The sequence below is a fragment of the Rana temporaria genome (genome assembly GCF_905171775.1).
Source record: "Rana temporaria chromosome 12 unlocalized genomic scaffold, aRanTem1.1 chr12x, whole genome shotgun sequence".
In the NCBI taxonomy this organism is placed as follows: domain Eukaryota; kingdom Metazoa; phylum Chordata; class Amphibia; order Anura; family Ranidae; genus Rana; species Rana temporaria.
Genome location: NW_024404491.1, coordinates 1 through 64,903, shown reverse-complemented (window position 1 = coordinate 64,903; position 64,903 = coordinate 1). Strand labels below are relative to the sequence as shown.

The following is a 64,903-nucleotide window of genomic DNA, read 5'->3' as shown; positions in this document are numbered from 1 at the left end:
CTACACACCTGTATATATGTCAGCCCCCCTCACACCTGTATATATATTTGTCAGCCCCCACCTACACACCTGTATATATGTCAGCCCCCCTCACACCTGTATATATGTCAGCCCCCCCTCACACCTGTATATATGTCAGCCCCCCTCACACCTGTATATATGTCAGCCCCCCCTACACACCTGTATATGTCAGCCCCACACACACCTGTATATGTCAGCCCCCCCCCTACACACCTGTATATAGGTCAGCCCCCCTCACACCTGTATATATGTCAGCCCCCCCCTCACACCTGTATATATGTCAGGCCCCCTACACACCTGTATATATGTCAGGCCCCCCTCACACCTGTATATGTCAGCCCCCCCCTACACACCTGTATATAGGTCAGCCCCCCTCACACCTGTATATATGTCAGGCCCCCCTACACACCTGTATATGTCAGCCCCCCTACACACCTGTATATATGTCAGCCCCCCTACACACCTGTATATGTCAGCCCCCCTCACACCTGTATATAGGTCAGCCCCCCTACACACCTGTATATATGTCAGCCCCCCCCTCACACCTGTATATAGGTCAGCCCCCCTCACACCTGTATATAGGTCAGCCCCCCTACACACCTGTATATATGTCAGCCCCCCTCACACCTGTATATAGGTCAGCCCCCCTACACACCTGTATATATGTCAGCCCCCCCCTCACACCTGTATATATGTCAGGCCCCCCCCTCACACCTGTATATATGTCAGCCCCCCTACACACCTGTATATGTCAGCCCCCCTCACACCTGTATATATGTCAGGCCCCCTACACACCTGTATATATGTCAGCCCCCCCCCTCACACCTGTATATATGTCAGGCCCCCTACACACCTGTATATATGTCAGCACCCCTCACACCTGTATATATGTCAGCCCCCCCTACACACCTGTATATATGTCAGGCCCCCCTCACACCTGTATATGTCAGCCCCCCCCTACACACCTGTATATAGGTCAGCCCCCCTCACACCTGTATATATGTCAGCCCCCCCTACACACCTGTATATATGTCAGCCCCCCCTACACACCTGTATATATGTCACCCCCCCCTACACACCTGTATATATGTCAGCCCCCCTACACACCTGTATATGTCAGCCCCCCCTCACACCTGTATATAGGTCAGCCCCCCTACACACCTGTATATATGTCAGCCCCCCCCTCACACCTGTATATAGGTCAGCCCCCCTCACACCTGTATATAGGTCAGCCCCCCTACACACCTGTATATATGTCAGCCCCCCTCACACCTGTATATAGGTCAGCCCCCCTACACACCTGTATATATGTCAGCCCCCCCCTCACACCTGTATATATGTCAGGCCCCCCCCTCACACCTGTATATATGTCAGCCCCCCTACACACCTGTATATGTCAGCCCCCCTCACACCTGTATATATGTCAGGCCCCCTACACACCTGTATATATGTCAGCCCCCCCCTCACACCTGTATATATGTCAGGCCCCCTACACACCTGTATATATGTCAGGCCCCCCTCACACCTGTATATGTCAGCACCCCTCACACCTGTATATATGTCAGCCCCCCCTACACACCTGTATATATGTCAGGCCCCCCTCACACCTGTATATGTCAGCCCCCCCCTACACACCTGTATATAGGTCAGCCCCCCTCACACCTGTATATATGTCAGCCCCCCCTACACACCTGTATATATGTCAGCCCCCCCTACACACCTGTATATATGTCAGCCCCCCCTACACACCTGTATATATGTCAGCCCCCCCTACACACCTGTATATATGTCAGCCCCCCCTACACACCTGTATATATGTCAGGCCCCCCTCACACCTGTATATGTCAGCACCCCTCACACCTGTATATATGTCAGCCCCCCCTCACACCTGTATATGTCAGCCCCACCCTACACACCTGTATATAGGTCAGCCCCCCTACACACCTGTATATATGTCAGCCCCCCCCTCACACCTGTATATATGTCAGCCCCCCTCACACCTGTATATATGTCAGCACCCCTCACACCTGTATATATGTCAGCCCCCCCTACACACCTGTATATAGGTCAGCCCCCCTCACACCTGTACATATGTCAGCCCCCCTACACACCTGTATATGTCAGCCCCCCCCCTACACACCTGTATATAGGTCAGCCCCCCCTACACACCTGTATATATGTCAGCCCCCCTACACACCTGTATATGTCAGCCCCCCCCTACACACCTGTATATAGGTCAGCCCCCCTACACACCTGTATATATGTCAGCCCCCCTCACACCTGTATATATGTCAGCCCCCCTCACACCTGTATATATGTCAGCCCCACACACACCTGTATATATGTCACCCCCCCTACACACCTGTATATATGTCACCCCCCCCTACACACCTGTATATATATATCAGCCACCCCCTACACACCTGTATATATGTCAGCCCCCCTCACACCTGTATACATGAGGTGGCAGTAAAGAGCTTGATGTCTGAGCTCAATGAGACAGAGAGCAACAGAAGCTGCAAACTCATTTCTATAGTGTACAACACGGCTCCCCTTCACCTGTCCTGCATTCTTTGGGCCCAGGCGGGCCCCTTACTGTTGTATCGGCTGTACCCCCCTGATGGCGGCCCTTCTTCCCTCTTCTTGCCCCCTCCGGGATGTACACCTGGCTGGTCACATACAGGGATAGGTCCATATCTTCCCTTTAATTGCCCCTCTCCAGGGTGTACACCTGGCACCGTACCCGATATACAGGGATAGATCCATATCTTCCCTCTACTTGCCCCCTTCGGGGTGTACACCTGGCACCGTACCCGACATACAGGGATAGGTCCATATCTTCCCTTTAATTGCCCCTCTCCAGGGTGTACACCTGGCACCGTACCCGATATACAGGGATAGATCCATATCTTCCCTCTACTTGCCCCCTTCGGGGTGTACACCTGGCACCGTACCCGACATACAGGGATAGGTCCATATCTTCCCTTTAATTGCCCCTCTCCAGGGTGTACACCTGGCACCGTACCCGATATACAGGGATAGATCCATATCTTCCCTCTACTTGCCCCCTCCGGGGTGTACACCTGGCACCATACCCGACATACACAACATGACACACAGTGATGGGCTCACCTCCTTCTTCTTGCCCCCCTCCAGGGTGTACACCTGGCACCATACCCGACATACACAACATGACACACAGTGATGGGCTCACCTCCTTCTTCTTGCCCCCCTCCAGGGTGTACACCTGGCACCATACCCGACATACACACAGTGATGGGCTCACCTCCTTCTTCTTGCCCTCCTCCAGGGTGTACACCTGGCACCATACCCGACATACACAACATGACACACAGTGATGGGCTCACCTCCTTCTTCTTCTTGCCCTCCTCCGGGGTGTACACCTGGCACCATACCCGACATACACAACATGACACACAGTGATGGGCTCACCTCCTTCTTCTTCTTGCCCCCCTCCGGGGTGTACACCTGGCACCATACCCGACATACACACAGTGATGGGCTCACCTCCTTCTTCTTGCCCTCCTCCAGGGTGTACACCTGGCACCATACCCGACATACACAACATGACACACAGTGATGGGCTCACCTCCTTCTTCTTCTTGCCCCCCTCCAGGGTGTACACCTGGCACCATACCCGACATACACACAGTGATGGGCTCACCTCCTTCTTCTTGCCCTCCTCCAGGGTGTACACCTGGCACCATACCCGACATACACAACATGACACACAGTGATGGGCTCACCTCCTTCTTCTTGCCCCTCTCCAGGGTGTACACCTGGCACCGTACCCGACATACACAACATGACACACAGTGATGGGCTCACCTCCTTCTTCTTCTTGCCCCCCTCCAGGGTGTACACCTGGCACCATACCCGACATACACAACATGACACACAGTGATGGGCTCACCTCCTTCTTCTTGCCCCCCTCCAGGGTGTACACCTGGCACCATACCCGACATACACAACATGACACACAGTGATGGGCTCACCTCCTTCTTCTTCTTGCCCTCCTCCAGGGTGTAGGTCTGGCACTTCTTGTGGTTTAGGGCACAGTAGCAGCAGATGCAGCGGCCGTGTTCCCAGCAGTAGTGGTCCATGAGCTTATTGTGGTCTGGGCATTTCCTCTGCTGCAGGTCCCCAAGGGGCTCGCTGAGTTGGTGGTCACTGAAGGCCGGGCTCTCCAGGTGGGGGAGGAGATGGTCCTGGCAGAAGGAAGCCATGCAGGTGAGGCAGGTCTTGGCAGCGGGGTTCTTCATACAACTGTCACACAGCACAGTGTCCTCCCGGACCCTCTCCTCCTCTTCCTCCTCTTCCTCGGGCTCTTCATCGCTTTTCACCTCCGGCTGGCCCTGGTCAATGGTGCCCACTTCCAACTGGGCGGCCTGGGTCATGCCCACCAGGTTACTCAGCAGGGTGTTCTTCTTCAGCTCGGGCTTGCTGGTGAAAGGGAACCTGCACTGGGGGCAAGTATAAGAAGAATCCTTCCAGCAGAGCTCCAGGCACTGGGAGCAGAAATTGTGACCGCAGGGGATGGTGACCGGGGTGGAGAAGAGACTCAGACAGATGGAGCAGGTCAGCTCCTCCACCATCTCATCCAGAGCCTGAGCCATGGCGAGGGGGGCAACTGTGCGGGGAGGGCAACTGTACGGGGAGGGCAACTGTGCGGGGAGGGCAACTGTGCGGGGAGGGCAACTGTACGGGGAGGGCAACTGTACGGGGAGGGCAACTGTGCGGGGAGGGCAGCTGTACGGGGGTGAGGGCAACTGTGCGGGGAGGGCAACTGTGCGGGGAGGGCAACTGTGCGGGGAGGGCAACTGTGCGGGGAGGGCAACTGTGCGGGGAGGGCAACTGTGCGGGGAGGGCAACTGAACGGGGAGGGCAACTGAACGGGGAGGGCAACTGTGCAGGGAGGGCAACTGTGCGGGGAGGGCAACTGTGCGGGGAGGGCAGCTGTACAGGGAGGGCAACTGTGCGGGGAGGGCACCTGAACGGGGAGGGTAGCTGTACAGGGAGGGCACCTGAACGGGGAGGGCAGCTGTACAGGGAGGGCACCTAAACGGGAGGGCAAGTGTGCGGTGAGGGCACCTAAACGGGAGGGCAAGTGTGCGGTGAGGGCAGCTGAACGGGGAGGGCACCTGTGCGGTGAGGGCAGCTGTACGGGGAGGGCACCTGAACGGGGAGGGCACCTGAATGGGGAGGGCACCTGAACGGGGAGGGCACCTGAACGGGGAGGGCTCCGGAGAGGAGACGTCGTGTTCCCCTCTATTGCTCGATGTCCCTCGGCACTCCACAGAGTAATGCCCACGCTCCCCTTATATACTGCCGGAGAGTTTCGTTTCCTTGTCAGAGGCGGAGCCACCCAGAAAATCAATAGAGGGAGGGGGAGGGGAGAGCAACATTCACACGTAGGAAAGTGCAGCCATGACTAGGACAGAAATAGGGCCCCTGGGCAAAGTAATGCTCTGGGGCCCCTACAATGGACACGGCGCAGGAAAACACATCAAGTAGAAGGCAGACAAGCCGGAGCTTCACATCAACTCCATGAGCAAAGAAAATACTCCATACATAACAACCTGTCCTGTGTATATGATATCTCTGCTAGAATGATGCCCCCCCAGCACCATGGTCCCACTACACCCCATATATCCCCCCCCCCAGCACCCTGACCCCTCTACACCCCAGATATCCCCCCCAGCACTCTGACCCCTCTACACCCCAGATATCCCCCCAGCACTCTGACCCCTCTACACCCCAGATATCCCCCCAGCACTCTGACCTCTCTACACCCCAGATATCCCCCCAGCACTCTGACCCCTCTACACCCCAGATATCCCCCCCAGCACTCTGACCCCTCTACACCCCAGATATCCCCCCAGCACTCTGACCTCTCTACACCCCAGATATCCCCCCAGCACTCTGACCCCTCTACATCCCAGATATCCCCCCCAGCACTCTGACCCCTCTACACCCCAGATATCCCCCCAGCACTCTGACCCCTCTACACCCCAGATATCCCCCCAGCACTCTGACCCCTCTACACCCCAGATATCCCCCCAGCACTCTGACCCCTCTACACCCCAGATATCCCCCCAGCACTCTGACCCCTCTACACCCCAGATATCCCCCCAACACTCTGACCCCTCTACACCCCAGATATCCCCCCAGCACTCTGACCCCTCTACATCCCAGATATCCCCCCAGCACTCTGACCCCTCTACACCCCAGATATCCCCCAGCACTCTGACCCCTCTACACCCCAGATATCCCCCAGCACTCTGACCCCTCTACATCCCAGATATCCCCCCAGAACTCTGACCCCTCTACACCCCCTAGATATCCCCCCAGAACTCTGACCCCTCTACACCCCAGATATCCCCCCAGCACTCTGACCCCTCTACACCCCACATATCCCCCCAGCACTCTGACCCCTCTACACCCCACATATCCCCCCAGCACTCTGACCCCTCTACACCCCACATATCCCCCCAGCACTCTGACCCCTCTACACCCCACATATCCCCCCAGCACTCTGACCCCTCTACACCCCAGATATCCCCCCAGCACTCTGACCCCTCTACACCCCACATATCCCCCCAGCACTCTGACCCCTCTACACCCCAGATATCCCCCCAGCACTCTGACCCCTCTACACCCCAGATATCCCCCCAGCACCCTGACCCCTCTACACCCCACATATCCCCCCAGCACTCTGACCCCTCTACACCCCAGATATCCCCCCAGCACCCTGACCCCTCTACACCCCAGATATCCCCCCAGCACCCTGACCCCTCTACACCCCAGCACTCTGACCCCTCTACACCCCAGATATCCCCCCAGCACCCTGACCCCTCTACACCCCAGATGTCCCCCCAGCACCCTGACCCCTCTACACCCCAGATGTCCCCCCAGCACCCTGACCCCTCTACACCCCAGATATCTCCCCAGCACCCTGACCCCTCTACACCCCAGATATCCCCCCAGCACCCTGACCCCTCTACACCCCAGATATCCCCCCAGCACTCTGACCCCTCTACACCCCAGATATCCCCCCAGCACCCTGACCCCTCTACACCCCAGATATCCCCCCAGAACTCTGACCCCTCTACACCCCAGATGTCCCCCCAGCACCCTGACCCCTCTACACCCCAGATATCTCCCCAGCACCCTGACCCCTCTACACCCCACATATCCCCCCAGCACTCTGACCCCTCTACATCCCAGATATCCCCCCAGCACTCTGACCCCTCTACACCCCAGATATCCCCCCAGCACTCTGACCCCTCTACACCCCAGATATCCCCCCCAGCACTCTGACCCTTCTACACCCCAGATATCCCCCCAGCACTCTGACCCCTCTACACCCCACATATCCCCCCCAGCACTCTGACCCATCTACACCCCAGATATCCCCCCAGCACTCTGACCCCTCTACACCCCAGATATACCCCCAGCACTCTGACCCCTCTACACCCCAGATATCCCCCCAGCACTCTGACCTCTCTACATCCCAGATAAACCCCCAGCACTCTGACCCCTCTACACCCCAGATATCCCCCAGCACTCTGACCCCTCTACACCCCACATATCCCCCCCAGCACTCTGACCCCTCTACACCCCAGATATCCCCCCAGCACTCTGACCCCTCTACACCCCAGATATACCCCCAGCACTCTGACCCCTCTACACCCCAGATATACCCCCAGCACTCTGACCCCTCTACACCCCAGATATCCCCCAGCACTCTGACCCCTCTACACCCCAGATATCCCCCCAGCACTCTGACCCCTCTACACCCCAGATATCCCCCCAGCACTCTGACCCCTCTACACTCCAGATATCCCCCCAGCACTCTGACCCCTCTACACCCCAGATATCCCCCCCAGCACTCTGACCCCTCTACACCCCACATATCCCCCAGCACTCTGACCCCTCTACATCCCAGATATCCCCCCAGCACTCTGACCCCTCTACACCCCAGATACCCCCCCCAGCACCATGGCCCCACTACACCCCAGATATCCCCCCAGCACACTGACCCATCTACACCCCAGATATCCCCCCAGCACTCTGACCCCTCTACACCCCAGATATCCCCCCCAACACTCTGACCCCTCTACACCCCAGATATCCCCCCCCAGCACCATGGCCCCACTACACCCCAGATATCCCCCCAGCACTCTGACCCCTCTACACCCCAGATATCCCCCCAGCACTCTGACCCCTCTACACCCCAGATATCCCCCAGCACTCTGACCCCTCTACACCCCAGATATCCCCCCCAGCACTCTGACCCCTCTACCTCCCAGATATACCCCCAGCACTCTGACCCCTCTACACCCCAGATATCCCCCCAGCACTCTGACCCCTCTACACCCCAGATATCCCCCCAGCACTCTGACCCCTCTACACCCCAGATATCCCCCCAGCACCCTGACCCCTCTACCTCCCAGATATCCCCCCAGCACTCTGACCCCTCTACACCCCAGATATCCCCCCAGCACTCTGACCCCTCTACACCCCAGATGTCCCCCCAGCACCCTGACCCCTCTACACCCCAGATGTCCCCCCAGCACCCTGACCCCTCTACACCCCAGATGTCCCCCCAGCACCCTGACCCCTCTACACCCCAGATGTCCCCCCAGCACTCTGACCCCTCTACACCCCAGATATCCCCCCCAGCACTCTGACCCCTCTACACCCCAGATATCCCCCCAGCACTCTGACCCCTCTACACCCCAGATATCCCCCCAGCACTCTGACCCCTCTACACCCCAGATATCCCCCCAGCACTCTGACCCCTCTATACCCCAGATATCCCCCCAGCACTCTGACCCCTCTACACCCCAGATATCCCCCCAGCACCCTGACCCCTCTACACCCCAGATATCCCCCCAGCACTCTGACCCCTCTACACCCCAGATATCCCCCCAACACTCTGACCCCTTTACACCCCAGATATTCCCCCCCAAAACACTAACCAGATACCATAAGATACCCCTTGAATTGTGACCCCACTACATCCCTGATACACCCTACACTGTGGCCTCTCTACATCCCTGATACCTCTAGCACTATAGCCACCCAAGCATTGCTATCCCCTATACACCCCAGATCCCCCCTCAGCATTGTTCCCCCCCAAACACCCTTGATATTCCTAGACATGTGCACAGCAAACATTTTCGTTTATTTCTGTTTCGTTTATTGTGATTCGTAACGAGTCGTAATTTCGTAAGACGTTAGGTATCGTATTCGTACTCATTAGTATTTTCGTAACACTCTTTTTTCCGTTTTTTTGTGTTTCGTTTATTTTTTGTTGAATCAAGATTCGTATTTTCGTTATATTTTGTACGTTCCTTCGTTTTTACGTTGTTTTAATTTTCGTTGTTTTGCTATTCGTATTTATATTATATTTTCCATCATGCCGCGTTCGTATTTTCGTAAAAAATATATTTTCGTTGCTTTATGATCATTCGTATTTTCGTGTCTAATTTCCTTTGATTGTAAAAACCTACTTTTGTAGATTTTATTGCATTCGTAATTCTGTTAGAATACATTTTACGTTTCTTCGACACACTACTCGAGAAGAACAAGGAGAAAGAAGAACAAGGAGAAAGAAGAAGAAGAAAGAAGAAAGAAGAAAGAAGAAGAACTTGTTCATTCCCCGACTTAGTTGGGGTAGGTGGTACACTTTGGTGGGGGTGGGTCAGCCACACCATGTGACCTTTGACCTCTGGGAACACACCTTTGGGGGAGGTCCCTGTTCCAATTCCTGACCATATTCTTCAATGGGAAGCCCTAACCCCTAAATTTTTCTCCTTCACTGATGTGCGCTGAATGAGGCAGCACAAAGGGCACCGATTAGGTGGCACCAATATGCCACACTGATAATCAATAGGGAAAGAAAAAAGAATATCCTCAGTGAGGTGAAAGGAAACGCCACTGTGGAAAAAGACGCCAACTCAGAGACACTCTCGACTTTACTGGGTCAGTTTAACCACTTAAGGACCCCTTCACGCAGATATACGTCGGCAGAATGGCACATCCATGTACCTGTATGTGGCTCTTTAAGCCCAGCCGTGGGGTTGCACGCGACCCGATCCGAAGCTCCGTGACCACGGGACCCGATCGCCGCCGATGTCCCGCGATCGGTCTCGGAGCTGAAGAACGGGGAGAGGTACGAGGGAGTGTAAACACACCTTCCCCGTTCTTCATTGTGGCAGTGTCATTGATCGTCTGTTCCCTGATATAGGGAAAGACGATCAATGACGTCACATGTCCAACCCTGCCCCCCTACAGTTAGAAACACATAGGAGGTCACACTTAACCACTAATAGGGGCGCTGTAGGGGTTAACTCCCAAACTGCAATTGTAATTGTAATTTTCACAGTAATCAGTGCATTTTTATAGATTTTTTTTCGGTGAAAATGACAATGGTCCCAAAAATGTGTCAAAATTGTCCGATGTGTCCGCCATAATGTCGCAGTCACAAAAAAAAAAAAAAAAAAAAAAAAAGATGATCGCTGCCATTAATAGTAAAAAAAAAAAAAAAAAAAAAAATTATAAAAATGCAATAAAACTATCTCCTATTTTGTAAACGCTATAAATTTTCCGGAAACCAAATCGATAAACGCTTATTGCGATTTTCTTTTTACCAAAAATAGGTAGAAGAATACGTATCGGCCTAAACTGAGAAAAAAAATATTTATATATTTTTTTGGGGATATTTATTATAGAAAAAAAGTAAAAAATATTGTTTTTTTTTCAAAATTGTCGCTCTATTTTTGTTTATAGCGCAAAAAATAAAAACCACAGAGGTGATCAAATACCACCAAAAGAAATCTCTATTTGTGGGAAAAAAAGGACGCCAATTTTGTTTGGGAGCCACGTCGCACAATTGTCAGTTAAAGCGACGCAGTGACGAATCGCAAAAAGGGGCCAGGTCCTTTACCTGCATTATGGTCCGGGTCTTAAGTGGTTAAGGTCTTTGAAGAAACGAAAGTACCAGATTCCGTTGCTAAGAAGGTGAAAGTTGGAAATGAACACGAGCCACGCCTTGTATGAAGGTCTTTGTAACAGAATGAATGGGGCAGAAACCTTTCCCTTTAGAGAAGTGCCCCCCAATCCACTGTGGAATAAAATTGTGCCAAGGCTGGGAGGGGGCGGGATTATTTCTATTATTACATTGTAATGTAAAATTAAATCGTTCAACTCTCCATAACGCACAATCTGCCGCCAAACGTGGATCGTCTCCTGCCACCGGGTGTGGATTGTAACTTGCCACCAGATGTGGATCGTCTCCTGCCACCGGATGTGGATCGTCTCCTGCCACCAGATGTGGATCGTCTCCTGCCACCAGATGTGGATCGTCTCCTGCCACCGGACGTGGATCGTCTCCTGCCACCAGATGTGGATCGTCTCCTGCCACCAGATGTGGATCGTCTCCTGCCACCGGACGTGGATCGTCTCCTGCCACCAGATGTGGATCGTCTCCTGCCACCGGATATATAACAGGATGTGGATTGTAACTTGCCACGTCTCCTGCCACCGCATGTGGATCGTCTCCTGCCACCGCATGTGGATCGTCTCCTGCCACCAGATGTGGATCGTCTCCTGCCACCAGATGTGGATCGTCTCCTGCCACCGGATATATAACAGGATGTGGATTGTAACTTGCCACGTCTCCTGCCACCGCATGTGGATCGTCTCCTGCCACCGCATGTGGATCGTCTCCTGCCACCAGATGTGGATCGTCTCCTGCCACCAGATGTGGATCGTCTCCTGCCACCGGATATATAACAGGATGTGGATTGTAACTTGCCACGTCTCCTGCCACCGGATGTGGATCGTCTCTTGCCACCGCATGTGGATCATCTCCTGCCACTGCATGTGGATCGTCTCCTGCCACCAGATGTGGATCAACTCCTGCCACCAGATGTGGATCGTCTCCTGTCACCGCATGTGGATCGTCTCCTGTCACCGCATGTGGATCGTCTCCTGTCACCGCATGTGGATCGTCTCCTGCCACCAGATGTGGATAGTCTCCTGCCACCAGATGTGGATCGTCTTCTGCCACCGGATGTGGATTGTAACTTGCCACCAGATGTGGATCGTCTCCTGCCACCAGATGTGGATCGTCTTCTGCCACCGGATGTGGATTGTAACTTGCCACCAGATGTGGATCGTCTCCTGCCACCAGATGTGGATCGTCTCCTGCCACCGGATGTGGATCGTCTCCTGCCACCGGATGTGGATCGTCTCCTGCCACCAGATGTGGATCAACTCCTGCCACCAGATGTGGATCGTCTCCTGCCACCGCATGTGGATCGTCTCCTGTCACTGCATGTGGATCGTCTCCTGCCACCAGATGTGGATAGTCTCCTGCCACCAGATGTGGATCGTCTTCTGCCACCGGATGTGGATTGTAACTTGCCACCAGATGTGGATCGTCTCCTGCCACCAGATGTGGATCGTCTCCTGCCACCGGATGTGGATCGTCTCCTGCCACCAGATGTGGATCGTCACTGCAGTGGTGGCAGCACAGGCATGTGCATTAGTTCAGAGGCAGGACTGGAGTGGTGGGTTGCGCATGCGGGAGAACAGCAGTGACGCGGGGCGGGCGCTAAGAGATGATCTCCTCTCTCTGCTCGCCCGCCTCATCTCTAACAGTGCAGTGGCCCCGCTGTGGGGGCGGAAGAGCGGTGATGTGGGGTGGGTTGTAATGATTGATGTCATCTCTCTTTGTTCGCCCGCTGCCGCCGCCGCACAGTTCAGCCTTTGTGGCCTGGCTGCAAACAGGCCACGGCCCGGGGGTTGGGGACCCCTGCTTTAGAGCACTTAGGCAGGACACCATGATACAATTTTCTCTTTGCAGGCAAGGAAAATCTCTTGATTTCCCCATCAACACAGCCAGTCACCTGCACTCTGCCCCTCCCTGGGTTGTGCAGGGGGGCAGCAGCGGCCGGCTCAATCTTCCAGTGGCTTGCTGAGAGGCTGAGCCAGCTGCTGGTCCAGACTTCGGTCGGATCGATTTAGCACCTGGAATGGCAGACACGTCAGAATGAACTGTGGTCCATAGTAGGGTCGTAGTCCTGGGTAGGCTCGGAGGGTTTTGGGGTCCAAGGCCTCCATTGAAAGGATGGAATCGCCTTTGACTTGATCTGGAAAAAACGAAAGGCCCCCTTTTGTTGGGAAGAGGTGACAGCGGGCTCAGGTTGTTTTTTTTTGGGGGGGGAGGTCTTTGCCCCCCTAGTAAAATGCATCAATCACACAGGAATTCATCATAGAAAGGTAGGTGACGCCTTTTACACGCAGGCTCAGCAAACATGACCTTTACCCACCGAGGTCTGTATGGAGAGACAGCCGTGTCATCCTAGAGACATCCGAGAGACCGCATGATGTACATTCTCTACAACATCAACGCAAAACGCCGCCGAGGGCGCGACTCCAATCCTTCCAGCAGAACAGGTTCCTGAAATACCGGATCGCTTCTGTGTTCATTCGTCCGACCGAATACCCGACTAACAGTGACACAAAATACACAAAGTCCAACCAACAGAAAAAGAATCCAAAACACTCAAACAGAAGATCTCCATCTACACAACCCAACACCCACCACCGACCCAGAGTGCATGGAGATCATCCCCCCCCCCTTATGTATTTATACATGGAGATCATATCCCCCTTATGTATTATACATGGAGATCATATCCCCCCCTTATGTATTATACATGGAGATCATACCCCCCCTTATGTATTATACATGGAGATCATATCCCCCCCTTATGTATTTATACATGGAGATCATATCCCCCTTATGTATTTATACATGGAGATCATACCCCCCCTTATGTATTATACATGGAGATCATATCCCCCCCTTATGTATCTATACATGGAGATCATATCCCCCCTTATGTATTTATACATGGAGATCATATCCCCCCCTATGTATTTATACATGGAGATCATATCTCCCCCCTTATGTATTATACATGGAGATCATATCCCCCCCTTATGTATTATACATGGAGATCATATCCCCCTTATGTATTTATACATGGAGATCATATCCCCCCTTATGTATTATACATGGAGATCATATCCCCCTTATGTATTTATACATGGAGATCATATCCCCCCCTTATGTATTTATACATGGAGATCATATCCCCCCCTTATGTATTATACATGGAGATCATATCCCCCTTATGTATTTATACATGGAGATCATATCCCCCCCTTATGTATTTATACATGGAGATCATATCTCCCCCCTTATGTATTTATACATGGAGATCATATCCCCCTTATGTATTTATACATGGAGATCATATCCCCCCCTTATGTATTTATACATGGAGATCATATCCCCCCCTTATGTATTATACATGGAGATCATATCCCCCCTTATGTATTTATACATGGAGATCATATCCCCCTTATGTATTTATACATGGAGATCATATCCCCCCTTATGTATTTATACATGGAGATCATACCCCCCCTTATGTATTTATACATGGAGATCATATCCCCCCTTATGTATTTATACATGGAGATCATATCCCCCCTTATGTATTTATACATGGAGATCATATCCCCCCCTTATGTATTTATACATGGAGATCATATCCCCCCCTTATGTATTTATACATGGAGATCATATCCCCCCCTTATGTATTTATACATGGAGATCATATCCCCCCCTTATGTATTTATACATGGAGATCATATCCCCCCCTTATGTATTTATACATGGAGATCATATCTCCCCCCTTATGTATTTATACATGGAGATCATATCCCCCCCTTATGTATTTATACATGGAGATCATATCCCCCCCTTATGTATTTATACATGGAGATCATATCCCCCCCTTATGTATTTATACATGGAGATCATATCCCCCCTTATGTATTTATACATGGAGATCATATCCCCCCCTTATGTATTTATACATGGAGATCATATCCCCCCTTATGTATTATACATGGAGATCATATCCCCCCTTATGTATTTATACATGGAGATCATATCCCCCCTTATGTATTTATACATGGAGATCATATCCCCCTTATGTATTTATACATGGAGATCATATCCCCCTTATGTATTATACATGGAGATCATATCCCCCTTATGTATTTATACATGGAGATCATATCCCCCCTTATGTATTATACATGGAGATCATATCCCCCCCTTATGTATTTATACATGGAGATCATATCCCCCCTTATGTATTTATACATGGAGATCATATCCCCCTTATGTATTTATACATGGAGATCATATCCCCCCTTATGTATTATACATGGAGATCATATCCCCCTTATGTATTTATACATGGAGATCATATCCCCCTTATGTATTTATACATGGAGATCATATCCCCCCCTTATGTATTATACATGGAGATCATATCCCCCTTATGTATTTATACATGGAGATCATATCCCCCCTTATGTATTATACATGGAGATCATATCCCCCCCTTATGTATTTATACATGGAGATCATATCCCCCCCTTATGTATTTATACATGGAGATCATATCCCCCCCTTATGTATTATACATGGAGATCATATCCCCCTTATGTATTTATACATGGAGATCATATCCCCCCCTTATGTATTTATACATGGAGATCATATCTCCCCCCTTATGTATTTATACATGGAGATCATATCCCCCCCTTATGTATTTATACATGGAGATCATATCCCCCCTTATGTATTATACATGGAGATCATATCCCCCCTTATGTATTTATACATGGAGATCATATCCCCCCCTTATGTATTTATACATGGAGATCATATCCCCCCCCTTATGTATTATACATGGAGATCATATCCCCCCTTATGTATTTATACATGGAGATCATATCCCCCTTATGTATTTATACATGGAGATCATATCCCCCCTTATGTATTTATACATGGAGATCATATCCCCCCCTTATGTATTTATACATGGAGATCATATCCCCCCCTTATGTATTTATACATGGAGATCATATCCCCCCCTTATGTATTTATACATGGAGATCATATCTCCCCCCTTATGTATTTATACATGGAGATCATATCCCCCCCTTATGTATTTATACATGGAGATCATATCCCCCCCTTATGTATTTATACATGGAGATCATATCCCCCCTTATGTATTTATACATGGTGATCATATCCCCCTTATGTATTTATACATGGAGATCATATCCCCCTTATGTATTTATACATGGAGATCATACCCCCCCTTATGTATTATACATGGAGATCATATCCCCCCTTATGTATTTATACATGGAGATCATATCCCCCCCTTATGTATTTATACATGGAGATCATATCCCCCTTATGTATTTATACATGGAGATCATATCCCCCCCTTATGTATTTATACATGGGGATCATATCCCCCCTTATGTATTATACATGGAGATCATATCCCCCCCTTATGTATTTATACATGGAGATCATATCCCCCCCTTATGTATTTATACATGGAGATCATATCCCCCCTTATGTATTATACATGGAGATCATATCCCCCCCTTATGTATTTATACATGGAGATCATATCCCCCCCTTATGTATTTATACATGGAGATCATATCCCCCCCTTATGTATTTATACATGGAGATCATATCCCCCCCTTATGTATTTATACATGGAGATCATATCCCCCCCTTATGTATTTATACATGGAGATCATATCCCCCCTTATGTATTTATACATGGAGATCATACCCCCCTTATGTATTTATACATGGAGATCATATCTCCCCCCTTATGTATTTATACATGGAGATCATATCCCCCCTTATGTATTTATACATGGAGATCATATCCCCCCCTTATGTATTTATACATGGAGATCATATCCCCCCCTTATGTATTTATACATGGAGATCATATCCCCCCCTTATGTATTTATACATGGAGATCATATCCCCCCCTTATGTATTTATACATGGAGATCATATCTCCCCCCTTATGTATTTATACATGGAGATCATATCCCCCTTATGTATTTATACATGGAGATCATATCCCCCCCTTATGTATTTATACATGGAGATCATATCCCCCCCCTTATGTATTATACATGGAGATCATATCCCCCCTTATGTATTTATACATGGAGATCATATCCCCCTTATGTATTTATACATGGAGATCATATCCCCCCTTATGTATTTATACATGGAGATCATACCCCCCTTATGTATTTATACATGGAGATCATATCCCCCCTTATGTATTTATACATGGAGATCATATCCCCCCTTATGTATTTATACATGGAGATCATATCCCCCCCTTATGTATTTATACATGGAGATCATATCCCCCCCTTATGTATTTATACATGGAGATCATATCCCCCCCTTATGTATTTATACATGGAGATCATATCCCCCCCTTATGTATTATACATGGAGATCATATCCCCCTTATGTATTTATACATGGAGATCATATCCCCCCTTATGTATTATACATGGAGATCATATCCCCCTTATGTATTTATACATGGAGATCATATCCCCCCCTTATGTATTTATACATGGAGATCATATCCCCCCCTTATGTATTATACATGGAGATCATATCCCCCTTATGTATTTATACATGGAGATCATATCCCCCCCTTATGTATTTATACATGGAGATCATATCTCCCCCCTTATGTATTTATACATGGAGATCATATCCCCCTTATGTATTTATACATGGAGATCATATCCCCCCCTTATGTATTTATACATGGAGATCATATCCCCCCCCTTATGTATTATACATGGAGATCATATCCCCCCTTATGTATTTATACATGGAGATCATATCCCCCTTATGTATTTATACATGGAGATCATATCCCCCCTTATGTATTTATACATGGAGATCATATCCCCCCCTTATGTATTTATACATGGAGATCATATCCCCCCTTATGCATTTATACATGGAGATCATATCCCCCCCTTATGTATTTATACATGGAGATCATATCCCCCCCTTATGTATTTATACATGGAGATCATATCCCCCCTTATGTATTTATACATGGTGATCATATCCCCCTTATGTATTTATACATGGAGATCATACCCCCCCTTATGTATTATACATGGAGATCATATCCCCCCTTATGTATTTATACATGGAGATCATATCCCCCCCTTATGTATTTATACATGGAGATCATATCCCCCTTATGTATTTATACATGGAGATCATATCCCCCTTATGTATTTATACATGGAGATCATATCCCCCCTTATGTATTATACATGGAGATCATATCCCCCCCTTATGTATTTATACATGGAGATCATATCCCCCCCTTATGTATTTATACATGGAGATCATATCCCCCCCTTATGTATTTATACATGGAGATCATATCCCCCCCTTATGTATTTATACATGGAGATCATATCCCCCCCTTATGTATTTATACATGGAGATCATATCTCCCCTTATGTATTTATACATGGAGATCATATCCCCCTTATGTATTTATACATGGAGATCATACCCCCCTTATGTATTTATACATGGAGATCATATCCCCCCCTTATGTATTTATACATGGAGATCATATCCCCCCTTATGTATTTATACATGGAGATCATACCCCCCTTATGTATTTATACATGGAGATCATATCCCCCTTATGTATTTATACATGGAGATCATATCCCCCCCTTATGTATTTATACATGGAGATCATATCCCCCCTTATGTATTTATACATGGAGATCATATCCCCCCTTATGTATTTATACATGGAGATCATATCCCCCCTTATGTATTTATACATGGAGATCATATCCCCCCCTTATGTATTTATACATGGAGATCATATCCCCCTTATGTATTTATACATGGTGATCATATCCCCCTTATGTATTTATACATGGAGATCATATCCCCCCTTATGTATTTATACATGGAGATCATATCCCCCCTTATGTATTTATACATGGAGATCATATCCCCCCCTTATGTAATTATACATGGAGATCATATCCCCCCTTATGTATTTATACATGGAGATCATATCCCCCCTTATGTATTTATACATGGAGATCATATCCCCCCTTATGTATTTATACATGGAGATCATATCCCCCCCTTATGTAATTATACATGGAGATCATATCCCCCCTTATGTATTTATACATGGAGATCATATCCCCCCCTTATGTATTTATACATGGAGATCATATCCCCCCTTATGTATTTATACATGGAGATCATACCCCCCCTTATGTATTTATACATGGAGATCATACCCCCCCTTATGTATTATACATGGAGATCATATCCCCCCTTATGTATTTATACATGGAGATCATATCCCCCCCTTATGTATTTATACATGGAGATCATATCCCCCCCTTATGTATTTATACATGGTGATCATATCCCCCCTTATGTATTTATACATGGTGATCATATCCCCCTTATGTATTTATACATGGAGATCATACCCCCCCTTATGTATTTATACATGGAGATCATATCCCCCCTTATGTATTTATACATGGAGATCATATCCCCCCCTTATGTATTTATACATGGAGATCATATCCCCCCCTTATGTATTTATACATGGAGATCATATCCCCCCTTATGTATTTATACATGGTGATCATATCCCCCTTATGTATTTATACATGGAGATCATACCCCCCCTTATGTATTTATACATGGAGATCATACCCCCCCCTTATGTATTTATACATGGAGATCATATCCCCCCTTATGTATTATACATGGAGATCATATCCCCCTTATGTATTTATACATGGAGATCATATCCCCCCCTTATGTATTTATACATGGAGATCATATCCCCCCTTATGTATTTATACATGGAGATCATACCCCCCCTTATGTATTATACATGGAGATCATGTCCCCCTTATGTATTTATACATGGAGATCATATCCCCCCTTATGTATTTATACATGGAGATCATACCCCCCCTTATGTATTTATACATGGAGATCATATCCCCCCTTATGTATTTATACATGGAGATCATATCCCCCCTTATGTATTTATACATGGAGATCATATCCCCCCCTTATGTATTTATACATGGAGATCATATCCCCCCCTTATGTATTTATACATGGAGATCATATCCCCCCCTTATGTATTTATACATGGAGATCATATCCCCCCCTTATGTATTTATACATGGTGATCATATCCCCCCTTATGTATTTATACATGGTGATCATATCCCCCTTATGTATTTATACATGGAGATCATACCCCCCCTTATGTATTTATACATGGAGATCATATCCCCCCTTATGTATTTATACATGGAGATCATACCCCCCCTTATGTATTATACATGGAGATCATATCCCCCCCTTATGTATTTATACATGGAGATCATATCCCCCCCTTATGTATTTATACATGGAGATCATACCCCCCCTTATGTATTATACATGGAGATCATATCCCCCTTATGTATTTATACATGGAGATCATATCCCCCCTTATGTATTTATACATGGAGATCATATCCCCCCCTTATGTATTTATACATGGAGATCATATCCCCCCCTTATGTATTTATACATGGAGATCATATCCCCCCCCCTTATGTATTTATACATGGAGATCATATCCCCCCCCCTTATGTATTTATACATGGAGATCATATCCCCCCCCCTTATGTATTTATACATGGAGATCATATCCCCCCTTATGTATTTATACATGGAGATCATATCCCCCCCTCACCCCTGCTTAATACTTCTCTACAACTTTATCCCTGACCTGTCTGGTGTGTTCCTCGGCCTTCATGATGCTGTTTGTTCACCAAGGTTCTCTAACAAACCTCAGAGGGCTTCACAGAACAGCTGTATTTATACTGAGATTACATGACACACAGGTGGGCTCTATTTATTAATCAGGTGACTTCTAGGTTCCCCTAGATTTTAGTTATCAGAGTAAAGGGGGCGCCATACAAATGCCCCTCCCCCCACACTTTTCACAGATTTATTTGTATCGTTTTCCTTCCACTTCTCAATCATGTGACACTTTGTGTCTCTCACATAAAATCCCAATAAAATACATTTACGTTTTTGGGTGTAACATGAGAAACCGAGGGAAATGTCAAGGGGTATGAATACTTTTTCCAGGCTCTGTGTATAGAGGGGTATGAATACTTTTTCCAGGCTCTGTCTATAGAGGGGTATGAATACTTTTTCCAGGCACTGTCTATAGAGGGGTGTGAATACTTTTTCCAGGCACTGTCTATAGAGGGGTATGAATACTTTTTCCAGGCTCTGTGTATAGAGGGGTATGAATACTTTTTCTTGTCTCTGTCTATAGAGGGGTATGAATACTTTTTCCAGGCACTGTATATGGCCAAAAGCGTGACTGACCTTTCTTTCCATTATAGTTGGTAATCGGGAATTCTTTTACCATTGCGCGGTGGGCGGAGTCGTCTGCGGACGGTTGCACGCGGTGACATAGGAAGAGGAATTCCCTTTAGACTTTATATTGGGAACTTTTTATTACACGTTATAAATCACGAACACTATGTGGTTCAGTGGCGGCTGGGGCTCAATTTTTTTTTTTGGGGGGGGCACAAACACAGAAACTCCCCCCATCAATTGCCGCCAGTGTGCTCCCTTACCTGTCCTCCATGTCTTCTCCCGTCATGCTATGATTGGACACCCGATAGGCATCCAATCACAGTGCCTGTTGCTTTAGCCAATCAGGTGACAGGGTTACCTGAGCACCTAATTGGCTGAGAGGTGTGCCAGTGTTAGTGTTGTGTTAGGCAAGCTTGCCCAGGAGTAATGCCCGGGATTGCGCCCGCTGTTTACCAAATTGGAAGCCTATTAGGGCCGACGGCTACAATCAGGCGCTTCCAAAAAAGAAAAACGCGGCTGTAATTCAGATGCCCGGCGCCTGACAGGGGGCGGGACACCGGAATAGTGGGCGGAGAACATAGATTCATCCAATGCAGGAATCTATCTATAGCAGGAGAGAGGGGGCGGCGCCCTCTATGGTTGCGACGTAGCGTTGGTGCGACTCTCTACATGAAGGTCTCTCTGTTCTCATATCACCGATTATTATTATTCATCAGAACTGAGAAAACGTTTCTTTCCCCCTTTAGGCTGCATTCACACCGCAGCGTTTTGTCCCGCGAATTGCGGCAACAAAACGCCACGATTTTAACCTGCAGGTCCACATCTCCTATGCCGAACGCCGAAGCCGCCTGAAAAAAAAAGGTCCGGAACTTGTTTGATTTTCAGGCGTTGGGCGTGGAGATGATGTGACCCGTCTCCATAGAGGGCAATGGTATTTCTCCCCTCCAGCGTCGGGTGTAAATACGCCTAGGTGTGAAAGGGGCTTTAGGCTAAGGCTCCTTTCACACCTAGGCGTATTTACACCCGACGCTGGAGGGGAGAAATACCATTGCCCTCTATGGAGACGGGTCACATCTCCACGCCGATGCGCCTGAAGCTCAAACAAGTTCCGGACCCTTTTTTGTCGCGGTGAATCGGGCGGTTTGGTCGTATTTGAGCGTTTGTATTTCCCATAGAAAGTAATGGAAACGCTCGATTCAAGCGACTTCCGCGACAACGAGCGTTTGCTACGGACTTTTCGTCGCTTTAATCAATAGAACTTTTCACCCAGACAGAAGATTAAAAAGAATCTCCCAACATAGCAACAAGCGATGAAAAGATGATCATTTATCCTATTGGCTAAAATAAAAAACGTCAGACGACGCTGTATGCAAATACGCATGAATACGCGCGACAAAACGACCGACGCTCAGGTGTGAATGCAGCCCAAGAGAATAAGAGAGAAAACGTCGCTCATCTGTGAAATGATTATAATGGAGGTTTCCTGTGATCTGATTGGTCCCCGGAGAATAAATTATCACCTCAGCAGCACAATGACTAACTGATTATTCCACCCCCGAGGGACATCATCTCACACACCCCCGAGGGACATCATCTCCCCCCCCCCACCCCCGAGGGACATAATCTCGCACACCACCCCCGAGGGACGTCATCTCGCACACCCCCCCCGAGGGACGTCATCTCGCACACCCCCCCCCGAGGGACGTCATCTCCCCCCCGAGGGACGTCATCTCACACCCCACCCCCGAGGGACATGATCTCACACCCACCTTTACAAATATCGAGGGAAGAAAAACCTAAAAGCTGAACGACGACTCCGCCCCCCAGAAGAGACGAGGACCTCGGCTTTCTACGGAACGGATTTATCTTCCTTCTCACCCGGGTTCCCCCGATAAACACTTTTCTGAGAGCGAGTACCGATACTTTACCGATACTTTTTTTAATGTAACAGTGGCAGTATTGTTTTGTTGTTTACAATTTTTTTATTTACATTTTTATTATTATTTAAAAAAATATATATATATATTTATTCCATTTTTTTTGTTTTAATCAGCCCTGTTGGGGGTCTTTGGTGAGATATCGGGGGCCTTCACAGACCTCTGACATCTCCCCTTTGAGACAGAGAAAGGGACTAAGGACACAGATTCCCCAGTCCCTTTCTCAGCAGCCTCAGCTAGAATGAATGGAGAGAAGACAGCGGCTCCTCTCCATTCATAACACTGAAGCATCGTAATCACAGGTGACTTATCCCGAAATCTTACATCATTTTTCTTTAAAAGCCGAGGTTCCGCCGATATTTTCTTTTAAACCAGCAGTTACAAAAACGTCAGCTTCGGACACTAACGCAGTGCGCCCGCGATGTCAGCAGACGAGGCTCAGCAATCGCTCGGTCCTCGACTGCTTCCGCCGCCATCCTCGGTGAGGGAATCAGGAAGTGAAGCCCAACGGCTTCACTGCCCGGGTTCCCTACTGCGCATGCGCGAGGATCGCGGTGCGCCGTCACTGGTCCCCGCTCTTTCCTGGGAACAGTGTTTCCCAGAAGACAGCAGGGGGAAGTGACGTCACAAGGCTGGACTCCCACGGGAGTCAGACCCGGAAGTGGTGCAAATACCCGTCTCATACAAGTATCTGCACCCCCCCTCCCCCCTGAAAGGTGCCAAATGTGACACCGGAGGGGGGGGGTGGATCCAAAAAGCGGAGGTTCCACTTTATAATTAGAAGATGCAGATTAAAAAAAAAATAAAAAAAATAGTGAAAACTTCTTTTGACAGAATATGTAACAGATTTCCTGATTGGCTGTGGCTCACCTCTGCCCGCGTGCCGCAGAGAAGGCGGAGACCTCTGTGCCCAGCATTACAGCGATGCCCGGGATCACCTCTGCCCGCGTGCCGAGGAGAAGGCGGAGACCTCTGTGCCCAGCATTACAGCGATGCCCGGGATCACCTCTGCCCGCGTGCCGAGGAGAAGGCGGAGACCTCTGTGCCCAGCATTACAGCGATGCCCGGGATCACCTCTGCCCGCGTGCCGCAGAGAAGGCGGAGACCTCTGTGCCCAGCATTACAGCGATGCCCGGGATCACCTCTGCCCGCGTGCCGCAGAGAAGGCGGAGACCTCTGTGCCCAGCATTACAGCGATGCCCGGGATCACCTCTGCCCGCGTGCCGCAGAGAAGGCGGAGACCTCTGTGCCCAGCATTACAGCGATGCCCGGGATCACCTCTGCCCGCGTGCCGAGGAGAAGGCGGAGACCTCTGTGCCCAGCATTACAGCGATGCCCGGGATCACCTCTGCCCGCGTGCCGAGGAGAAGGCGGAGACCTCTGTGCCCAGCATTACAGCGATGCCCGGGATCACCTCTTCCCGCAGAGAAGGCGGAGACCTCTGTGCCCAGCATTACAGCGATGCCCGGGATCACCTCTGCCCGCGTGCCGCAGAGAAGGCGGAGACCTCTGTGCCCAGCATTACAGCGATGCCCGGGATCACCTCTGCCCGCGGAGACCTCTGTGCCCAGCATTACAGCGATGCCCGGGATCACCTCTGCCCGCGTGCCGCAGAGAAGGCGGAGACCTCTGTGCCCAGCATTACAGCGATGCCCGGGAAGGAATTCCAGTCAAAGTAAAAGAATAAGAATTTTATTAAAGTATTACATATAAAAGACACGGCGCCCCCATGAGGGCGTACCCGGTACCTGCAGGGGGAGGAGCCTCACACATTTAAAGCTGAACTCCGGGATAAAACTTCTTGTAAACAAGTCAGTGACGTCATCGGGGGATGGGGGGGCGGGACACCAGAGGAGGACGTTCTGATGTCACATCCTGTTAATGTTCATCACTACAATTCCCATCATGCAACAGGAAGTGAGGGCGGGCACACATTCCAGCAGGTGTGAGTGGGCAGGACAGACCAGCGGGGGGCGGGTTTACAGACAGTGGCCAGGTGAGGGGGGGGGGCGTCACAAGGGGTCACTGATCCGATCGATCATTACCGATCACAACCGTCTGCCGGAGTTCAGCTTCACCACAATGAAGAATAATAAACATTCCTCCCAGAGAAGAAATCCCGATCTCCCATTGGGAGAGGCATAACAACTCACACCCCTTCTGACCACGCCCATCAAGGTGTGGCTGGTCATGTGATCGCTCACAAAGTTTGCGCCGACGTTCCTTTATTTTCGAACTCCTTGTCCATCACCAACCGCGGGGTGACCAGAGAACTCCACGACTCCTTCATCTACAGGAAGATATGAAATATGAACTGCATGTGCTGCCCCATATCAACCAATGACGTTCACCCCCCCCCCCCCAATCCCTCTACATTCCTCCATTCACCCCTCCCCCAATCACTCTACATTCCTCCATTCACCCCCCCCCTCCCCCCAATCACTCTACATTGCTCCATTCACCCCTCCCCCAATCCCTCTACATTGCGCCATTCACCCCCCCCCCCCCAATCACTCTACATTGCGCCATTCACCCCTCCCCCCCCAATCCCTCTACATTGCTCCATTCACCCCTCCCCCAATCCCTCTACATTGCGCCATTCACCCCTCCCCCCCCCAATCACTCTACATTGCTCCATTCACCCCTCCCCCAATCCCTCTACATTGCGCCATTCACCCCTCCCCCCCCCCTCTACATTGCTCCATTCACCCCTCCCCCCCCCCCCCCCCTCTACATTGCTCCATTCACCCCTCCCCCAATCACTCTACATTGCTCCATTCACCCCCCCCCCCCCCCCTCTACATTGCTCCATTCACCCCTCCCCCCCCAATCCCTCTACATTCCTCCATTCACCCCCCCCCCAATCCCTCTACATTCCTCCATTCACCCCTCCCCTCCCTCAATCACTCTACATTCCTCCATTCACCCCTCCCCTCCCTCAATCACTCTACATTGCTCCATTCACCCCTCCCCCAATCACTCTACATTCCTCCATTCACCCCTCCCCTCCCTCAATCACTCTACATTGCTCCATTCACCCCTCCCCCAATCCCTCTACATTGCGCCATTCACCCCTCCCCCAATCACTCTACATTGCGCCATTCACCCCTCCCCCAATCACTCTACATTGCGCCATTCACCCCCCTCCCCCCAATCACTCTACATTGCTCCATTCGGCACTCTTTGCTCATAGTCTCCGACTCACCAACCCCCCAATCCATTCTTTTTTATATTATCTCTTATTGCCCCTCCCCCCCCTCATCCATTCATATTGTGGCGGTTGGTGCTCAATTTTTTTTTTTTTAGGGGGGAGATGGGCGGGAATCACACAAACCTCCGAGCCACGCCCAGTTGGTTGATCGTCCTGTACTACTTACCCCATCCATGTCGTGGGCCGCTTCCCCACTGCTTTTCCTACTGGCCAATCCGGACGTTTCTCCTCCCGTCCAATCGGGTCTTAGCGAATATTAACATTTTCTAATGTCACACAAGTGGGTGGGGCTCGGGGGCGGACCTTCCTAGTACTTACCTGAGCCCGATCTTCCTCCAGTGATGTTGTACAAGTGCCTCGGTCGTCCAGGACTCTCCCTCCTGATTGGATGAATCAGCAGTGGCGCCCATTGGTTCCTGCTGTGGTCTATCAAAGCCAGTTAGCCCATTGGGGGGGGGAGAGAGGAAGGGGGGAGACAGAGCGCGAGAGAGTGAGGTGTGGCACTCAACAGCAGGGAGGGGCCAGGAGCACTGCCGGGGGACCCAGTGGAGGAGGATGGGGGCCGCTCTGTGCAAAACCATCACAGAGGAGGGAAGTAGAACATTTAACAGTTATACATTTAAATATAACAGTTGTTATATTTAAAGTAAAAAAAAAAAATAATAATAATAATAATAATAATAATAATAATGAGACTTTACACTCACTGTACTGTATGTGTTTGGGACCAGTGACATTTATACAGCGATCAGAGATAAAAATAGCCACGATTACTGTATACATGTAACTGGCAGGGAAGGGGATAACACTAGGGGGGAGATCAAGGGGTTAACGTGTGTTCCCTGGGAGTGGTTCTAATTGTGGGGGGAGGGGACTGACTGGAGGAGGAGACAGATCGCTGTTCATAATTACTAGGAACACCAGATCTGTCTCCTCTCTCCTGACAGAACGGAGATCTGGTCTCTCTCTCTCATGGGCGCCCTCTAGAGCTCTTAGAGCAGCTGATCTACAGCTTTGGCGATTGGCCCAGGAGAGTAGAACTGCGGCGGCTGGTCCTTAATACTGGCACTTTAATAAATTTGTATAATTCCATCATTTCATAATACAGAGGAACCTCGGATTGCGAATAACGCGGTTCACAGGCATTTCGCAATACGGGCGCTGTGTATGTTTAAAAAACCGAACTCAGTTTGCGAGTGTTGAGGATTCAGACCAAAGCGGGGTGCAGTACTGTGTTTAGCTTAAGCTGGGGGGGGGGGGAGCTGAACGGCGCCATTTGGGAATGCTCGGAAAGACTCAGTCTCCAAGCCTTTCCGAGGTCAGCCGAGGTGTCCTCGGGCCTTTCCGGCCGTTTGAGGCTCTCCAGCGCCTCCCCCAACCTCTGGCCACATGCGGTATTGCACGCCATTGAAGTCAATGCGGAACAAATTATTTTCGTTTCCATTGACTTCAATGGGGAAACTCGCTTTGATATGCAAGTGCCTTGGATTACGAGCGTTCTCCCGGAACGGATTATCCTTGTAATCCGAGGTTCCGCTGTACGGGAGTCATAACAAGAACACACGGGATTGGTCACACCACTCACACACACTTGATGACGTTCATCCAGAAGACACTCATTTCCTTCCCATAGAAACAGATGAATCCCGAGGATCTCCTTACCTTACGATCCGGACGAACCGCAAACTCTACGATCTCCCGCCCGTCTTCCATCTCATACACCAGATCAAACTTCCCCGGCTCCCTCCCTGGGAACACAGACAGTACATATTGCAGTAACATCCCAATAATTAGTAATATATATAAGTGGAGAGGCTCAGAATCCAAGTTGCGTGAAGTCCAGCGTGAAGTTTACAGTCAGTGATGATTGGGGGGGGGGGGGGGGGAGGGGGGGTTGTGTCATCTGCTGGTCCACCGAGTCCAAAGTCAGTGGCGCCCTCTAGCGGGAGATCCTAGAGCTCTTCATGCTTCCCTCTGCTCACCAGCAGGACTTGGCACCTCCCACACTGCCAAACCACCAATACCTGGTCACATGATCATAGGATCACTGTGCTGGATTGGCCAACAAAATCACCTAAACCCCATAGAGCACAAGGCCAGCGGGCCGAATCCGGCCCCCCAGGCCATTTCATGTGGCCCTCGCACCCCCCTTTGTCTCAGCAGCAGAGAGGACAGGACTCCTCCACCAGATCCTGCACTTCTCCGTCCAGCAGCGCAAGGCAAGGGGGTGCACTGATGTAAGGGATAGTGTGTGTGTGTGGGGGGTGGGGTGCTGATACAACCGACCCTTTGAGGACAACCATAATGCTGATGTGGCAAAGTTAAAAGGTGAAAAATATACCTAAAATTCATATATATATATATATATATATAAATGTAGCAGCCAATGGAAGAGGATAAAGTAAGTGCGTCTCTATTTCTATGTAGGAGGTGTGATCAGCCTGACGACAATATCGCACGCTCACACAACTCTATGGAAAATGAGGGTTGTACTTCCTCTTTAATGTGAGTCAAGGGTGACGAATAAAGTCCAAATATATTACGTGTGTTTATCCGGAGGGCCAATCAAAGTCAAAACATAGGTGTATCCCTTCAAATGGAAGCGCCACCGCCAACTGGGAAGGGCTTACAGATATCACACACCGCGGCAGATCTTTTTTTTTTTTTTTTTTCCCAGCATTCAATGGCGTTTAACCACTTAAGGACCGCCTAACGCCAATATACGTCAGCAGAATGGCACATACCTGTACGTTCGCCTTTAAGAGCCCAGCCGTGGGTCGCGCTCCCGACCCGGTCCGAAGCACCGTGATCGCGCCTGTGGGACCCGATCGCCGCCAGCTACTAGCAAGGGGGACGCAATAAAGGGGGTCCAACCCGCTACTAGCAAGGGGGACGCAATAAAGGGGGTCCAACCCGCTACTAGCAAGGAGGACCTAATAAAGGGGATCCAACCCGCTACTAGCAAGGAGGACCTAATAAAGGAGGTCCAACCCGCTACTAGCAAGGGGGACCTAATAAAGGGGATCCAACCCGCTACTAGCAAGGGGGACCTAATAAAGGGGGTCCAACCCGCTACTAGCAAGGAGGACCTAATAAAGGGGGTCCAACCCGCTACTAGCAAGGAGGACCTAATAAAGGAGGTCCAACCCGCTACTAGCAAGGAGGACCTAATAAAGGGGGTCCAACCCACTACTAGCAAGGGGGACCTAATAAAGGGGGTCCAACCCACTACTAGCAAGGAGGACCTAATAAAGGGGGTCCAACCCACTACTAGCAAGGAGGACCTAATAAAGGGGGTCCAACCCACTACTAGCAAGGGGGACCTAATAAAGGGGGTCCAACCCTCTACTAGCAAGGGGGACCTAATAAAGGGGTCCAACCCACTACTAGCAAGGGGGACCTAATAAAGGGGGTCCAACCCTCTACTAGCAAGGGGGACCTAATAAAGGGGGTCCAACCCGCTACTAGCAAGGGGGACCTAATAAAGGGGTGCAACCCACTACTAGCAAGGGGGACCTAATAAAGGGGGTCCAACCCACTACTAGCAAGGAGGACCTAATAAAGGGGGTCCAACCCGCTACTAGCAAGGGGGACCTAATAAAGGAGGTCCAACCCGCTACTAGCAAGGGGGACCTAATAAAGGGGGTCCAACCCGCTACTAGCAAGGGGGACCTAATAAAGGGGGTCCAACCCGCTACTAGCAAGGGGGACCTAATAAAGGAGGTCCAACCCGCTACTAGCAAGGGGGACCTAATAAAGGGGGTCCAACCCGCTACTAGCAAGGGGGACCTAATAAAGGGGGTCCAACCCGCTACTAGCAAGGGGGACCTAATAAAGGGGGTCCAACCCGCTACTAGCAAGGGGGACCTAATAAAGGGGGTCCAACCCGCTACTAGCAAGGGGGACCTAATAAAGGGGCCGGTGAGTGTATAATAGGCCACAAATATTGGGGTATTCATAGAAGTATTTCTTGTACTTACTCTTCTGCTTGGCTAGAAGCTCCAACTCAACCTGCTGCGTCACGGGATCAACACTGCGAACAACACCCTCCTAGACAAACATTGGGATAAGAATAATGATAATTAGAAGGCTGAGCTCATTATACACATTAAAACACAACACTGCACTGATAACCCCACCCAGGGCAATGTGCCAGGACACCCCACTGCCTCCTCCACCGAGAAGGACACCATGAAAGCTGAACCCTGACCAGGGAGATCCATGGAGATCTCCAGCACAGCTGAGGGCCAGGATAGGTCAGAAAGGGGAGAGCTCAGGGAATCCGCAGACAACACTAGTGGGCAGTTCTTTGCCCTCCGTCTGACTTTCTGTACACATCTTACACAGTGCGATTGGTTGAACTGGAAGACTTGTGTCTTTTTTCAATCCGACTCGACAATGCAATTTACAGGTCCTCTTCAGAAAGGACAGAGCCTGCATTCTATAAGCATTGCTGACAGAGGGCTTGTGCCCATCCAATAAACACTCGTGCCCACCCGACACCTGTGTCCACCCAATAAACACTCGTGCCCACCTGACACACCTGTGCCCACCCAATAAACACTCGTGCCCACCCAACACTCGTGCCCAACCAACAAACACTCGTGCCCACCCGAGACACCTGTGCCCACCCAATAAACACTTGTGCCCACCTGAGACACCTGTGTCCACCCGAGACACCTGTGCCCACCCAGTAGACACCTCTGCCCGAAGATGAGGTTACCTTGTAGTCGGAGAGCTCCGGTGAGTAGTTCTCATCTAATTCCAGAATCTGAAAGTAAGAGATGGAGACAGAGAAGGTGTGAGAGAAGATCAGATGCGGCACAAATCACAGAGGCGGCACACATCACACTACGGAGGGCTCAGAGAACGGCTGTGAGCACCGGGAAGGAACCACAATTAGGGTTGTCCCGATACCGATACTAGTATCGGTACCTTTACCAAGCATTTCCCCAAGTACTTGTACTCAGGGAAATGCTCCGATACTTTACCGATACCTGACTTTTCCTGTATCCCTGTATTCTCCCATCCGTTCTGCTCTCCCCCCTCCGTGCCCTGTGTCAATTCTCCATGCCGCTGCACTCCCCCTCTCCGTGCCCTTTGTCAATTCTCCGTGCACTGCTCTCCCCCTCTGTGTCGCTGCTCTCCCCCCCTCCATGCCCTTTGTCAATTCTCTGTGCGCTGCTCTCCCCCCTCCATGCCCTGTACCATTCTCTGTGCGCTGCTCTCCCCCCTCCATGCCCTGTACCATTCTCTGTGCGCTGCACTCCCCCCTCCATGCCCTGTACCATTCTCTGTGCCCTGCACTCCCCCCTCCATGCCCTGTACCATTCTCTGTGCGCTGCACTCCCCCCTCCATGCCCTGTACCATTCTCTGTGCGCTGCTCTCCCCCCTCCATGCCCTGTACCATTCTCTGTGCGCTGCACTCCCCCCTCCATGCCCTGTACCATTCTCTGTGCGCTGCACTCCCCCCTCCATGCCCTGTACCATTCTCTGTGCGCTGCACTCCCCCCTCCATGCCCTGTACCATTCTCTGTGCGCTGCACTCCCCCCTCCATGCCCTGTACCATTCTCTGTGCGCTGCACTCCCCCTCCATGCCCTGTACCATTCTCTGTGCGCTGCACTCCCCCCTCCATGCCCTGTACCATTCTCTGTGCGCTGCACTCCCCCCTCCATGCCCTGTACCATTCTCTGTGCGCTGCACTCCCCCCTCCATGCCCTGTACCATTCTCTGTGCCGCTGCACTCCCCCCTCTGTCAGGATGGAGAGCGGAGGTAGGAGCCGCTAAATACGGCTCCTACCTTTTCTGAACGAACAGAGTCAGTGATCACTGACTCTGTCCATTCATATAACTGAGCATCCTAACCTGTGTTTACAATGCTTCAGTTTATGAATGGAGAGGAGCCTCTGTCTCCTGTCCATTCATTTCCAGTGCAGCTGAGAAAGGGACTGGGGAATCTGTGTCCTTAGTCCCTTTCTCTGTATCAAAGGGGAGATGTCAGAGGTCTGTTAAGACCCCCGATATCTCACCAAAGCCCCCCAACAGGGCTAAGAAAAAAAAAAAAAAACAATAATAAAAATAATTAAATTGTAAAAAAAAAAAAAAAAACCCAAGGAAGCATTGTAAAAAAAAAAAAAAAATTTGTGAAAAATTTTAATTGTAAAATAAAAATAAATACTGACAAATGACATAAAAAAAAAAAAAAGTATCGTATTCGGTATCGGCGAGTACTTGGAAAAAAGTATCGGTACTTGTACTCGGTCTCAAAAAAGTGACATCCCTAAACCACATGAAATCTCAGAGCCATTAGTAGAGCAGAACTAAAAATAGAAGACTGTCGCTTCTGCCATAGAATACACGAGACCCCCCCCCCCCCCCGGGGTGCTCACAGTCCATGCATGAGAGTGACGTCATCCCGCACCGACCCATTACGACAGCTGAAGACTGGCACCCGGGATCTCATGGGCATTGGACCCACTGGCACATAGGCGAGTATTCCTGCCTTTAGATCCACACTAATATTGATTAATACTGATTTCGATCTGAGCAGAAACCCGCAGAGATGTCCGAAACTGCCGCTGAAATCGGGACGGACATACGGGAAATATACTGACGCGTTCCGCTGAACTCGCACAGGTACATGCCCGCAGCTCAGTGTGAACCGGAGCTTACCTATAGATCTTCCTAGAAAAATGGTGACGTGTTCAATACTTATTTTACCCGCCGTATATGCGATATATTCCCAAAAGTATTGGGACACCCCCCTTTACACACACACGTATTTCCACACCAATTACCTTGAAGGCGATGATTTTGCCAACCTGCGGCGGGCCGGCGAGCAGCGGGAAGGTGCTGTAATCTTTTTTTGGACTCTCTGGAGGATTCTAAGAAATACAAACAGAAGACGGGTCATTCCAGATATTGAACACACGACACGTATCGCAACCTTACTGCCCCCTCCCCTCAGTGGCATCGCGACCTCGCTGCCCCCCCCCTCAGTGGCATCGCGACCTCGCTGCCCCCCCCCTCAGTGGCATCGCGACCTCGCTGCCCCCCCTCAGTGGCACCGCAACCTCACTGCCCCCTCCTCAGTGGCATCGCAACCTCACTGCCCCCTCCTCAGTGGCATCGCAACCTCACTGCCCCCTCCTCAGTGGCATCGCAACCTCACTGCCCCCTCCTCAGTGGCATCGCGACCTCACTGCCCCCCCCCTCAGTGGCATCGCAACCTCACTGCCCCCTCCTCAGTGGCATCGCAACCTCACTGCCCCCTCCTCAGTGGCATCGCAACCTCACTGCCCCCTCCTCAGTGGCATCGCAACCTCACTGCCCCCTCCTCAGTGGCATCGCCACCTCACTGCCCCCTCCTCAGTGGCATCGCCACCTCACTGCCCACCTCCGAAGTGGCATCGCCACCTCACTGCCCACCTCCGAAGTGGCATCGCGACCTCACTGCCCCCTCCTCAGTGGCACCGCAACCTCACTGCCCCCTCCTCAGTGGCATCGCGACCTCACTGCCCCCTCCTCAGTGGCATCGCGACCTCACTGCCCCCTCCTCAGTGGCATCGCGACCTCACTGCCCCCTAACCCCAATAACAACAACCCCCTAATAACCCCCTAATAACAACCCCTAATCCTTAAAGAATTTGTAAAGTCTTGAGGTTTTGCATTCTGTGCACTGAGGTGAAAAACCTTCTGTGCGGCAGCTCCCCCCCCCCCCCCTTTTTTTACCTGAACCTGATCCAGCGATGTGCGCTGCAGCTCCAGCCGCTGGACAGATTGATAGCAGCAAGAGTCATTGGCTCCCACTGCTGTCAATCAAATCTAGTGACATGTGAGAGGGGGAGGGGGGGGGCAAAGCCAAGTACCACCGTCTGTCAATGAACGCATGCAGCGGGACTCGTGAGCGCACCCACCCGGCTGCCACCATAAAAAGCAGCTTTCCGCGAGGGCATTCGATGAAGAGGAGGGGCCTGGAGCGCCAGCGGGGACCCCAGAAGAAGAGGATCAGGGGTTACAGTCACTTTAAACCCCTAACCCTAATAACCCCCAACCAAAAAAAAAAATAATAATAAACCCCCAACCATAACCCTTAGAAAATAAAGTAAACAAATGAAAAAATACATTATAATAATAAAAAAAAAAAAAAGCTGAAAAGTCATAGCAAGAAATGAGAATATTTGTCCCTATTGGCTAATAAATCAGGACATGGGCCAATCACGTGTTGTGTGGGAGGACCCCAAGCTGAAGGCTCCCGGACTCACCTGAATGATCATGGACGTGTTGGTGGCGTCTTCCTCCAGCTGCTGCTTCTTCAGAGACGGAGAGTCATAATTATGGAAAAACTGGTGGCCAACCCCTCGTCCCTTCCCCCGCTCTCCCCATCCTCGGGGCCCGTGACCCCCGTGGCCCCTCCAGGGAACGATGCCTCTTCCCCGTCCTCTTCCATGGTCATACAGACTCGGGTTTGGATCAGGTCCCCGATGAATGCCGCCATTGGTTACACCAGATGGGACCCCTCGTGATGCGTACTGCGCTGTGACTGGCTCCTGAATATTAGAGTCAGAGCCAGAAGGCGGGGCTTCTCTGTGTGGTTTCTGGGACGTACCATTCAGAGGGGATGCAGTCCCGACATCCATCCTTTGTCTGATGTCCCCGTTGTCTGAAGCAGAGTCGTTTTTGCTCTTCCAGCCGGTCCTTCCAGGGACTGAGTCCGAGGGGTTCCTGGAGGCCTCTGATAGGTTCTTTCTGGGATCCTTGTCATATGAAGACGCCGTGTAGTCCATGCTGGACCTGGTGCTCGTGGTTGAAGGGCCAACGTTTGGATTGGTCTTATTTCCAAAGACAACCGTCCCGACTTTATTGTGCACCTTGGGAGGTCCCTTTGGTTTGGCGGAGGATTCCTGGTCAGACGACGATCCCGAGGAGTCACTGAAGGAACTCATGGAAGATTTCTTGGCTGGAAGTCCATGATTGGGTTTGGTCTGATTTACAGCGGCAACCGTCCCGGCCTTATTGTGCACCTTGGGAGGATCCTTTGGTTTGGCGGAGGATTCCTCGTCAGATGAAGATCCCGAGGAGCTCTTTGTAGCGCCCTCAGTTAGTAGCTTACGATTGGGTTTGGTCTTATTTACAAGAGTCCCGGCCTTGGGGTGAACCTTCAGAGGTCCCTTTGGTTGGGCGGAGGATTCCTCGTCAGATGAAGATCCCGAGGAGCTCATGGAAGATTTCTTGGCTGGAAGCTTACGATTGGGTTTGGTCTGATTTACAGCGGCAACCGTCCCGACTTTATTGTGCACCTTGGGAGGTCCCTTTGGTTTGGCGGAGGATTCCTCGTCCAATGAGGACTCTGAGGAGTCTCGGAGGGAGGAGCTCTTTGTAGCGCCCTCAGATAGAAGCTTATGATTGGGTTTGGCCTTATGTACAGTCCCGGATTTATGGAGCCTCTTTGGTTTGGTGGAGGATCTCTGGTCGGTTGAAGACTCGGAGTCACCGCTGGAGGTCTTCTCTGCGCTCCTACCTGGGGGGTTGTTGTTTGATTTATTTCCAGGTTTAGGAGGAATCTCTGAGGGCTTCTTTGCGGAGACGGGGGTGGGGGGGTTACCCGATTTCTCTGAGGGCTTCTTTGCGGAGACGGGGGTGGGGGGGTTACCCGATTTCAGAGAAGCCGAGTCCTCGGAGCGTTTCTTGTGTTTGCTCCTCTTTGGAGACTCCTCAGGGAATTCCTCCTGTGCCCCTTCCTCCAGAACCTTCTTCTTTTTCTTTGCTTTCCTCCGGGAACTCTTGGGGGACTCCTCCCGCTCACACTCTTCTAGGACCACCTCCTCCCTCCCCCGGGGGGTCTCACATTTTCGTTTCTTGGCTCTGGTGGCGGGCCTGTCCCCTGCATCGTCCTCCTCACATCTCTGCCGGGACCTCTTCTTGGTCGGGTGGGCGGGGCCGTCCAGGTCGTCATCTTCGGAATCGAATCCCCGCCACTGAACTCTGAGAGGAAAGAGGAGGAAGGTGAGCAGCATGGCGGCAGAATTCTACATTGTGGGGGAGGGGGGAGAGTAGAGAGGTGGGCGGGGTCAGTGAATGAGATGATGTGTAGAAGGCGGGAACATACAGAGAGGGGGAGGGCTCAGTGCGCCTTCAGGAAGGTGGGCGGAGACTCACCAAAATAACTTTCTCTGTTCTTCCATGGAGGGCGGGCCCACCGAGAATAGACACGGAAAGGGGAGGAGTCAAGCATGGGTACAAGTCCACATTAGAATGGGGAGCCAGGGTGCCATAGAAGGGGGAGGGGCCATGGATTGATGGTGTAGAGAGGGGAGGAGAACATAAAGAAGGGAAGGAGTTAAGTGTACACATTGGGGAGGAGCCAAGTATACACATAAGTTAGGGGAGGAGCCAGATATAGGAGAAGCCAAGTATACGCATAGGGGAGGGGACAAGAAAACACAGAGGAGGAGCCACATATACACATAGGAAAGGGGGTGGGGAGCCAAGAATACACACAGGGAAGGGGTGGAGTCAAGAACACAATGAAGGGGAGGAGCCAAGAAAACAGAGAAGGAGCCACGTATAGACACAGGGAAGCAGAGGAGCCAAGTATACACATAGGGGAGGGGCCAAGTATACACATAGGGGAGGGGCCAAGTATACACATAGGGGAGGGGCCAAGTATACACATAGGGGAGGGGCCAAGTATACACATAGGGGAGGGGCCAAGTATACACATAGGGGAGGGGCCAAGTATACACATAGGGGAGGGGCCAAGTATACACATAGGGGAGGGGCCAAGTATACACATAGGGGAGGAGCCAAGCATTCAAAGGAGGAGCCATGTATAAACACAACAAAGGGGAGGGGCCAATTGTTCAGAGGAGGAACCAAGTATAAACACAATGAGAAGCCAAGTATAAACATAGCGAAGGGGAGGGGCTAAGCATAACAGAACAAAGGGGAGGAGCCAAGCATAAACACAACAAAGGGGGGGCCAAGTATTTTGAGGAGGAGCCAAGTATACACATAGGGGAGGAGCCAAGTATAAACACAATGAAGGGGAGGGGCCAAGTATAAACACAATGAAGGGGAGGGGCCAAGTATAAACACAATGAAGGGGAGGGGCCAAGTATAAACACAATGAAGGGGAGGAGCCAAGTATAAACATAGCGAAGGGGAGTAGCCAAGTATAAACACAAGGGGAGGGGCCAAGTATAAACACAGCGAAGGGGAGGGGCCAAGTATAAACACAGCGAAGGGGAGGGGCCAAGTATAAACACAGCGAAGGGGAGGGGCCAAGTATAAACACAGCGAAGGGGAGGGGCCAAGTATAAACACAGCGAAGGGGAGGGGCCAAGTATAAACACAGCGAAGGGGAGGGGCCCAAGTATAAACACAGCGAAGGGGAGGGGCCCAAGTATAAACAGCGAAGGGGAGGGGCCAAGTATAAACACAGCGAAGGGGAGGGGCCAAGTATAAACACAGCGAAGGGGAGGGGCCAAGTATAAACACAGCGAAGGGGAGGGGCCAAGTATAAACACAGCGAAGGGGAGGGGCCAAGTATAAACACAGCGAAGGGGAGGAGCCAAGTATAAACACAGCGAAGGGGAGGGGCCAAGTATAAACAGCGAAGGGGAGGGGCCCAAGTATAAACACAGCGAAGGGGAGGGGCCAAGTATAAACACAGCGAAGGGGAGGGGCCAAGTATAAACACAGCGAAGGGGAGGGGCCAAGTATAAACACAGCGAAGGGGAGGGGCCAAGTATAAACATAGCGAAGGGGAGGGGCCAAGTAAAGACAGGGCGGAAACCAATAGACGCATGGGCGTACCTGATGACGTCATTGTCGCGGACGAGGCGGGCGCTCTCCCCGGGGGGCAGCAGGCAGTCATGTACATAGAGGCACAGCGCCCCCCTCAGGTTGGGGTAGTAGCGGCCCCGGATGAGGTCGGACAGGTCGGTGACGGTTCGGAGGTGCTCCGGGTTCAGTAACATCCACATGTGGCGGCTCTCCGGTCCGGTGGGCGGAGGATAATCAAACTTCAACATCACCCGAATCTCCGCCATCTTCTCACACGTGACCGGCTTCTACCGGGCGTCACGTGACTCCGAGCCCCCGCCTCTTCTTGTCACATGACCAGAGGCGCCCCGCCCCCTCATCATGTGACTCGGCGCCATCACCCCGCCCACTTCTTGTCACATGACTCCCACTGCCCCAAATATCGCCTGACAGTCACCTGACCGGCCTGAGGATGAAGATGAGGGAGAGTCTGATCGTCCTCAGTGTCCTCCTCCCCCTCCTACTACTTACCCCCGTCCAGGGTAAGTACTACCCATCCCCCACCTCCTGCCTCCCTAAACTACCCCCCAAGAGAGTGTCACCCCCTAAACTGCCCCCCAGAGAGTGTCACCCCCTAAAGTGCCCCCCCAAGAGAGTGTCACCCCCTAAACTGCCCCCCAAGAGAGTGTCACCCCCTAAACTGCCCCCCCCAAGAGAGTGTCACCCCCTAAACTGTCCCCCCAGAGAGTGTCACCCCCTAAACTGCTCCCCTAGAGAGTGTCACCCCCTGAACTGCCCCCCCAAGAGAGTGTCACCCCCTAAACTGCCCCCCAAGAGAGTGTCACCCCCTAAACTGCCCCCCCAAGAGAGTGTCACCCCCTAAACTGTCCCCCAAGAGAGTGTCTCCTCCTAAACTGCCCCCCCCAGAGAGTGTCACCCCCTGAACTGCCCCCCCCCAGAGAGTGTCACCCCCTGAACTGCCCCCCCCCCAGAGAGTGTCACCCCCTGAACTGCCCCCCCCAGAGAGTGTCACCCCCTGAACTGCCCCCCCCAGAGAGTGTCACCCCCTAAACTGCCCCCCCAAGAGAGTGTCACCCCCTAAACTGCTCCCCCAAGAGAGTGTCGCCCCCTAAACTGCTCCCCCAAGAGAGTGTCACCCCCTAAACTGCTCCCCCAAGAGAGTGTCACCCCCTAAACTGCCCCCCAAGAGAGTGTCACCCCCTAAACTGCCCCCCAAGAGAGTGTCACCCCCTAAACTGCCCCCAAGAGAGTGTCACCCCCTAAACTGCCCCCCCCAAGAGAATTAACCCCTTAAACTGCCCCCCCCAAGAGAGTGTCACCCCCTAAACTGCCCCCCCCTAAGAGAGTGTTGCCCCCTAAACTGCCCCCCAAGAGAGTGTCACCCCCTAAACTGCTCCCCGAGAGTGTCACCCCCTAAACTGCCCCCAAGAGAGTGTCACCCCCTAAACTGCCCCCCCAAGAGAATTAACCCCTTAAACTGCACCCACCCAAGAGAGTCACCTCCTAAACTGCCCCCCAAGAGAGTTTTACCCCCTAAACTGCCTCCCAGGAGAGTGATCCGGACCTCACGGGCACCGACCATCTCTGAGGTCTCAAAATATCCTCTCCGCTGCTCTCAAGACCTCCTACTCTTTTGTTACCTCCTCCCATGTTCACCAGGACTTCTCCAGAGCCTCTTCCATCCTTTGAACTCCCTACCCCAATCGGTTTGCCTTTATGTGATCCCTGAAAACACATCTCTTCAGAGAAGCCTATCCCACCTCCATGTACTCTCCTAGCCCTCATCTCCAGTGCTCCTACACTTTTCATTATCCCCCCTCCCGCCATGGCAGGGTGTCCTTACCCCTCCACTATCCTCCCAGGCCAGGGTAGGTATCCCACAACCCAAGGTGAGTGAGTGTCCCGCCCCTTATCCCCTCCACTACCCTCCCAGCCCATGGTAGGTATCCCACAACCCCCCACCCAAGGTGAGTGACCCGCCTCTTATCCCCTCCACTACCCTCCCAGCCCATGGTAGGTATCCCACAACCCCCCACCCAAGGTGAGTGTCCCGCCCCTCATCCCCTCATTAATTGTTCCTGACCCCGGTATTCTCTTCCCTACTGATATTGCCCCATCATGTGACACTTGTCAGGTGACTGTCTGTGCTCTCCTCTGATAGGTGGGACGGCAAAGGAGGAATGGAACTACGTGTCGGTGAGGAAAGACGCCAACATGTTCTGGTGGCTGTACTACGCCGATCACCCCACCAAGAACTACACCCAGGTGCCGCTCGTCTTGTGGCTGCAGGTGACTACATGTCATGTCTGTCCTTCTGTCCTCCTCCCGTGTCCCACGTCTGTCCTCCTCCTGTGTCCCACGTCTGTCCTCCTCCCGTGTCCCACGTCTGTCCTCCTCCCCCTCCCGTGTCCCACGTCTGTCCTCCTCCCCCTCCTGTGTCCCACGTCTGTCCTCCTCCCCCTCCCGTGTCCCACGTCTGTCCTCCTCCCCCTCCCGTGTCCCACGTCTGTCCTCCTCCCCCTCCTGTGTCCCACGTCTGTCCTCCTCCCCCTCCTGTGTCCCACGTCTGTCCTCCTCCCTCTCCTGTGTCCCACGTCTGTCCTCCTCCCGTGTCCCACGTCTGTCCTCCTCCCGTGTCCCACGTCTGTCCTCCTCCCCCCTCCCGTGTCCCACGTCTGTCCTCCTCCCCCTCCCCGTGTCCCACGTCTGTCCTCCTCCCCCTCCCGTGTCCCACGTCTGTCCTCCTCCCCCTCCCGTGTCCCACGTCTGTCCTCCCCCTCCCGTGTCCCACGTCTGTCCTCCTCCCCCCTCCCGTGTCCCACGTCTGTCCTCCTCCCCCTCCCGTGTCCCACGTCTGTCCTCCTCCCCCTCCTGTGTCCCACGTCTGTCCTCCTCCCCCTCCTGTGTCCCACGTCTGTCCTCCTCCCCCTCCTGTGTCCCACGTCTGTCCTCCTCCCCCTCCTGTGTCCCACGTCTGTCCTCCTCCCGTGTCCCACGTCTGTCCTCCTCCCGTGTCCCACGTCTGTCCCCCTCCCGTGTCCCACGTCTGTCCTCCTCCCCCTCCCGTGTCCCACGTCTGTCCTCCTCCCCCTCCCGTGTCCCACGTCTGTCCTCCTCCCCCTCCCGTGTCCCACGTCTGTCCTCCTCCCCCTCCCGTGTCCCACGTCTGTCCTCCTCCCCCCTCCCGTGTCCCACGTCTGTCCTCCTCCCCCCTCCCGTGTCCCACGTCTGTCCTCCTCCCCCCTCCCGTGTCCCACGTCTGTCCTCCTCCCCCCTCCCGTGTCCCACGTCTGTCCTCCTCCCCCCTCCCGTGTCCCACGTCTGTCCTCCTCCCCCCTCCCGTGTCCCACGTCTGTCCTCCTCCCCCCTCCCGTGTCCCACGTCTGTCCTCCTCCCCCCTCCCGTGTCCCACGTCTGTCCTCCTCCCCCCTCCCGTGTCCCACGTCTGTCCTCCTCCCCCCTCCCGTGTCCCACGTCTGTCCTCCCCCCCCTCCCGTGTCCCACGTCTGTCCTCCTCCCCCCTCCCGTGTCCCACGTCTGTCCTCCTCCCCCCCTCCCGTGTCCCACGTCTGTCCTCCTCCCCCCTCCCGTGTCCCACGTCTGTCCTCCTTCCCCCTCCCGTGTCCCACGTCTGTCCTCCTCCCCCCTCCCGTGTCCCACGTCTGTCCTCCTCCCCCCTCCCGTGTCCCACGTCTGTCCTCCTCCCCCCTCCCGTGTCCCACGTCTGTCCTCCTCCCCCTCCCGTGTCCCACGTCTGTCCTCCTCCCCCCTCCCGTGTCCCACGTCTGTCCTCCTCCCCCCTCCCGTGTCCCACGTCTGTCCTCCTCCCCCCTCCCGTGTCCCACGTCTGTCCTCCTCCCCCCTCCCGTGTCCCACGTCTGTCCTCCTCCTCCTCTGTCCAGTCCCCGTCCTCCTCGCTCTCTCTGTCTAATCATTGACTGGCTCTCCATTCATCTCTCAGGGTGGTCCTGGAGGTTCTGGTTGCGGATTTGGTAATTTTGCAGAAATCGGACCCCTCGATGTAAATATGAAACCTCGAAACAGCAGCTGGGTATGTCATTGCATGGAACCTTCTTCAAACTGTAGGTTGCCATCCTTTAACCCCGCCCCCTTTCCCTCTTTATCACCTTCATTAACTTACCCACCTCCTGACCCCTCCCCTTTCCTCCTATATCCCCAGATACAGATCCCCATCCTCCTGACCCCTCCCCTTCTAAATCCTCAGATACAGATCCCCATCCTCCTGACCCCTCCCCCTTTCCTCAGATACAGATCCCCATCCTCCTGACCCCTCCCCTTCTATATCCTCAGATACAGATCCCTATCCTCCTGACCCCTCCCCCTTTCCTCAGATACAGATCCCCATCCTCCTGACCCCTCCCCCTTTCCTCAGATACAGATCCCTATCCTCCTGACCCCTCCCCTTCTATATCCTCAGATACAGATCCCTATCCTCCTGACCCCTCCCCCTTTCCTCATATACAGATCCCTATCCTCCTGACCCCTCCCCCTTTCCTCAGATACAGATCCCTATCCTCCTGACCCCTCCCCCTTTCCTCAGATACAGATCCCTATCCTCCTGACCCCTCCCCCTTTCCTCAGATACAGATCCCCATCCTTCAGATCCCTCCCTTGTTCCTTCTGATCCCCCCCCCCCCCTCAGGTATAGGTCCTTATCCTCCTGACTCCGCCCCCTTTCCTGGTGTAGGTTGCCATGTTTCTTACCCTTTCCCGGTGTACCCCCCCCTCCCCCCAGGCGCAGGTCGCCAGTCTGCTGTTTGTGGACAATCCTGTGGGCACCGGGTACAGCTACACCACAGACAGCGGAGCGTTTGCCAAAGACGTGGACACCGTCTCCAGAGACATGCTGGTCCTCCTCCGAGAGTTCTTCCACTCAAAGCCAGATTTCCAGGTGAGTGGTGGCAGGAAATGCCGCGTTCCTGGCACTCGGGGTACATTGGTTACAGCTCAGTGTGATACATTGTAATCCCGTCTGTAGGGACACAATCCCTGCGCATTGGGGAAGGGGTGGAGCTTTTTAAGCAGTGGGCGGGCTTTGTGCCTGGAAGTTGGTTGACAGATTCTTGCCATGTTGTCACCTGATGTAGCTGGTTTCTTGGCTTCTTGTTCCACCATGACGGCACTGACTTCTAAGCCTGCAGATCCCGGGTGTCCCCCGGTCTGTGGGCGGGTTCCCGGGTGTCCCCCGGTCTGTGGGGGGGGGGTTCCCGAGTGTCCCCCGGTCTGTGGGGGCGGGTTCCCGAGTGTCCCCCTTGTCTGTGGGCGGGTCCCGAGTGTGCCCCGGTCTGTGGGCGGGTCCCGAGTGTGCCCCGGTCTGTGGGCGGGTCCCGAGTGTGCCCCGGTCTGTGGGGGCGGGTTCCCGAGTGTCCCCCGTTCTGTGGGGGCGGGTTCCCGAGTGTCCCCCGTTCTGTGGGGGCGGGTTCCCGAGTGTCCCCCGTTCTGTGGGGGCGGGTTCCCGAGTGTCCCCCGTTCTGTGGGGGCGGGTTCCCGAGTGTCCCCCTTGTCTGTGGGCGGGTCCCGATTGTGCAATCTACTTGCTCTCTGACTGTCTCTCTGTGATTTTTATCCCGACAGACGATCCCCTTCTACATCTTCTCGGAGTCGTACGGAGGAAAGATGGCGGCAGCGATTTCCCTGGCATTACACAAGGTAAGGTCCGCAAGTTTATGTGGAGAAGGGGCCGGACTTTCCCCTCCCTGCTTATAGAAGGACCTCCTCCAGACTTCCCCCGGGAATGTGATCTCACTGCTCGCTGTCTTTCCTCGTAGGCCGTCCTGGCGGGAGACATCAAGTGTAATTTCGGGGGAGTGGCTCTCGGAGACTCCTGGATCTCCCCCATTGGTGAGTAAAGTCCACACCTCCAGGCCAGACACATTCCATACACCTGAGGAAAGGTAACCTTGGAGAGGTGGAGATCTACCTGAACAAAGATCCCCGGGTTCAGCGCCATTTTTATTTTTTAAACAAATTAACTAGCAAGGCCGGAGTAGGGCAGGGGGCGGGTAGGGCAGGGGGCGGCGTCAGTGGGTTGGGCAGGGGGCGGCGTGAGTGGGTAGGGCAGGGGATGGGTAGGGCAGGGGGCGGCGTGAGTGGGTAGGGCAGAGGGCAGCGTGAGTGGGTAGGGCAGGGGGCGGCGTGAGTGGGTAGGGCAGGGGGCGGTGTGATTGGGCAGGGGATGGGTAGGGCAGGGGATGGGTAGGGCAGGGGGGCGGCGTGAGTGGGTAGGGCAGGGGGCGGTGTGATTGGGCAGGGGATGGGTAGGGCAGGGGGGCGGCGTGAGTGGGTAGGGCAGGGGGCAGCGTGAGTGGGTAGGGCAGGGGATGGCTAGGGCAGGGGGCGGCGTGAGTGGGCAGGGGGCGGCGTGAGTGGGCAGGGGGCGGCGTGAGTGGGCAGGGGGCGGCGTGAGTGGGTAGGGTAGGGGGCGGGTGAGTGGGTAGGGGGCGGCGTGAGTGGGCAGGGCAGGGGGTGGCGTGAGTGGGCAGGGGGTGGCGTGAGTGGGCAGGGGGCGGCGTGAGTGGGTAGGGCAGGGGGCGGCGTGAGTGGGTAGGGCAGGGGGCAGCGTGAGTGGGTAGGGCAGGGGGCAGCGTGAGTGGGTAGGGCAGGGGGCGGCGTGAGTGGGTAGGGCAGGGGGCGGTGTGAGTGGGCAGGGGGCGGCGTGAGTGGGTAGGATAGGGGGCGGGTGAGTGGGTAGGGGGCGGCGTGAGTGGGCAGGGCAGGGGGTGGCGTGAGTGGGCAGGGGGCGGCGTGAGTGGGTAGGGCAGGGGGCGGCGTGAGTGGGTAGGGCAGGGGGCAGCGTGAGTGGGTAGGGCAGGGGGGCGGCGTGAGTGGGTAGGGCAGGGGGCGGTGTGAGTGGGCAGGGGATGGCTAGGGCAGGGGATGGCTAGGGTAGGGGGCGGCGTGAGTGGGTAGGGGGCGGCGTGAGTGGGCAGGGGGCGGCGTGAGTGGGCAGGGGACGGGTAGGGCAGGGGGCAGCGTGAGTGGCTAGGGTAGGGGGCGGCGTGAGTGGGTAGGGGGCGGCGTGAGTGGGTAGGGGGCGGCGTGAGTGGGCAGGGGGCGGCGTGAGTGGGTAGGGTAGGGGGCGGGTGAGTGGGTAGGGGGCGGCGTGAGTGGGCAGGGCAGGGGGTGGCGTGAGTGGGCAGGGGGTGGCGTGAGTGGGCAGGGGGCGGCGTGAGTGGGTAGGGCAGGGGGCAGCGTGAGTGGGTAGGGCAGGGGGCGGCGTGAGTGGGTAGGGCAGGGGGCGGTGTGAGTGGGCAGGGGACGGGTAGGGCAGGGGATGGGTAGGGCAGGGGGCGGCGTGAGTGGCTAGGGCAGGGGATGGCTAGGGTAGGGGGCGGCGTGAGTGGGTAGGGGGCGGCGTGAGTGGGCAGGGGGCGGCGTGAGTGGGCAGGGGACGGGTAGGGCAGGGGGCAGCGTGAGTGGCTAGGGTAGGGGGCGGCGTGAGTGGGTAGGGGGCGGCGTGAGTGGGTAGGGGGCGGCGTGAGTGGGCAGGGGGCGGCGTGAGTGGGCAGGGGGCGGCGTGAGTGGGCAGGGGGCGGTTGTTGTCATTTTATTATTCTTACATTTTTTTTTTTTTTTTTTTTTAGCAGCCCTGTTGGGGGACTTTGGTGAGATATCGGGGGGGGGGGGGGGGGGTCTAAGCAGAGCCCTGATATCTCACCTTTGGCAGAGAAAGTAACTGAGGACACAGCCCTCAATCTGGGGGGGGGGGGTAGACTGTGCTGCATGTGGGGGGGTCATACTAACCAATCACATGTCTTTCTGTGTTGACAGACTCGGTGCTGAGCTGGGGGCCGTATCTCTACAGTATAGTAAGTACAGCGGGGTGGGGGGGGGCTTCATGTGATTTGGATTTCTTGGGATCTAAGGATCTGTGGGGGAGGGGGGGGATCTGTGGGGGGGGGGTGTTTGGGGATCTGTGGGGGGGGGGGGGTATTTCCTTGTGTGACTGTGAAGTCTCTTGTTGGGTGTTGTAGGGTATTATTGTACAGCCCCATGGTATGTGATGGTGACATCTGTTGGTCTCAGTCTCTTGTTGGGTGTTGTAGGGTATTATTGTACAGCCCCATGGTATGTGTTGGTGACATCTGTTGGTCTCAGTCTCTTGTTGGGTGTTGTAGGGTATTATTGTACAGCCCCATGGTATGTGTTGGTGACATATGTTGGTCTCGTGTCTCAGTCTCTCCTGGATGAAAACGGTCTGAAGGACGTTCAGAAGGCGGCGGACGCGGTCCAGGACGCTCTCAATAAGGGGCAGTATGAAGAGGCCACACAGAAGTGGTCCTGGACAGAAGATGTCATAGAACAGGTGAGAATCGGCTGCTGTCCCAGAGCCGTCCACCAGGGGGCGCCCTACATTCTGAATACATGGGAGATACCAGTCCACCAGGGGGCGCCCTACATTCTGAATACATGGGAGATTCCAGTCCACCAGGGGGCGCCATACATTCCAAATACATGGGAGATACCAGTCCACCAGGGGGCGCCCTACATTCCGAATACATGGGGGATACCAGTCCACCAGGGGGCGCCCTACATTCTGAATACATGGGAGATACCAGTCCACCAGGGGGCGCCCTACATTCCGAATACATGGGAGATACCAGTCCACCAGGGGGCGCCCTACATTCTGAATACATGGGAGATGCCAGTCCACCAGGGGGAGCCCTACATTCTGAATACATGGGAGATACCAGTCCACCAGGGGGCGCCCTACATTCTGAATACATGGGAGATACCAGTCCACCAGGGGGCGCCCTACATTCTGAATACATGGGAGATTCCAGTCCACCAGGGGGCGCCCTACATTCTGAATACATGGGAGATTCCAGTCCACCAGGGGGCGCCCTACATTCTGAATACATGGGAGATTCCAGTCCACCAGGGGGCGCCCTACATTCTGAATACATGGGAGATACCAGTCCACCAGGGGGCGCCCTACATTCTGAATACATGGGAGATACCAGTCCACCAGGGGGCGCCCTACATTCTGAATACATGGGAGATACCAGTCCACCAGGGGGCGCCCTACATTCTGAATACATGGGAGATACCAGTCCACCAGGGGGCGCCCTACATTCTGAATACATGGGAGATTCCAGTCCACCAGGGGGCGCCCTACATTCCAAATACATGGGAGATACCAGTCCACCAGGGGGCGCCCTACATTCTGAATACATGGGAGATTGTAGACCATTTATTAGGATTCTGCTCTCGGGGTCAGAAATGGACACAGAAGTGTCAGGTGACTTGTATTTGAGCCAATAGTAGAAGCGGGAATGGTTTTGTCTGAGCGGAGTCCCGATATAACTTTATTCGCAGAACACGGACGGAGTGAACTTCTACAACATTCTGACCAAAGACTCTCTGATGTCGGGAGGTCGTGGGAAGAACACCCTGAAGTTCCAGAATCTGGCCATCGGTGAGTGCGTCTCGGAATTACCCAGCATCCCTCCCTGCAGGAGATCACCCCTTCACCTATTCATCCCTCCCTGCAGGAGATCACCCCTTCACCTATTCATCCCTCCCTGCAGGAGATCACCCCTTCACCTATTCATCCTCTCCCTGCAGGAGATCACCCCTTCACCTATTCATCCTCTCCCTGCAGGAGGTCACCCCTTCACCTATTCATCCTCTCCCTGCAGGAGATCACCCCTTCACCTATCCATCCTCTCCCTGCAGGAGGTCACCCCTTCACCTATCCATCCTCTCCCTGCAGGAGGTCACCCCTTCACCTATTCATCCTCTCCCTGCAGGAGGTCACCCCTTCACCTATTCATCCTCTCCCTGCAGGAGATCACCCCTTCACCTATCCATCCTCTCCCTGCAGGAGGTCACCCCTTCACCTATTCATCCTCTCCCTGCAGGAGATCACCCCTTCACCTATTCATCCTCTCCCTGCAGGAGATCACCCCTTCACCTATCCATCCTCTCCCTGCAGGAGGTCACCCCTTCACCTATTCATCCTCTCCCTGCAGGAGGTCACCCCTTCACCTATTCATCCTCTCCCTGCAGGAGGTCACCCCTTCACCTATTTATCCCTCACTGCAGGAGGTCACCCCTTCACCTATTCATCCTCCTCCTTCTACAGGAAGTCTGTACCGGCGCCATATCTTGCCTCTGCAGGCCGATGACTTGTCGGAGTTGATGAACGGACCAATCAAAGCCAAGTTGAAGATCATTCCGGATTCTGTCACATGGGGAGGTGAGATGTCCGGCCAGTGGGCGGGGCAGGGGGCGGTCCTTGCGCTCCACACACATCCTCACGTTCTCTTCCTCCTCCAGGCCAGGCAGCGGACGTCTTCTCCAACATGGCCGGGGACTTCATGAAGTCGGTGGTGAGCGTTGTGGACGATCTCCTCTGTGCGGGGATAAACGTCACCGTGTACAACGGGCAGCTGGACCTCATTGTGGACACCGTGGGTAAGGAGGACGGGGGGGTCGGGGCTCACCCCATCTGTGATCCGGGGGTGGGGGGAGGCAGCGGGGGAGGTCGGGGCTCACCCCATCTGTGATCCGGGGGGGGGAGGTCGGGGCTCACCCCATCTGTGATCCGGGGGGGGGGAGGTCGGGGCTCACCCCATCTGTGATCGGGGGGGGGGGGGGGCAGCGGGGTATGTCGGGGCTCACCCCATCTGTGATCCGGGGGCGGGGGGAGGTCAGCGCTCACTCCATCTGTGATCCGGGGGAGGTCGGGGCTCACCCCATCTGATCCGGGGGGGGGGGGGGGGCGGCGGGGGAGGTCACGGGGCTCACCCCATCTGTGATCCGGGGGCAGGGGGAGGTCGGGGCTCACCCCATCTGTGATCTGGGGGAGGTCGGGGCTCACCCCATCTGTGATCCGGGGGCTGGGGGAGGTCGGGGCTCACCCCATCTGTGATCCGGGGGCTGGGGGAGGTCGGGGCTCACCCCATCTGTGATCCGGGGGCGGGGGGAGGTCGGGGCTCATTCCATCTGTGATCCGGGGGCAGGGGGGGGGGGGTACACAGCCCTCAGTCACACGGCTCACGTGTTGTTTTTCAGTGGTTCCTCCTGCGTTGATCGCTCTGTTTCCCCCCCCCCTCTTCTCTTCCAGGTCAGGAGGGATGGGTCAAGCAGCTGAAGTGGAAGAAGATGGATCAGTTCAAGAGCCTGCGCTGGAAGCCGCTGCACCTGCAGTCCAGAGAGACGGCGGCTTTCTACAAATCCTGGGAGAACTTCGGCTTCTACTGGATCCTAAAAGCGGGTCACATGGTAAGAGGACCTGTCTACACACACTCCTCTGTATTCACTATACAGGAACCGGAGGGGTCTCCTCTCACCGGCAGATCAGCCTCCGTACCAAGTGAGCGACCTCCTGGGAGGACACCACTACCACAGCCGTCTCCAGCTTCTAGACCAGGAGGAGGCAACCTGGAGCCCTCCAGCTGTTGTGAAACTACATTTCCCATCAGACATTGCAAGGCTGGCAGTTACAATTACTCCCAGAGGCATGATGGGACTTGTAGTTTAGCTGGGGGGGCCGCCTCCCCCTGCCCTGGAGGGATCCTATCAGTATGGCTCATGTGAGTCGATGGCGTGGCTCTTTACCCATGTGATCGTCTGTGTCCAATCACAACTGATCCCATGTAAACAAGGAAATGCTGGTTATCGGCATTCCTCTCCTCACACTGACGATTCCCGCGCTCAGAAGAGAACACACACGTAAGTCCCGCCCACATATGGAGATGGCGCTCAAACCACACGTGTGAGGTGTCGCCACGTGTGTTAGAGCGAGAGCAATAATTCTAGCACTAGACCCCCTCTGTAACTCTAAACTGGTAACCTGAAAAAAACAAAATGTAAGCGTCGCCTACGGAGATTTTTAAGTACCGAAGTTTGGCGCCATTCCATGAGTGTGCGCAATTTTGAAGCGTGACATGTTGGGTATCTATTTACTCGGTGTAACATCGTCTTTCACATTATTTCACATATACTTTCCCCCCCCCCCAAAAAAAAAGCCGTTGAAAAATGATTGCGCAAATACCGTGCAAGATAAAAAGTTGCAATGACCGCCATTTTATTCCCTAGGGTGTCTGATAAAAACACATATATAATGTTTGGGGGGTTCTGAGTGAGACGAGAGATGAGAGTTCTGCGGCATTGACAGAAGATTCCTGTATTTTATAATTATTATCACTAAAGTGAAATGGATTTTGTATGGAATGGGGTAGTGTGGGGTCACTCCTCCCATCTATGGGGTATTGTGGGGTCACTCCTACCATCTATGGGGTATTGTGGGGTCACTCCTCCCATCTATGGGGTATTGTGGGGTCACTCCTCCCATCTATGGGGTCACTCCTCCCATCTATGGGGTATTGTGGGGTCACTCCTCCCATCTATGGGGTATTGTGGGGTCACTCCTCCCATCTATGGGGTCACTCCTCCCATCTATGGGGTATTGTGGGGTCACTCCTCCCATCTATGGGGTCACTCCTCCCATCTAATGGGGTATTGTGGGGTCACTCGTCCCATCTAATGGGGTAGTGTGGGGTCACTCGTCCCATCTATGCGGTCACTCCTCCCATCTATGGGGTATTGTGGGGTCACTCCTCCCATCTATGGGGTATTGTGGGGTCACTCGTCCCATCTAATGGGGTAGTGTGGGGTCACTCGTCCCATCTATGGGGTATTGTGGGGGTCACTCCTCCCATCTATGAGGTATTGTGGGGGTCACTCCTCCCATCTGTGGGGTATTGTGGGGGTCACTCCTCCCATCTGTGGGGTATTGTGGGGGTCACTCGTCCCATCTAATGGGGTAGTGTGGGGTCACTCGTCCCATCTATGGGGTATTGTGGGGTCACTCCTCCCATCTAATGGGGTAGTGTGGGGTCACTCGTCCCATCTAATGGGGTAGTGTGGGGTCACTCGTCCCATCTATGGGGTATTGTGGGGTCACTCGTCCCATCTAATGGGGTAGTGTGGGGTCACTCCTCCCATCTATGGGGTATTGTGGGGGTCACTCCTCCCATCTATGGGGTATTGTGGGGGTCACTCCTCCCATCTATGAGGTATTGTGGGGGTCACTCCTCCCATCTGTGGGGTATTGTGGGGGTCACTCCTCCCATCTATGGGGTATTGTGGGGTCACTCCTCCCATCTATGGGGTATTGTGGGGTCCCTCCTCCCATCTATGGGGTAGTGTGGGGTCACTCGTCCCATCTAATGGGGTAGTGTGGGGTCCCTCCTCCCATCTATGGGGTAGTGTGGGGTCCCTCCTCCCATCTATGGGGTAGTGTGGGGTCCCTCCTCCCATCTATGGGGTAGTGTGGGGTCACTCCTCCCATCTATGGGGTAGTGTGGGGTCACTCCTCCCATCTGTGGGGTCACTCCTCCCATCTATGGGGTATTGTGGGGTCACTCCTCCCATCTATGGGGTCACTCCTCCCCATCTATGGGGTATTGTGGGGGGCACATGAGAATCTATGGGGTATTGCGGATCCCGATGTCACCCTCTTGTCTCCTTGTGGTAGGTACCGTCTGACCAGCCGGAGACCTCCCTGAAAATGCTGCGAATGATCACCAACCAGCAGGAGTGATGGTGGGAGGAGCCAGTGGGAGGAGCCAGCGGGATCCTGGCTACTTAGAACAAATCGGCTGCACTGCCTTCATACGGGTTCCAGAATGCTTTGCTGTGGATCGGCACCAAATAAACCTGTGATGTCCCCTCCCCCGCTACTGCACTTCTACCCCATTTCACCCCCCGATCCCTCCTGACCTGTGACTGCTTATTACTCCCGAGGAGATCGAAGAAATCTGTACTCTGTGATTATTTTTATATTAAATTGTTCATTAAAATATCTTCTGATCTCATTATTCATCACCGACCCTCCTCTCCTGAAATACTCGGCACTGCTCCTTCCTGTATCTCCACACTGCAGCCCAGGGGCCCAATGTGCTTGGGGCACAACCCCCCCCCACTGACACCAATGATGGGACACTATTCCCCCCCACTGACACCAATGATGGGACACTATTCCCCCCACTGACACCAATGATGGGGACACTACTCCTCCCACTGACACCAATGATGGGACACTATTCCTCCCACTGACACCAATGATGGGACACTATTCCTCCCACTGACACCAATGATGGGACACTATTCCCCCCACTGATACCAATGATGGGACACTATTTCTCCCACTGACACCAATGATGGGACACTATTCCTCCCACTGACACCAATGATGGGACACTATTCCTCCCACTGACACCAATGATGGGACACTATTCCTCCCACTGACACCAATGATGGGACACTATTTCTCCCACTGACACCAATGATGAGACACTATTCCTCCCACTGATACCAATGATGGGACACTATTCCTCCCACTGACACCAATGATGGGACACTATTCCCCCCACTGACACCAATGATGGGAAACTATTCCTCCCACTGACACCAATGATGGGACACTATTCCCCCCACTGACACCAATGATGGGAAACTATTCCTCCCACTGACACCAATGATGGGACACTATTCCTCCCACTGACACCAATGATGGGACACTACTCCTCCCACTGACACCAATGATGGGACACTATTTCCCCCCACTGACACCAATGATGGGGCACTATTCCTCCCACTGACACCAATGATGGGACACTACTCCTCCCACTGATACCAATGATGGGACACTACTCCTCCCACTGATACCAATGATGGGACGCTATTCCTCCCACTGACACCAATGATGGGACACTACTCCTCCCACTGATACCAATGATGGGACACTATTCCTCCCACTGACACCAATGATGGGACACTATTCCTCCCACTGATACCAATGATGGGACACTATTCCCCCCCACTGACACCAATGATGGGACACTATTCCTCCCACTGATACCAATGATGGGACACTATTCCTCCCACTGACACCAATGATGGGACACTATTCCTCCCACTGACACCAATGATGGGACACTATTCCTCCCACCGACACCAATGATGGGACACTACTCCTCCCACTGATACCAATGATGGGACACTATTCCTCCCACTGACACCAATGATGGGACACTACTCCTCCCACTGATACCAATGATGGGACACTACTCCTCCCACTGACACCAATGATGGGACACTACTCCTCCCACTGATACCAATGATGGGACACTATTCCTCCCACCGACACCAATGATGGGACACTACTCCTCCCACTGACACCAATGATGGGACACTATTCCCCCCACTGACACCAATGATGGGACACTACTCCTCCCACTGACACCAATGATGGGACACTATTTCCCCCACTGACACCAATGATGGGACACTTCCTCCCACTGACACCAATGATGGGGACACTATTCCCCCCACTGACACCAATGATAGGGACACTATTCCCCCCACTGACACCAATGATGGGACACTATTCCTCCCACTGACACCAATGATGGGACACTATTCCTCTCACTGACACCAATGATGGGGCACTATTCCTCCCACTGACACCAATGATGGGACACTATTCCTCCCACTGACACCAATGATGGGACACTATTCTTCCCACTGACGCCAATGATGGGACACTATTCTCCCCACTGACACCAATGATGGGACACTATTCCCCCCACTGACGGGACACTATTCCTCCCACTGACACCAATGATGGGACACTATTCCTCCCACTGACACCAATGATGGGACACTATTCCTCCCACTGACACCAATGATGGGACACTATTCTTCCCACTGACGCCAATGATGGGACACTATTCCCCCCACTGACGCCAATGATGGGACACTATTCCCCCCACTGACGGGACACTATTTCTCCCACTGACACCAATGATGGGACACTATTTCTCCCACTTACACCAATGATGGGACACTATTCCTCCCACTGACACCAATGATGGGACACTATTCCTCCCACTGACACCAATGATGGGACACTATTCCTCCCACTGACACCAATGATGGGACACTATTCCTCCCACTGACACCAATGATGGGACACTATTCCTCCCACTGACACCAATGATGGGACACTATTCCTCCCACTGACACCAATGATGGGACACTATTCTTCCCACTGACACCAATGATGGGACACTATTCTTCCCACTGACGCCAATGATGGGACACTATTCCCCCCACTGACGGGACACTATTTCTCCCACTGACACCAATGATGGGACACTATTTCTCCCACTGACACCAATGATGGGACACTATTCTTCCCACTGACGCCAATGATGGGACACTATTCCCCCCACCGACACCAATGATGGGACACTATTCCTCCCACCGACACCAATGATGGGACACTATTCCTCCCACTGACACCAATGATGGGACACTTCTCCTCCCACTGATACCAATGATGGGACACTATTCCTCCCACTGACACCAATGATGGGACACTATTCCTCCCACTGACACCAATGATGGGACACTATTCCTCCCACTGACACCAATGATGGGACACTATTGCTCTCACTGATACCAATGATGGGACACTATTCCTCCCACTGACACCAATGATGGGGCACTATTCCTCCCACTGACACCAATGATGGGACACTATTCCTCCCACTGACACCAATGATGGGACACTATTCCTCCCACCGACACCAATGATGGGACACTATTCCTCCCACTGACACCAATGATGGGACACTTCTCCTCCCACTGACACCAATGATGGGACACTATTCCTCCCACTGACACCAATGATGGGACACTATTGCTCTCACTGATACCAATGATGGGACACTATTCCTCCCACTGACACCAATGATGGGGCACTATTCCTCCCACTGACACCAATGATGGGACACTATTCCTCCCACTGACACCAATGATGGGACACTATTCCTCCCACCGACACCAATGATGGGACACTATTCCTCCCACTGACACCAATGATGGGACACTTCTCCTCCCACTGATACCAATGATGGGACACTATTCCTCCCACTGACACCAATGATGGGACACTATTCCTCCCACTGACACCAATGATGGGACACTATTCCTCCCACTGACACCAATGATGGGACACTATTGCTCTCACTGATACCAATGATGGGACACTATTCCTCCCACTGACACCAATGATGGGGCACTATTCCTCCCACTGACACCAATGATGGGACACTATTCCTCCCACTGACACCAATGATGGGACACTATTCCTCCCACTGACACCAATGATGGGACACTATTCCTCCCACTGACACCAATGATGGGACACTTCTCCTCCCACTGATACCAATGATGGGACACTATTCCTCCCACTGACACCAATGATGGGACACTATTCCTCCCACTGACACCAATGATGGGACACTATTGCTCTCACTGATACCAATGATGGGACACTATTCTTCCCACTGACGCCAATGATGGGACACTATTCCCCCCACTGACGCCAATGATGGGACACTATTCCTCCCACCGACACCAATGATGGGACACTATTCCTCCCACTGACACCAATGATGGGACACTATTCCTCCCACTGACACCAATGATGGGACACTATTCCTCCCACTGACACCAATGATGGGACACTATTCCTCCCACCGACACCAATGATGGGACACTATTCCTCCCACTGACACCAATGATGGGACACTATTCCTCCCACTGACACCAATGATGGGACACTATTCCTCCCACTGACACCAATGATGGGACACTATTCCTCCCACTGACACCAATGATGGGGCACTATTCCTCCCACTGACACCAAAACCCAATCCTTTGCTTAGAAAGTTTGGAGACCCCCGCTCTATAACTCTCCTCTCCTGAAATCCTCTGTCCTGCTGGAGGACTCTGTGGGCTGCAGTAAGATTTGAGTTTATAAATGGATAAATTCTTTGTGCTCTGATTGGTTGAGTCGGTGAGAATGGAGCGGATTCTGTGAGGTCAGATAATGAATCTCCTATGAGACGTGACGCTGGAGATCTCCGGGGTCCTCTTCTGCTCACCGTCTGACATTTGGAGTTTTGTTTCTTAGCAACTGAGATGAGGAATCCAGAAGCTGAGGGACCGGCGATGACGTGTGAGGAGCGTTCTCCTGCCTTCCATAATATATTCCTATCGCCGTCTGTGTTGTGCGCCATCCACTGACCCCCCATGTCCCGGCTTCTTGTCTCATTTATCATTGTGATCGTATCGAATGATCCGAGGAACGTCATTCTGGAGCAGAGCTGTCCACCTGACCACCTCTGTCCACCTGACCACCTCTGTCCACCTGACCACCTCACCACCTCTGTCCACCTCACCACCTCTGACCCTGGATGGACCTCACAGTGCAAACAAACCATCACAGACATCTATGATCCCCACCAGGAAAAATTCAATTATGTTGGGTTTAAGGTGTAAACAACTCCTGACCTTTCACGAGTTTCAAATTTATCACCAAATAAGACGAATCATCATCCCTATAAGAAGGCAGAAGTGTCAGAGACCTCCTCTCACCCCCCTCATCTCACCCCCCCCTCATCTCACCCTCCTCATCTCACCCTCCTCATCTCACCCCACCTCACCCTCCTCATCTCACCCCCCTCACCTCCCTCATCTCACCCCCCTCACCTCCCTCATCTCACCCCCCCCTCATCTCACCCTCCTCATCTCACCCCACCTCACCCTCCTCATCTCACCCCCCTCACCTCCCTCATCTCACCCCCCTCACCTCACCCCCCTCACCTCACCCTCCTCATCTCACCTCCCTCAGCTCACCCTCCTCATCTCACCCCACCTCACCCTCCTCATCTCACCCCCCTCACCTCCCTCAGCTCACCCCCCTCACCTCATCTCACCCCCCTCACCTCACCCTCCTCATCTCACCCCCCTCACCTCACCCTCCTCATCTCACCCCCCTCATCTCACCCCCCTCATCTCACCCCCCTCAGCTCACCCCCCTTAGCTCATTATTTCTCCTTGTAAATCTCAGATTCTGGTGCATCTTATTTCCAATTCTCTCTCTTCCTAATTCTCTCCCTAATTCTGTCTCCTTGTATCTCTCTCTTCTTATTACATCTCCTTCTCTCTCTCTTTCCCCTTTATCCTAATTCTGTCTCCTCGTATATTTCTCTCTCTCTCCCATTCTTACTAAACACCTCTTTGTATCTCTCTCCTCTTTTCTTCCAAATTTCATCTCCTTGTATCTCTCTCCCCTTCTTCACAATTTTATCTCTCTCTGTATCTTTTCCTATTCTCTCTCCTCTTCTCAATTCTGTCTCCTCGTATCTCTCTATTCTCCTTCCATCTCCTCGTATCTCCTCTCTCTCCTTCCATCTCCTCGTATCTCTCTCTTCTCCTTCCATCTCCTTGTATCTCTCTATTCTCCTTCCATCTCCTTGTATCTCTCTATTCTCCTTCCATCTCCTCGTATCTCTCTCTTCTCCTTCCATCTCCTTGTATCTCTCTATTCTCCTTCCATCTCCTCGTATGTCTCTATTCTCCTTCCATCTCCTCGTATCTCTCTCTTCTCCTTCCATCTCCTCGTATCTCTCTCTCTCTCTCCTTCCATCTCCTCGTATCTCTCTATTCTCCTTCCATCTCCTCGTATCTCTCTATTCTCCTTTCATCTCCTCGTATCTCTCTCTTCTCCTTCCATCTCCTCGTATCTCTCTCTTCTCCTTCCATCTCCTCGTATCTCTCTCTCTCTCCTTCTTTTCTAACTCTGTCTCCCCTTATTTCTCTCTTCTCCTTTCTAATCCCCTCTCCCCGTATTCCTCTGTTCTCCATTTTTCCTAACTCTTCCCCTGTATTTCTCTCTTCTTCCTAATTCCATCACCTTGTAACTCTCACTTCTCCATCCCAATTCTCTCTCCCTGTATCTTTCTCTCTTCTCCTTTTTTCCTAATTCTCTCTCCCTGTATGTTTCTCTCTCTCCTCCTTCCTAATTCTTTCTCCCCTTCCTCATAATTTCTCGTATCTTTCTCTCTCTCTTCTAATTCCATCTTCTGTATCTCTCTATTCTCCTTCCGTCTCCTCGTATCTCTCTCTTCTTCTTTCTAATTTAATCTCCCCGTATCTCTCTCTTTTCCTTCCATCTCCTTGTATCTCTCTCTCTCCCCTTCTTCCAAATTTTGTCTCCCTGTACCTCTCCTCAGATCTCTCACTTCTTCTACCCAATCCTTTCTCCTGCTATCTCTCTCCCCTCTTCTTCCAAATTCCATCTTCTTGTATCTCTCTCCCCTTCTTCACAATTTTGTCTCCCTGTATCTATTCCATCTCCTCTTCTCATTTCTGTCTCCTCGTATCTCTGTCTTTTCCTTCCTAATTCTGTCTCCCCATATCACTCTCTCACCTTCTCTCCAATTCTGTCTCCTCGTATCTCTGTCTCTCCCCCCTTTTCTAATACTGTCTCCTTGTATCTCTCTCCCCCCTTTTCTAATTCTGTCTCCTCGTATCTCTCTCTTTTCTAATTCTGTCTCCTTGTATCTCTGTCTCCCCTTTTCTAATTCTGTCTCCTCGTATCGCTCTCTTTTCTAATTCTGTCTCCTTGTACCTCTCTCTTTTCTAATTCTGTCTCCTTGTATCTCTCTCTTTTCTAATTCTGTCTCCTCGTATCGCTCTCTTTTCTAATTCTGTCTCCTCGTATCTCTCTCTTTTCTAATTCTGTCTCCTTGTATCTCTCTCTTTTCTAATTCTGTCTCCTTGTATCTCTCTCTTTTCTAGTTCTGTCTCCTCGTATCTCTCTCTTTTCTAGTTCTGTCTCCTCGTATCTCTCTCTTTTCTAATTCTGTCTCCTTGTATCTCTGTCTCCCCTTTTCTAATTCTGTCTCCTCGTATCGCTCTCTTTTCTAATTCTGTCTCCTTGTATCTCTCTCTTTTCTAATTCTGTCTCCTTGTATCTCTCTCTTTTCTAATTCTGTCTCCTTGTATCTCTCTCTTTTCTAGTTCTGTCTCCTCGTATCTCTCTCTTTTCTAGTTCTGTCTCCTCGTATCTCTCTCTTTTCTAATTCTGTCTCCTCGTATCTCTCTCTTTTCTAATTCTGTCTCCTCGTATCTCAATCTTTTCTAATTCTGTCTCCTTGTATCTCTCTCTTTTCTAATTCTGTCTCCTTGTATCTCTCTCTTTTCTAATTCTGTCTCCTTGTATCTCTCTCTTTTCTAATTCTGTCTCCTCCTATCTCTCTCTTTTCTAATTCTGTCTCCTCGTATCTCTGTCTCCCCTTTTCTAATTCTGTCTCCTCCTATCTCTCTCTTTTCTAATTCTGTCTCCTCGTATCTCTGTCTCCCCTTTTCTAATTCTGTCTCCTCCTATCTCTCTCTTTTCTAATTCTGTCTCCTCGTATCTCTGTCTCCCCTTTTCTAATTCTGTCTCCTCGTATCTCTCTCTTTTCTAATTCTGTCTCCTAGTATCTCTGTCTCCCCTTTTCTAATTCTGTCTCCTCGTATCTCTCTCTTTTCTAATTCTGTCTCCTCGTATCTCTGTCTCCCCTTTTCTAATTCTGTCTCCTCGTATCTCTCTCTTTTCTAATTCTGTCTCCTCGTATCTCTCTCTTTTCTAATTCTGTCTTCCTGTATCTCTCTCTTTTTCTTCATGATTCACTCTCTTCGTATCTCTCTCTCCCCAATTCTGTATCTCTGTATCACTCTCTCCCCTTCTTCCTCGTATCACTCTTCTTCTTCTGTATTCTGTCTCCCCGTATTCCTCTGTTCTCCTTTTTCCTGAATCTCTTTTCCTGTATTTCTCTCTCCTCCTTCCTAATTCTCTCTCTCTCAGGTTGTGGTGTGTCTCTTCTTCTTTCCAGTTCAGTCTTGGAATTCTCTCTCCTCACTCCCACTCTTATATCGCTCTTCTTTGTCCAGCCTCCATCCCTCTCCTCCCCCCTCCCCCCTCTGATGTCAGATGTGGTCCTGTGGAGGGATGCAGCAGTGATGATGATGATGAGGGTGAAGATGGCGATGGCAGTATTCGGGTTTAGTCCTCTGTAGTCTCCCCAATGGAGGGAGAAGGGGGGGCAGCGGAGGATCCTGGAGGTCATCATGACCTGCACTTCGTCCAGCGTCTCCGCCACGTCTTTGATGTTTGTGACGAGGATGCTGATGGGTTCATCAAGGTGGAGGATTTCATAGACCTCGGGCAGCAATTCATCCAGGGGGACGAGGTGAGCTTCTCCTACATCTCTCTCTATTCTATGTAAATACTGTTCATGTTTTCTGCACACCTTCACGTTGGATTATAACCTTGGGCTGACCACCTGTGGTGTACATAGGAAATTGTTCCTCCAATGGCTCGTAGATCAGAATCCTTGTGAGGACATAGATCGCATAGTACAACGGAGACATCTGTGATACTCATTTATATGTTTTGTATACGAGAAGATTGTATTGTCTGTTGTCTCCATTGGTGGGATCACTTGTAGTGTCCGTTCCTCCATTATCTTCTCTTCTACATCCCTCCAGAGATGCCGGTCTGTGTGCGTTTTATACCATTCTGTATCCCAACAATCTATAGCCGCCTCTCCCAACCTTTCTACCTTAAAGGAAACCTTGAAACACCCCCCCCCCCCCCAGAAACACCAGCTAAAACCAATTCATTAGTGGTCCATGGGAAGAATGTCCCTTACATTGGTGATCAGTGGGAAGAATGTTCCTTACATTGGTGATCAGTGAGAAGAATGTCCCTTACATTGGTGATCAGTGAGAAGAATGTCCCTTACATTGGTGATCAGTGAGAAGAATGTCCCTTACATTGGTGATCAGTGAGAAGAATGTCCCTTACATTGGTGATCAGTGAGAAGAATGTCCCTTACATTGGTGATCAGTGGGAAGAATGTCCCTTACATTGGTGATCAGTGGGAAGAATGTCCCTTACATTGGTGATCAGTGGGAAGAATGTCCCTTACATTGGTGATCAGTGAGAAGAATGTCCCTTACATTGGTGATCAGTGAGAATGTCCCTTACATTGGTGATCAGTGAGAAGAATGTCCCTTACATTGGTGATCAGTGAGAAGAATGTCCCTTACATTGGTGATCAGTGAGAAGAATGTCCCTTACATTGGTGATCAGTGAGAAGAATGTTCCTTACATTGGTGATCAGTGAGAAGAATGTCCCTTACATTGGTGATCAGTGAGAAGAATGTTCCTTACATTGGTGATCAGTGGGAAGAATGTCCCTTACATTGGTGATCAGTGGGAAGAATGTCCCTTACATTGGTGATCAGTGGGAAGAATGTCCCTTACATTGGTGATCAGTGAGAAGAATGTCCCTTACATTGGTGATCAGTGAGAAGAATGTTCCTTACATTGGTGATCAGTGAGAAGAATGTTCCTTACATTGGTGATCAGTGGGAAGAATGTTCCTTACATTGGTGATCAGTGAGAAGAATGTTCCTTACATTGGTGATCAGTGGGAAGAATGTCCCTTACATTGGTGATCAGTGGGAAGAATGTCCCTTACATTGGTGATCAGTGAGAAGAATGTCCCTTACATTGGTGATCAGTGAGAAGAATGTCCCTTACATTGGTGATCAGTGAGAAGAATGTCCCTTACATTGGTGATCAGTGGGAAGAATGTCCCTTACATTGGTGATCAGTGGGAAGAATGTCCCTTACATTGGTGATCAGTGAGAAGAATGTCCCTTACATTGGTGATCAGTGAGAAGAATGTCCCTTACATTGGTGATCAGTGGGAAGAATGTTCCTTACATTGGTGATCAGTGAGAAGAATGTCCCTTACATTGGTGATCAGTGAGAAGAATGTTCCTTACATTGGTGATCAGTGAGAAGAATGTTCCTTACATTGGTGATCAGTGAGAAGAATGTTCCTTACATTGGTGATCAGTGAGAAGAATGTCCCTTACATTGGTGATCAGTGGGAAGAATGTCCCTTACATTGGTGATCAGTGAGAAGAATGTCCCTTACATTGGTGATCAGTGAGAAGAATGTTCCTTACATTGGTGATCAGTGAGAAGAATGTCCCTTACATTGGTGATCAGTGAGAAGAATGTCCCTTACATTGGTGATCAGTGAGAAGAATGTTCCTTACATTGGTGATCAGTGAGAAGAATGTCCCTTACATTGGTGATCAGTGAGAAGAATGTCCCTTACATTGGTGATCAGTGAGAAGAATGTTCCTTACATTGGTGATCAGTGGGAAGAATGTCCCTTACATTGGTGATCAGTGGGAAGAATGTCCCTTACATTGGTGATCAGTGAGAAGAATGTCCCTTACATTGGTGATCAGTGGGAAGAATGTCCCTTACATTGGTGATCAGTGGGAAGAATGTCCCTTACATTGGTGGTCCCAGTCTCCTCCATCAGTGGGTAGGAGGCTCGCCCCTAGTCCACTCTAAATATCCCTTTCAGAATTTGGTCTGTCACAATATCAGTGGAGGATCCACCTGGCAACAACCAATCAAACGGCTTGTGTTCTGTAACCTCCTCACCAATGTAAGGAACATTCTTCTCACTGATCACCAATGTAAGGGACATTCTTCTCACTGATCACCAATGTAAGGGACATTCTTCTCACTGATCACCAATGTAAGAGACATTCTTCTCACTGATCACCAATGTAAGGGACATTCTTCTCACTGATCACCAATGTAAGGGACATTCTTCCCACTGATCACCAATGTAAGGAGCATTCTTCCCACTGATCACCAATGTAAGGAGCATTCTTCCCACTGATCACCAATGTAAGGGACATTCTTCTCACTGATCACCAATGTAAGGGACATTCTTCTCACTGATCACCAATGTAAGGAACATTCTTCTCACTGATCACCAATGTAAGGGACATTCTTCCCACTGATCACCAATGTAAGGGACATTCTTCCCACTGATCACCAATGTAAGGAACATTCTTCCCACTGATCACCAATGTAAGGGACATTCTTCCCACTGATCACCAATGTAAGGGACATTCTTCTCACTGATCACCAATGTAAGGGACATTCTTCTCACTGATCACCAATGTAAGGGACATTCTTCTCACTGATCACCAATGTAAGGGACATTCTTCTCACTGATCACCAATGTAAGGGACATTCTTCTCACTGATCACCAATGTAAGGGACATTCTTCCCACTGATCACCAATGTAAGGGACATTCTTCCCACTGATCACCAATGTAAGGGACATTCTTCTCACTGATCACCAATGTAAGGGACATTCTTCTCACTGATCACCAATGTAAGGAACATTCTTCCCACTGATCACCAATGTAAGGGACATTCTTCTCACTGATCACCAATGTAAGGGACATTCTTCCCACTGATCACCAATGTAAGGGACATTCTTCTCACTGATCACCAATGTAAGGGACATTCTTCTCACTGATCACCAATGTAAGGAACATTCTTCCCACTGATCACCAATGTAAGGGACATTCTTCTCACTGATCACCAATGTAAGGGACATTCTTCTCACTGATCACCAATGTAAGGGACATTCTTCTCACTGATCACCAATGTAAGGGACATTCTTCTCACTGATCACCAATGTAAGGGACATTCTTCCCACTGATCACCAATGTAAGGGACATTCTTCCCACTGATCACCAATGTAAGGGACATTCTTCTCACTGATCACCAATGTAAGGGACATTCTTCTCACTGATCACCAATGTAAGGAACATTCTTCCCACTGATCACCAATGTAAGGGACATTCTTCTCACTGATCACCAATGTAAGGGACATTCTTCTCACTGATCACCAATGTAAGGGACATTCTTCTCACTGATCACCAATGTAAGGGACATTCTTCTCACTGATCACCAATGTAAGGGACATTCTTCTCACTGATCACCAATGTAAGGGACATTCTTCTCACTGATCACCAATGTAAGGGACATTCTTCTCACTGATCACCAATGTAAGGGACATTCTTCTCACTGATCACCAATGTAAGGGACATTCTTCTCACTGATCACCAATGTAAAGTACAGCTGGTGGAATGTGAATGGAGATTGGGGACCTGGGCTGGTCTATATGTAGAAGGTCACATGTTGTAGATTTGGGGAGGTGTCATGCAGGAGATATATACAATGAAGGTGATGGGGAGGTGTCTATACTATAGAGGAACACAGCTGACTGTCAGCCTACCATGATGGGAGTCCTAGCTCTATACATTGTGAGAGCCTCCATTATTATAGATCTGCTCTCACAATGTATAGAGCTAGGACTTCAGAGAATTCTGGGGTGCCGTGACCTGGCCTCTGCAGCTTACACATACATTTGCAGATGTGTGCAAACTAAACCCCCCGCTATATCGGGAACTGTTAGACGTGTAAATTTGGTTGGCTGCAGGCTGGCTGGTAAGTGAGCTGGGAATTGTTTGTTGTTGTTTGTCATGCGTGGCCCTTCCATGCTCTCCTTGCTGTTAAGGCCAAGATTAGTTTGGGGGGCAGTTGCCGTTTGTTTGTACCGTAGAATATTCGAATACAGCGGACGTGTGCGGGAACGTGTGCGGGGAGGAGAGGCAGTCACCGTATTGAGGGTTGGAAGCGGGGGCAGATGGAGGCAC

At 51.8% G+C, this 64,903-nt stretch overlaps 3 protein-coding genes across 4 annotated transcripts; 1 reads left to right on the top strand and 2 right to left on the bottom strand.

Annotated features, from left to right (window-relative positions):
• Nucleotides 1-4,037: 4,037 nt before the first annotated feature.
• LOC120921983 (E3 ubiquitin/ISG15 ligase TRIM25-like) lies at nucleotides 4,038-4,759 on the bottom strand (the record flags this gene model as incomplete). Its single annotated transcript, XM_040334507.1, is given in 1 exon segment — nucleotides 4,038-4,759. A coding segment is annotated over 1 exon segment (621 nt), but the record flags the coding sequence as incomplete, so codon positions are not given.
• A 20,464-nt stretch (nucleotides 4,760-25,223) lies between these two features.
• COIL (coilin) lies at nucleotides 25,224-38,735 on the bottom strand. Of its 2 annotated transcripts, XM_040334509.1 has the most exons (8): nucleotides 38,444-38,735; nucleotides 36,279-36,610; nucleotides 34,891-36,230; nucleotides 33,424-33,510; nucleotides 31,347-31,394; nucleotides 30,604-30,673; nucleotides 28,286-28,371; nucleotides 25,224-25,702 (listed from the first exon to the last, which is right to left on the bottom strand). In XM_040334509.1, exons 1-8 carry the CDS (start codon nucleotides 38,677-38,679, stop codon nucleotides 25,613-25,615), a joined length of 2,289 nt encoding a protein of 762 aa, XP_040190443.1. In that variant the 5' UTR covers nucleotides 38,680-38,735; the 3' UTR covers nucleotides 25,224-25,612. The 2 variants fall into 2 exon arrangements, with proteins under 2 accessions (XP_040190443.1, XP_040190442.1); XM_040334508.1 differs by having other exon boundaries at nucleotides 34,891-36,610.
• A 64-nt stretch (nucleotides 38,736-38,799) lies between these two features.
• Nucleotides 38,800-52,247, top strand: SCPEP1 (serine carboxypeptidase 1). The gene is made up of 13 exons (XM_040334510.1): nucleotides 38,800-38,934; nucleotides 40,575-40,702; nucleotides 42,375-42,464; nucleotides 43,170-43,325; nucleotides 44,009-44,083; nucleotides 44,203-44,275; nucleotides 46,205-46,242; nucleotides 46,611-46,739; nucleotides 47,753-47,852; nucleotides 48,522-48,635; nucleotides 48,716-48,853; nucleotides 49,506-49,663; nucleotides 51,921-52,247. Exons 1-13 carry the CDS (start codon nucleotides 38,865-38,867, stop codon nucleotides 51,984-51,986), a joined length of 1,335 nt encoding a protein of 444 aa, XP_040190444.1. The 5' UTR covers nucleotides 38,800-38,864; the 3' UTR covers nucleotides 51,987-52,247.
• Nucleotides 52,248-64,903: the final 12,656 nt, after the last annotated feature.

Coding starts and splice junctions, on each gene's coding strand:
- COIL (XM_040334508.1), bottom strand. CDS start 38,679: ATGGCGGAGATTCGGGTGATGTTGAAGTTTGATTATCCTCCGCCCACC. Junction 30,674..31,346: donor CGGAGCTCTCCGACTACAAG/GTAACCTCATCT, acceptor ATGTTTGTCTAG/GAGGGTGTTGTTCGCAGTGT. Junction 25,703..28,285: donor CGGTTCGTCCGGATCGTAAG/GTAAGGAGATCC, acceptor ATCTTCCTGTAG/ATGAAGGAGTCGTGGAGTTC.
- SCPEP1 (XM_040334510.1), top strand. CDS start 38,865: ATGAAGATGAGGGAGAGTCTGATCGTCCTCAGTGTCCTCCTCCCCCTC. Junction 40,703..42,374: donor CGCTCGTCTTGTGGCTGCAG/GTGACTACATGT, acceptor TTCATCTCTCAG/GGTGGTCCTGGAGGTTCTGG. Junction 49,664..51,920: donor TCCTAAAAGCGGGTCACATG/GTAAGAGGACCT, acceptor TCCTTGTGGTAG/GTACCGTCTGACCAGCCGGA.